Raw genomic sequence first — 59,367 nt, forward strand, 5'->3', positions numbered from 1 at the left:
CGGTTTTCGAAAAGCTATGTGAATATGAAATGTAGCGCGCGCACGGCAGAGAGGGAGACCTTTGCTGCGAAAAGCAGTAGGCAAGGCGAGTAGTATGTCCGAATACATAGTATTCGAAAAACAGTATGCGACTACTTCCGGTTAGACTTTGCAGTGTGCATACGATGGATGCTTCACTATCCCATGATGCCCCGGACGAGGAGTTATCCAACGAAGAAGAAGAGGCACGCGGCTGTTTTCGCGCTGAAATGACACGACAGCTGTGTCCCAATTCAAGGGCTGCGACCTTATAAGTGTCAGGTTTAAAATATTTACGAACCTTAACAAAAACAAGACAAACTCAGACCACGAATGAGGTTACAATATTCTGCAGGGAGAACCCAGATTGAGACGTTTCATCAGGAAACATCTCAACTGTCTCTCGACTTGAGCCTCTCTGCGGACTGTTTTTATTTAGGATTTAATCACTGGTTCACTCGGTTCAAGGTCGAACCTCACAGACTTTCACAATTGTAACAACATCACACATTTTGCTAAGTCTAGAAAAATAGTATTGACTACATTTTACCAAAAACAGATAGTAACTTGATGATGCAGTTTGATGATGCAGTTACCAAAGGTCATATGATAACAAAAGAACATTCTACGTACTTTTTCACCTTGGCAGGTTTTCTCTGAGTAGCTAGTAAGACAATATGATTCTAATACATTCATAAATCTAACCAAGGATTATACATTCATAAATGGTAACATAAAACATTCAAATATGTAATAAGAAATACATAATATGTAATAAGAAAATACATTTTCTCCAACAATAAGCATGGGACCTTAAAGATGAGCACTCGGTCTTTCAAGGTGGCAGCCTCAGAAGTTCGCTAAGAGAACTGAAATGAGACGGTCTAACCTTCGGAAGACCCATAATTGGCGTCACCTGCTGCACGCGCCTGTCAACAGGACATACCGGAAACGTTTCTGACTTATTAAAATAAATATGAAATCAGAAAAATATTAATTTAGTTTAGAAAATATGACACGTTGATGTAGATTAAACTATTCAACAGTATATTAAATTAATCAACATTAGAAATATATGCATAATAAAAATAATAATATTAACACAAAACATAACTTATAATACTAAAACAGTGACAAGAAAAAATGTTTTCTGAAAAATACACTTTTTTTAATAAAGGTTTTAATTGTTTATTTTAGAATATCCAGCCGTTATATGCAGCCGTTGCAGGCGCGCAATGAATCTTGGAATATCCTCGGCTGTTAAGGATCCATTCGTTCTATCCTTAACATCACGGAGAAATGAGGACGCATTTTGAGGCTTCATTATAAGCATCCTTTGAATTGGGACGTCCTTACCAGCCTCAAGTCGCGCTGCTGTGACGCAATCGGTCTTAAAATACGTCCTTAGAAGGTCGCAGCCCTTGAATTGGGACACAGCTGACGTGATGAGGACGTATGTCACGTGATGTAACAACATGGCGGATGTAGTACGTCCGAATCTCATTCATACTACCAGGATTCATACTATACAGTACCTACTGTTTCAACGCCAAGTAAGTAGGTACTTCATCTAATTCAGTACCTACTATACAGTATGCGGTTTCGGACGCAGCCCTTGCGTCTGTAGCTGTGTCCCAATTCAGGGGCTGCGACTTTCTAAGGACGTATTTTAAGACCGATTGCGTCACAGCAGCGCGACTTGAGGCTGGTAAGGACGTCCCAATTCAAAGGATGCTTAGAATGAAGCTTCAAAATGCGTCCTCATTTCTCCGCGATGTTAAGGATAGAACGAATGGATCCTTAACAGCCGAGGCTATCCCAAGATTCATTGCGCTCCTGCAACGGCGGCTGGATATTATAAAATAAACAATTAAAACCTTCATTAAATAAAAGTGTGTATTTATCAAAAAAAAGTTTGTCACTGTTTTAGTATTATAAGTTATGTTTTGTGTTAATATTATTATTTTTATGATGCATATATTTCTAAGGTTGATTAATTTAATTGAATATACTGTTGAATAGTTTAATCTACATCAACGTGTCATATTTTCTAAACTAAATTAATATTTTTCTGATTTCATATTTATTTTAATAAGTCAGAAACGTTTCCGCTATGTCCTGCTGACAGGCGCAGCAGGTGACCCCAATTATGGGTCGTCCGAAGGTTAGACTGTCTCATTTCAGTTCTCTTCGAGAACTTCTGAGGCTGCCACCTTGAAAGACCGAGTGCTCATCTTTAAGGTCCCATGCTTATAAGGTCGCAGCCCTTGAATTGGGACACAGCTTGTGTGTGTGTGTGCCTCATTAAGCACATGTAAAACAGAGAGCATCCTGATTGGCCTGTTTCGGTAAATCAACCAATCAATTGTCAGTGTGGGTGGGCTTTTATCTCTTCTCCCAAATCATATTAATCAGTGTATCTAGAAACAGGAGCACCATGGCAGAGGGAGAATGCCCCAAAAGCGAAAATATAAGACACATTTTACACCAGACTACACAAAAGTGTATCCCTGTCTTAAAAGAGTTAAAATCTTGCATTGTGTAGAGTTTGTAACAGTGACTTCAGCTTTTCCCATGGCGGGTTAAATGATTGTAAAATACATGTTGAAGTGAGTTCAACAAGTTTAATTTCATGTGCATATTTGCTAGTTGCTATTTAGACCTGTTTAAAGTTGCAATGGAATATAAATAAAAACAGTTTACATAAATAGTATAAGCAGCTTTAATAAATTGTAAACCTGATTTACATATTTTAACATAATGAAAAAATAATTGCGTAACACTTTACAATAAGGTTCATTAGTTAAAGAGACACAAGGCAGCATTTTTATGTTAATAAATCATCTTCGTAAGTCTGTATATGGTTAAATGACTCATTACATGACGAATGAAGACTCTCTCGCCCACCCCTACCGTCTGTAGGAAGAATACCCCACTTGCAAGTTCGCTGTATCCGACCCGGTGTCCTTCAGTCTCGTAAAGTCTCAGATATAGAAAGCATGTACTCCCAGACACTAGGGGGAGCTAGTAGAGAAATAATACTCAGACTTGCCTTGTGTCCCTTTAACACATGAACTAATAATAAACTGCACTTATAGCATAAAGCAATTTTTTATCTTTGTTAATGTTAATAATACATTTATTTAAATCTTGTTAACATTAGTTAATGCACTGTGAACTAACATGAAAAAACCATGAACAGCTTTATTTTTATTTACTAACGTTATCAAAGATTAACAAATACAGTAACAAATGTACTGCTCACGGTTAGTTAACAAATAAGAATTGAAAAAAAAAGAGAATTGTAAAGTGTTGCCAATAATGGCATAGGCCTATAGAAATATTATGCTATGGGGGGGGGGGGGTGGCTTGTGAGCAAACCAATTGGTCAGGTCATCGATATGTCCAGGTTTTTTATCAGACATGGGTGGCAACCCTAAGGGTATCACATTTTGAAAAATGCTAACGGTAGCCGGCCCGTCTAGCAATTAAATCATGATCCCACCCTCCAGTCAAATCGCCATCCAAAGTCACGCCTCTTTCAAAACACATACACGCACAAATCAAACGGTCACATCTCATGTCTCATTCACCACTGAGAAATTTTTACAGTACATTACCAAAATAACCAACATAAACAACTGGTTTACATCAGAATTAGTTTAAGCACACTTTCGGTTGTGTAGACGTAGTAACTATATCGTTACACTAATCCGTAAACGAACACAAATTTCATAAGCAACACAATGTTTCATCAAAGTAGAATATCTGAATCTATCTCAATATATCGTGTACCTACCTTACCAAAATAAACAGTGCAACAACCCTTTCAGACCAACAACCCTTTTTGCCTCCTGCAGCTGTTTGCATGTCGTGGTAAAGCAGTAAAGTTACCGATGTTAATTTGGGTTTTTGCTCTTGCTGATCCAGACTTGCTGTGCCTCCTGTGTAGGTTGTCAATTCAACTGAAAAATTTGCCATTCTCCCTGTTTACAGGAGGTGAGCGCACGTGAACACGCTGATGACGTATGGTGTCTGCATGGACTAGCTGCGCGGTGGGCATTCAAATTACGCTTAAGTTTGAAAGACATAAAAGGTAACGTCCGTTTGGACCGAAATCTTTTAGCTATAAATATTTTTAGGGGAAAAGGCGAAAAAACATACATTAATGTCTCAAATTTTGTTACAATCTATCTTTACAAATATTAAATGTATTATTCATATGTTGGTGTATCGATGAGCTAAAGTAGTTTGATTAAAGCAACACTAAAAAGTTTTTGCTCTTTGCTCCCCCTACAGGTTGGAAGCGGAATTTTCCATTACCACTGTCGTAAATAATTTAGCCTACTGCAGCAAAGCTGGCTCTGATTGGATTGTAGGTCCGCCGTAAAGCAAGTTTTTGTAGTTTTCACTCGAACTACAGGACCACGACCCGACGGTTGGGAACTTCTTTAGTGCGGTTTTGGCCGATAGAGGGCTGCAAAGCAAATGTGAAAGTGCCGTTCACCCTGTTTCGAGTGGATGAACGACTGAAATTTGTTGGAAACTTTATTTTAAGGTAAAAAAACTCTTTAGTGTTGCTTTTAAAAAGAATTTGAATAAGTATGACTCGCTTAATAAAATTGACAATACTCACGTTTCTTCAAATGTTTATCCGATCAAATTTGATAGGAGGCGCTATCTCAAAAAAATAGGGGTCAGAGAATGCGGGTCTCTGGGTGGGGGACTGTAGCTGCAGGCTCTGCCTACTTTAAGCTTCAAAAACGATTATCAGAAACCCATGGGTGACATCACGGACAATACGTCCATCTTTTTTACAGTTTATGGGTACTATGCAATGGAACAGTGCCATAAGTGGACCCGTGAAGACCTCTAGGGGATGTTTACACTTGGTATTAAGATGTGTTTTCATGGTTTCATGGATGCTGGGTGACAAAAGAGTGAAATGTATCTTCTCGTCTACACTTACTAAGTAGGTATGTGTGTTTAAATTATGGGCATTTAAAATAAATACTGTTCAGATGTGCCACTGCTGAGAAAATACAGTAGGCCTAAACTTTACAAATATCTCCATTAACAGCTCTGACCCCACCTCTAAGACAGAATAGCTGACAGAATCCACTATTCCAGGAATATGAATGATTTAAAGCAACCACGTTGATCAAGATTTTGCTCTCTGGATAGATTTTTGAGATTCTGCTGCTGTGCAGAAACAGTGACCACTTATGTCCCTGACAGACAAAGAGAAGAGACTGAAAGTGAACTACAATGGAGGGCTTGTATTGCGCTGAAGGGGGTGGAGAGTGAAAGAAAGCAAAGAGGTTAAAGCTATGGGGGAAGCTATGATTGCAAACTTTAATCCAGCCACACCTAATATCTCTGAACACTTAGTTCCAGCCTCAGGCATTGCATTTCAGAACACTGACATCAGAACAGCCATGTGCTTACCTGTTTAAAGAACAGAAGTGTGTCCTCTTTCAAAGGGTGTATGGCAGGTCAATGAATCATACAAGCACACCTTATCATCTGTGGTTGTCTCATTCACTGGCATGGCAACACCATTCAAGTCCAAGACATTTGAAAGGTCCTAGCATATTTTACTGCACATTAAGATTTTTATTGATTTGATTAAAATACAGTATTTAGTGCCTTGCTCATAGGCAGTGTAATACAGTAATTTATAAAAAATCAGTTTATAAATAATCCTTTCCAAAGTTACAAGCTTTATATTATATAAAAGGTCTGTTTGGGGGATTTATGTTGTGCCACTCTTCCAGTTTTATCATGGAGCTCATGAAAAGGATAAGAACAGAGTGATACCACCACATGTCAAATCACATGTGTATTAAAATGGCTACTTTATTCTTATAAAGATGTCACTGGTGCATACTGTATTTGACATAAATGAGAAATGGTAACAACAGTGAAACAAAAGTAACAATAACATAAGTGATGATTTGAGATGTTAAGGTGACTACTTTTATACTTTAGTTTTAACTGTCAAAAAGTACAAACAAATGAATGAGATATTTTAGAGAGTACAGCATGAATAATAACATGTCTTTTGATGTATAATAATGTTTAATACTGTCTTTTGATGTACTGTTGCACTGTGTTACTATCACCGGAGTGATTATTTCAAGTAATGTGACAACTGTCAGGACTCCATCACCAGCACCATATCCTCATCGTTCACTCCTCCCCCTCGTTCACACTCACCAGAGTATTAACCCTCATCACCTGTGCCCCATCATCTCACTATATATATACTGCATTCTCCCATTCACTCTCTGTCTGGTCTCGTCAATGAGTACGTTTACATGCACAGCATAAGCGGATAACTATCAAAAATCTGCTTATTACAGAAAAGTTTACATGCAAATCAATAAGCCGGCTATGCAGACAACTGCGTTCACATGGGACTTGCAGAATTATCAGTTTTCTCGCAGGCAGTGACGTCACCACCTATCGTACACAATAGTCGTTCAAAAAGTCAACGGCATATCTGTCTTAAGCTGTAATGTTGCATCTCTTGTCGTGTCTGCAGAACCTGTAAATGTAACGTGAGCTGCTATTTTAACAGTTTCTCTGCCAACTGCTTAAGTCGAGCGGAGACTTTTATGCGTTACTTTGCGCTTACTTCCGCGTGTGACGTTTATCTTTCATACGCGGAGACATGCGCACATGGACAAAACCGTGAGAAAGCCGGTTAAGGTGTTTACATGCCACGCGAAATCGGCGTAATGAGCAAAAAACTACCTGTGACGATCAGTTTTTGCTTACGCCAGTTATGGGCTTTCCCCGATTAAAGAAAACCGATTTACGCATTTACATGACCCCACGTGTTATCAGTTTATTAAGCATAATCGGCGTAAGACTGTGCATGTAAACGCACTCACTGTTAGACGCTAGACTCAACCTGAGATACCTACCTTTGGACTTCGTCCTGCCTTCATTATCATTGCATCCGCTTCGACATATCATCCTCCCACTCCTGCAAACAACAACCAAATAAGAATACATTCGTAAATATGGTTTTGATGTGTATTACATTAAAAATAAATTTTACTCTTATTTTTAAAGTCACACATCTAAACATGACATATGGGAAAAAATATTTTGGAATTTTATTTAAATGATCATTAAAAAGAAAAATGACAGTTATAAATTTTCAGACAACATCCTATGATGCTCAAAGTATACTAAAAAGAAGTTTATCAAACACTGGGGAAATAAATGAGGATGTTTCTGTATAATAATCTTGTTATATTCCTATTGAGCCACATAAGGACATTTTTGGGAGAGTGAATGCATATAGTTTAAAGCAACACCAAAGAGTTTATTTTTACCTTAAAATAACGTTTCTAAAAAAGTTTCTGTCGTTCATCCACTCGAAACAGGGTGAACGGCACGTTCACATTCGCTTTGCAGTCCTCTATCGACCAAAACCTCACTAAAGAAGTTTCCAACCGTTGGGTCACGGTCCTGTAGTTTGAGTGAAAACTACAAAAACTTGTTTTACGGCAGTGGAGCATCCTGCAGCCTGTGGGTGGAGCATACTCGACAGGTACATAAAGGAAAAATAAAATTACCTAGCGTTCATGCAGCTTTTCAATTGTCATCATGGCGGAGCCTGCAAAGAAAAGGTTTCATTTCGGAGGAGGCGAAGAAAAGAAAAGTAGGCTAAATTATTTACGACAGTGGTAATGGACAATTCCGCTTCCAACCTGTAGGGGGAGCAAAGAGCAAAAACTCTTTAGTGTTGCTTTAAACTTGGGGCATTCTCAGTTAAAGGCGGAGTCCACGATGTTTGAAAAACTCTTTGGAAAAGGAGACGGGCCGACTACCAAAACACACTTAGCCAATCAGCAGTAAGGAGCGTGTCTACTAACCGACATCCTTGCCGGGTTGCATATTGCCGGGTTGCGTATTGCTAACTAAATTTATTTACAAAAATGCAATCATTTCAGCTTTTTGCTCAAAATTAGGTATTTTTGAAGAAACCTACCCATATTTAAGAGGTTATGAAAAGAGAACAAATGAAGATTGGATGTGACGTTTTTTCACAGTTTTGTTTGCTTGTTTGTTTGAAAGACAGAGGGTCTGTTCTTTCATTTGATAAATTTGTATGTTTATATATTTACAGAAGAACATTTTCCTGGAAGGCTTTTTGTAAAACTTGCTGGGGGCAACATTAAAAAAAAGGCGGGGAATGAGTGAAGTGACATCTGATTCTGTATAATTCTACATAATTCTTAAGAACAGCATCATAATTTTCTTTTATAAGGGTCAGTATGTTGTTATAAGTTATAACCACATATTATGTGGTTAAAACAACATATTTTCTCATTATCATTTAAATGACATTTTCTCACGCTGTTTGATTAATCGACACTTCAATACAAAACTGACGGGAACGGATAAAAACTGCAACATCTGAAATGTTGGATTTTGATTCTGGAAGCTGGATTTGTTGTCAAAGTGTAATCCGACCCCAGCAATAAACTTCAGGGCTTACAGTAGCTCTGCTGTATCTCCAGTGTGGATCCGCCCTGCAGTCTGTTGTCTGGGTGGGGCATTTATTAAATTGCTTCTGTAGCTTTTTATATATGAATTGAACAGAATAAAGGCACTGTTGCCTCACAGCAAGAAGGTCTCCGGCTCAAGCCCCGACTAGGGCAGGTGGCCTTTCTGTGTGGAGTTTCTATGTTCTCCGTGTGTTAGCATGGGTTTACACTGGGTACTCCGGTTTCCTTCCACAGGCCAAAAACATGCAAGTTAGGCAGAGTGGAGATGCCAAATTGTCCATCCCCCAACCTGTGTATGGATCAACTTGTCTGAATAAAACTTGTGTATGGATTAACTTGTTCTCGTCATGAATATAGCCATAGATGCTGGAATGGCGTAAAGAAATAAAGGAAGAAGAACAGATTAAAGGACACATTTTTATTTCTTGAAAAAGGAGAATTTCGTGAGCAAAATATTACATAATGTACTGTATACCTGTATATCTTTTTAATACAGTGGAACACTTCAGTAAGGCTATAGTGTAAAATCCATACATATTATATATTTCTTAGATTAAATATTTCTTTAATCACACCCTTCAAATCAGGTCATTGCACAGAGAGGTGTTTTTTTCATTCTGCTTTTATCCGCTTTTTATACACTCTCACTGCACCCTACCTGAGTAGTAGTAGAATTTATTGTCCCATAGGAAATTTGTCCTAGACACATACAGTACAATACAGTGACTGCTGATGACATAAATCATAGAACATAAAATATGAATTACAAAAATAAGTAAAAAGTATTTATAATAATTTCCATAAATCAGGAAATAATGTTATTACATATGTTTTGTAGTGAAGATGAGAATGGTCCCTAAAAATTATGCAACTGATTAAGCCCATTGTTCATAACTCAAGAAATATTTAGCTATTTTTTTACGTTTAATTAAGAAAAAATAGAGAAGTGGTAACCACCTTGTCAGGATCCTGTCAGAATCTTGTTTTGTTTTAATGTCTAGTTCATTTTGACAGGGTCATGACATCCCCATATACTTGTCTTCTGTCTGTGTGGAGAGTGACGGGACCTGTGTTGTGTATGCGTGCCTTGTGCTCTCTCCTGTCTTCAGTCTTGACCCCACCCTCTTGTTTCCTTTTTAATTATTCATGATTAGTTAATTCCCTTCAGCTGTCTGTTATTGTTCCTTTAGTTTTCCCTGTTTAATGCCATTGTGTCTGATGTCTTGTGCTGGTTCATTGTGTATCGTGAGATGTGTCTTGTTGGTCTAGTCATGATTATTTTCTATGTTTTGTCATTGTTTGCCCCCTCGAGGGAATTTATGTTTTAATAAACGTATTTTAGTTACGAGCTGTCTGCACTTGGGTTCTATCCATCTCCACACCCTGACACACCTTAACTTTGCAAGTATACTGTTTGTAAAACAGTTTGTGAGTTTCTAGAGATTTATATGGACCCAGTCCAGAAGCAAGATAGTTTACCATCTCCAGATATATGAAAGCTTTCTATAATTTACTACCACCAGTCTCTATCGTTAAATGGTTAGTCCATTTTCTTTAAAAAAATTCAGATAATTTACTCACCACCATGTCATCCAAAATGTTGATGTCTTTCTTTGTTCAGTCGAGACGAAATTATGTTTTTTGAGGAAAACATTCCAGGATTTTTCTCATTTTAATGGACTTTAATGAACCCCAACACTTAACACTTAACTCAACACTTAACAGTTTTTTCCAACGGAGTTTCAAAGGGCTCTAATCGATCCCAAACAAGGCATAAGGGTCTTATCTAGCGAAACGATTGTCATTTTTGACAAGAAAAAAATATATACTTTTAAACCACAACTTCTCGTCTATCTACAGTCCTGTGACGAGCCGGCGCGACCTCACATAATTGCATAGTGACGTTGAAAGGTCACGTGTTACATATATGAATTGCACATTAGCGAACGATTTTAAACAATAAACTGACACAAAGACATTAATTAGTATCATTCTACATGCAACGTCGGAACGGTCCTCTTTCTCCACACTTGTAAACACTGGGGCGTAGTTTCGATATGTTATCCGTGACCTCTTGACGTGATGACGTTTTGCGTGAGGTCCCGCTGCCGCATCACAGGACCGGAGATAGACGAGAAGTTGTGGTTTAAAAGTATATATTTTTTTATTTTTCTTGCCAAAAATGACAATCGTTTCGCTAGATAAGACCCTTATGCCTCGTTTGGGATCGTTTGGAGTCCTTTGGGACTCCGTTGGAAAAAACTGTTAAGTGTTGAGTTAAATGTTAAGTGTTGGGGTCCATTAAAGTCCATTAAAATGAGAAAAATCCTGGAATGTTTTCCTCAAAAAACATATTTGCTTCTCGACTGAACAAAGAAAGACATCAACATTTTGGATGACATGGTGAGTAAATTATCTGGATTTTTTAAAGAAAATGGACTAATTCTATCCAAACACCGTTGCTCGTTGGCATTCTGTTGTCCTTGTAATGCACACTTTACATTTTTCTTCTCTAGCCTATATAATTATGTCTTCGTACTATCCAGATTTTATTGCCTTAAATAAAACTACGCGTCGTGAAGTACGATTCTCTATGGAAAACGTATCTTTTTAACGACATAATATCTCGTTATTATGAGAAACTGTTTAAACGACACATTTCGCTATAACGGCATAATTGAGTAAATCATTTTTATTGCTAGATTGACTAAAATCATGTAATGCAGTAATTGCGTCAAATTCTTTGTCACGTTCAAAAAAGCAGAAAAACGCAGAACAGTAAAGATGAAAGCCAGAGGCTGAGCAGGTAGAGGCACGGCTGAGGGTGGAGACGGGTGGAGGAGGGAGGGACGCAGCGAGTAAAGTTCCTCCCTTATAAACATCCACAAACCCACCCGAAGAACTTTAACTGTATTTTAATCTCAAAAACAAAACCCGAACTCAGCACCGTAATGGGATCGTACAGGACTTTAAGCTTGCCGCTTCTCAGCTTCATAGGATGGACTTTGATCTCTGCATTCAACCTGGACGAGGAAAATGTTATCAGGAAAACGGGAGAACCCAACAGCTTGTTCGGGTTTTCCCTCGGCATGCACCGACAACTCGTACCTGCTGATAAACGAATGTAAGCAAACATTTCATTCTGTTTAGGAGGGCAGAATTGTTTCGTTTTAACAGTAAAACAAACAACGATATGTCGTTTGGGTGGTCGATCTTTTGCAACGTACACCGCGTGTCATACTGCATGTTTGTTGCTTGCTTACTACTAAGTTTTAAGTATGAGACCTGAAGAGAGACATACAGTATGCGCTTTAAGGTGACCTTCAACTACCCACTGGTTCTATTTTGTGATTGCACAGACGGCCACATGCAAGCATTTGAGCTTAATGCATTTTATTAGATGCATTTTATCTGTTATGCAATGCGCAGCGTCAGAGTCCATAAGAATGACAACCGCATTCAAGCAAAGGTTTGTGTCAATACAAGTTAACTTTATTCACAGTGTGCTGTGCTCGTTACTTGCCTCTTGGTCTGTGGTAATAAACGTTGTGTGCATATTTAGGTTTCATGCAGCATATTTCACCCTTTTATTTTTTTCTCCGTTCTTTTGGCAATGTTAGTTTGTAGGCGGGGTCCTTGGGGTTGTTTAAAGCAAACAGAATGTAGCGCGTTTCAGAAAACCATATTAATGCATTGAAAATTGTCAGAGTTTAGTTTGATGTGCTCTGTTGTTTTACAATAAAACACACCCTTGCTATGGTAACACTTAATTTTTTGTTTCTAACACACACGTGAAATAATGTGTGCAGAAGCCTGTTTATCATTCCTAAAACAAGCCACCACTGAGCTCATGTTAATCCTGCAGAGAGTATGGAAGTATTTTCTGAACTATTTAGGAGACTTCTGACAGAATGATTAGAAATATACAGTTAAATTCAAATTTGCACTTTTTACAGGTGTAAGGAAAAGTAGACAAACTAAATATATTGGAAACGCCACTTTTCCCAACCTCTCTTATCTGACATTATTCATTTTTTTTATACCAGCATTTTATTTTTATGGATTTATGATGGCGAGGGATCGACTATATTTAACACACATTTCAATCCACACCCAGTGTATGAGAGTCACATTTTTTGTTACTGAAAGTTCCTCTGACTCATATCCGTGGTCTGGGGCTAGGCTGGCTGTGCTGGAGCACAACAAATGGGTTTATCAAGAACATATGTCCTACAGGTGTGTGTATATGCAGAGGTGATTCACATAACTGCAGGGAAGGGTAGGGCAGGGTAGGGCAGGGTGTGCATGTTGTACTGATGTTACATTCTTTGGCCTGTCATAGCTGGCAGGAAGGAGCTCCGACTTGCTAACATAAGCAGTTTGTGTTTGTCTAACACCTTGGCAGGTTCCTGCAATTCCTTTGTGTGGGGAACTTGCCTAAAAAGTGTATTCTTGTGTGTGCTCACTACAGAAATACATCTTGATAATGAATCTTAACAGCAATGTGTTAACCTACACACAAACAATGACTGCGTTTTAATGCACCATCATAATGCGTAAGGAGAGTAAGAAGTTAATGTCAGTAAGATGTTTACATGATTGGAAGCTACAGTAACCTCTTCACGCCTGTGTTTGTTATTAGCTCATAGCTCAATGCAGAGCACAAATGATGAACTCACATATACTGTCCACTGTTTTAATGTACTTAAATGACAAACACGTTCTTATGGACACATTTTGTTCAATTGGTGCCATGATGAAGACAGAAATATTTTGACAGTGCCTGTAATGGTTTTATACGCTGCTGTGGTGTTTTTTGAGTTGTTTCTGAATGTAGGCAAGTCAAGTTCAGGGAAAACATCCTAATGTCAAGTTCGTGCTTAAGGTGCGTGACAATAACACACTTCAGTTGTAGATGCGTTTAAAGTGTTTACATGATCGCGTACTGCGGTTAAAAGCAGTGAGTCGCACCTGATTTAATGAAATTATACTTGCTATGATTAGGAGCTTAATTGCATTATTTTTGTCGTAGTATTGTGTTTAGTTAAGGGAATGTATAATCGCAATATTGCCAAAATATTAATTCCCATTATAATTGCATTATGAGGGTGCATGTAAATGTGGTCATTAACTTATTTGTTATTGGATTCTTCACTTTAATACCTTAGTTATTGTTTTTGGGTGAGTTTTGTGGTACTGAATGATCAAAGAACTGAAGTGTTTACTGGCTTCATTCATATTTTAATGAATAACGTTAACGGGACAGTATTTAGGATTTTCCCCCGTCTAGTGGTGAAATTGTATTTTGCATTCAAACGAATAGTGCTCTCCAGCGCCTCGATTTTCCAAATGCGTTTTGCAACTAGTTGTAGCCATTATGTACTCACTGATCTCCTTGTCTGTTTTAGCTGGTTCACGTGTTCTGAATAAAAACCCATTGTGGAAACGGGTTGCGGTAGGCTAGTGCTTCATTTGACACCAATGAGGACATATTTATGAATAAAGACATTCATTTTGACTAATAAAATACTTAAAAACTACACATTGTCATTTTAAGCAAAAAAAAAAAAAAAGGAAAAAGGCACCTTGATTCTAGATTAACAAAGAAATTAATTCAAATGAATTAATTCTATCACAAAAATGGTTTCCAAATCACCGTAATAAAATATTGTTCGTGATTCTGATTGCTATAAAGCAGTGTTTCCCAACTGCAGTCTGCCCTCTCCCAATTTTAAATGTCCTCCCTATAAAACACCTGTGCTACATTCAGCCCAAAAAAAGTTTACACAACGTTTTGTAAACAGTAACAGATGGTTGTGATTTGAATACCCTGTTCTGATAAGTTGCACATACAGCAGCTAAGAAGGCCATTCTTTGTGTTCTTTCCAGAGCCTGATGAAATCAGTATAAATATATTTTTAATATACTTTTAATTCTGCAAAATATGCTTAATGTTATAGTCACTGCCCTTGCCGTCCAGAATAAGAGAACATTTCAACTTGGACCCATTGTGTGAGCTGTCTCTTTAAGGGGATAGTTCGGCCAAAATTGATATGGAGCCCATGATTTGCTCACCCCGAAGCTGTCTGAGATGCATATGTCCATCATTTTTCAGACGAACACATTGTCAGTTATTTTAGAAAATGTTTTAGATATTTCAGTTAATCAAATGTGAAGTTATGGGGTCCACGTCATTAAAGTCAAAAAAATGTGCATATATCTTCCAAAAAATAAACCAACACGGCTCCATGATGATAAACAAAGGCCTTCTGAGGGTAATCCGTGCAGTTTTGTTGTAGAAAAATCCACATTTAAAACTTTATAAACGAAAATAACTTGCTTCCGGTAATGCTTTTAATTCTAAAATACATGAAAATGTGAAAACGTTGGACATATGCATCTCGGACAGCTTGGGGGTGAGTAAATCATGGGCTTAATATCATTTTTGGCCGAACTATCCCTTTAATACCACATGGTTTTATACATGTTGCTGCTGATTGGGCTGACATTTTTGACACACCCGCCCACCAAACAAGAGAAAATGTATCTCAAACCCATTGCACACTGTTTCCAGGAATCATGTTTTTCAACCCAGAAAGCATAGCAAAACGTGCGCACCAGTTAGAGCTTGAATGAGCCTCTGATTCAACTCATTAACCTCCTTCCCGAATGTTAAAGGGGACATATCATGAAAATCTGACTTTTCCTTGTTCAAGACAAGTTTAATAGTTGGGTCTCCAGTGGTTCTATCAACCTAAAAATGTGAAAAAGATCAACCCAGTAAATCATAAACCATTTTCTGCAAGCCTGTGAAAAAATAGTTTATTGAAATTTGAGTTAAAACTTTACATACATGTATGTACTCTAGGGCAGTGGTTCTCAAAGTGTGGTACGCGAGCTCTCACCTAATGGTACGGAGGAATCAGTGAATGTTATGTAAATTCACAAGTTCGCCAGCCTATTAAAGGGATAGTTCACTTTAAAATTAAAATTACACAAAAACACAAAAGAAGATATTTTGAGAAATGATGGTAAACACACAGAAGATAGTGACCCTTGACTTCCATAGTAGGAATAAAAAATAGGATGGAATTTAATGGGTACCGTCAATTGTGTGCTTACCGTCATTTGTCAAAATACTTCCAAAATATTTTGTTCCTACTATGGAAGTCAATGGTCACTATCTGCTGTGTGTTTATTATTATTTCTTAAAATATCTTCTTTTGAAATTCAAACAGGTTTTAAACAACATGTGGATGAGTAAATGATGACAGATTTTCATTTTAACTATCCCTTTAATGCCACGTTCCAGGCAATTTGTAACCTGTTTTACCAACCTTCTACCCATATAAGTGCACTTGAACTACAGTCAAACCCGTGACTTCCCACTCGTGAACTCGTACTAGATCGATGTAATCTCAATTTTGAGTCGTGGTTTTGAAGTCCCGATTTACTGGCTCAAAAACCTGCCTGGAGCGCAGCATAAGTCTTAATATTAAATGTTAAATAATCTTGGTTTGCTGTCCTCGAAAGGAGCTCAAACCTACATTTAAAACTTCATTTAATGTTAAAACTAGAGCTGTCAGCATTAACCCATGTGATTAATTCTTTAATCATTAATGCATTACAATCAGTCAGTCAGACCACCAGCACTGCGGCCAGGCTTGATCTGCAGGCACAAGGTTTGTTTTAAGTGCTGTGAGGACCTTGTAACGATGGTCCGCGAGAGTCTTTCGAAAGAATACGGAGTAACGTTAGGCTACTCTGCTCTCGCAGAACTTTGTCATCAACAGCATGAGCTGCTCATCAAGACAAACACAAAAGCATGTGCGTGGATCTGTTTGGCCTGCTTGTGTGAAGCGCGGGGCTCTGAATGTGACAGATGCTTTGCCAAACCCACTATGCATGTTACAGTATCCACTTTTTTAGGGAGCAAAGGTTGCTGTGGAGTTTAGTAATCAACAATAAATCTGTATTAAATGCTCCCACTAATTATTCTACAATTTTTGTGTGTCATATTATCACCATTCATTTACAACCAAATAGTTTACTAATAGAGAGCAGCACTGTTTATAAGAACATAAAATTCCTCATAAATCTAGTGACTTATTTTTACTTTCGAAATGCCCCACATTGATGTATTTACATTTAAATGCACAAATGACTGATTTTGTTAAGTCTGATGGTAAAGGTGTGATGAGACACTTAATCTATGAGACGAGACGAGACACAAGATTTGGGTTCACGAGAACGAGACGAGATTTTTGATTTTTTTTAAGAAATCCTCAATGATAAAATAAATGATTGGTAAACTGAAATCACATTATGTTGAATGTTTAAACTAATCTAGGACTGTCCCTAACAATTATTTTGCTAATTGATAATGAAGTATTTTGATATTTTTAATAATAAAAATAGACCCAAGTTAGCAATAACCTTTAAAATTACATAATAATGACGATGCAATAATAATTTGTTCAAGTAAAGTATCAAAACATAGCCTTTGTAATAAAAAGCAGAATGTATATGTACTATAACAAATGCCTGCAGGGAGCACTAACGTACCCGCTTCTGTTACTTTCACTTTAGAATCTAAACTTTAGATGCTTAATTTTAACCAAACAACGTTTAAATCCATTTAAATCTTTAATATTTGTCCAATTCTTTATAATAGAAATTATGTAGCAACTGTTATTATTGAGCAAGAACATGCAAAGATAAACTCAGAGTGAGGGTTTAATCTGCTGAGACACCTCTGACACTGATCAACAGACAATGCGATTGCGTCACCCTCAATTTCCACCGACTGCGGAAAGGCTGCGGATCCGCTGCGGAACGGCGGCGGAGTCAATCGGTTTCCATTCAAGTCAATGTGTGTATTTCCACTGACTGCGTTCCGAATCCGTCACAGCTCCAGCCATCCGCAGCCCTCCGGCACAAATACGCAGAGCTTCTATTTTTGACGGATGCCGGACAGCTCCGCAGGGCGGAGCCATGAATTTATCGCGTGATCATACCTGAATTCACGAGATCTCGTGTTGGGATCTGGGCTGGTTTGTAATAACGTCATAATTCAACGTCATAATGGGCGTAGACAGAACTAGATATCGTGCGATCTTCATGTGAATTTGCGAGAACTCACGGGTCCTCGTAAATTCAGCACGCAGCCGCTCTGCAACAAATACGGAACCGGTGGGTATTGACGGACGGCGGAGTGCGGAGCCGTAACGCAGCGCAGCCGATCTGCAGCCGCTCCGCAGTCGGTGGAAATTGAGGGTCATCAAGCCTGGTTTATTTTAGTTAACTGAGCATTACATTCGCAAGTCATAAGCATATTACAACAATTTACGATTAACATAATATAATAGAAAACTTTATAATTGCTAATATTCTGTAATAAGACTTTATGAAATATGTAGTCTACCGTTAAACTTCAAATAATAGCCCGGCCTTTTATTTTTCCAAACCTGTCGTCACACCAGGCATCTAAAAGAGACAGGCGTCTATAAGAGACAGGCTTTTATTTTAATTGTTCCAGCATGACAGCAGGAGGTTACCACACATTACGTTTTATTTTTAATTTCAATGTGTTTAACAAATTAGTTCGTGTAATAACAACAGTCTTAAATTATTGGCAGTATAAATAAAGCAAACAAGGATATGTTTTTTCATTGGTTGTTGCGTGAAATCTTACCCAGATACAACAGTGCTATTTTCTGATTGGCTATTGTGTAGCCTCTTTCTTTTTTTTGTATTGGCTCGCTCGACTAGAACTCTAGGGAAGACGGGCTTGATAGAGAAAGAGAGCATTGCGGCCAGATACATTTTGGGCGCTGCAGCATATAAAATATGATAAATAGTGTTTCTGCGCAAGAAATACAATGTGTGGCGGGAGTGCATGCATGACAACAGACTGAAAGCCGGCTATTATCAGCGGCCTCAAAACACTACCGACCCACGGGGAAAAGTCCCGACTCTCCCGCTTGCCACTTCGCTACTGTCATCATCACCTCAATCCTGACGACGAAGCTTGTTGTGTTGTCATAGTGATGAGTAACGGAACGACTGCGTCTGTCACGTGACATCTACCGGTAAGCAAAAAAAAAACTTTAGCGTGTTCAATCTGCACCATAGAACCATTTTTAAGGCCCTTGGCATGCTTAAAATAACACAAATAACACACGGCAGACAACACACATCAGCATTGTCGGCCGTTAAGCGTGGGCTAAAGCTCAGACACAGGCGTGGCTCTGTATCAGCTCTCTAGCGCCCCCTTTCATCTAAAATGTGTAATTAGTTTTACCTACAATCCTGAAATATGGTAAGTACATTGCTCTCAACAAAACAAATAACTTTCAAATTTACAGTCATTAGCTCCGCCCAACAAGAAGTCGGCCATTTTGGATTTTATGCAGATTTTTGGGCATTTGAATGCCCTGAACTCCTCCTATGGGATTCATGCGATTGACACCAAACATGGTGAACATGATGTCAAGACATTGGAGATGCTAAATATATTACGTTTTGGTAGACATTGACAATTCTTCGTATTTTTTCTGAAAACCCTCAGGAGATAAGGGTGTTTATCCTAGAATAACATAGGTTTTAGGCGTTTTAGGAGTAAATGGGTTAAGATAATATATAAATATGCAGAATCAATGTTTATTTAGTTTCACTAATTGTTTCTATGTTTCACTATAATGTCATTTAAGTCACTATAATGATATATTTTAAATATCAGCTCCTTCAAAAGCATGTTCTGTGGCCAAAAGCAAAGCAAAAAACTCAAGGCGGTCGGTGCGCATAAACAGTGCGCATATCGCTCTCTGCCCATAGAAAATCATTCAAAAAAGGCGCCTGCAACTGCCATAAACGCGTTTGGTGTGATCAGCCCCTAACACTTTACATGGCTACTGCAGAGCTCTGTTTACACACACGCAATAGGTCTATTAGGGATGCACGGAGAGCAAAATTCTTGGCCGAAGCGAAATAAACTGAAACAGTTAGCCGAAGAACCGAACATTCGTGTTTTCCAATTGTTTTGCCAATTTTTTCAACCTTTGTATAGGTTACATTTTCAGAAAGTTCCTTTTACTAATATAACAATTTTTATTTCACAATATTTAACAATCAGCAGTTCTTTGAAATTCCAACAGGTATTATAGCATTTTTATACATGGTTCTTTACATTTTCTCTTGCACATGATGCATCTATTCTCTTTGTGTTTTAACAGTTATGAACTTTCTATTGCAGTGGTTCTCAAACTGGGGGCCGCGAGATGGTGCCAGGGGGGGCCCCAGTTTTATGACATTTTATAAAATACATTCATTTATCAAGAATTCTGTGTAATTAAACCTAAAAAATAATAAGCCAACTAACCAACAGCACTACTAGGTATAATTTAATATGTTTTGTTTAATTAAAATATTACATTTTAGAACTGTCTTTGTGATAAATTTTCTTTCGGGGGGCCGCAAAAAAATGCACTGTACACAAGGGGGGCCGCACGCTGAAAAAGTTTGAGAACCACTGGTGTACAGGATGGTTTAGGCTAATAAAATCTGCACCTGGGATGTGTCATGATTCTGCCTTCTTGTCCTTGTTTTATTATAAGTCTTGAGGCAGGATCATGAAAGGCCTATGTTTTGTGTGAAAGCTTAGGCTTTGTTTATTCAAGCCATGTGCTTTTTGTCTTGTCTCCTGACCCCACCCCTCATTTCCTCATTAATCATCCCATTGTTTGATTCATGTCACCTGTTCCCCTCTTGATTTGCTCCCTTATTTAAAGCTATGGTCTACAATTTCAAAGATTGTTCATTATTAATAACCTCGTTTAGATGCAGGATATGGTTCTACAGTAAAATCCTAACAATATGAAGAGAAAAAGAATTTAAAAAATCCATTCACTCTATTGGGTGTACAGCGGCAGAGAAGTTGACCAATGTAAGCTGTCTGGCCGGACAGCTTACATTGGTCGACTGCTCTCATCTAATCCCCGCTCCACTTGAAATTCCACCTTGAATTTCAATAGGCCTAGCGGGTTTCTGTTCGAGCTGATCGGAATTTAAACAAGATGTGCTGTGTGCTGCTATAACAATAACTCAAAACCTTAGCAATACTAACTAATAATTATTGTGCAATTAATGTGCGCTAGGTAGCACTTTTGACCAGTGTAAACGAGGCTCAGGAGGGGAAACGTATGCCAAACGTTGTTGTGAAAGTAAATAACGTCAATCAGTCATAATTGTAAGTGTTCATTCCTTCGAGGCTTTATGTGTTTACTGCTCAGTAAATCTCTGTTCCGATGTTTACTACCGGTGATCACAGCTTGACTGAGTGACGTTGTTCAGGTCATTTCCCGTTAGGAGGGATCAGGTAGCACAGAGGGGCAGGATGAGTTTTTTATAACGTACTAACCGTCTCAGGCTTTCTCGATCGATTTTCAACATCATAGACTACAGCTTTAATACCCTTGTGTTTGCTGCCCTGTGCTCGTTCGTTTTGTACCTTTCATGTGAGAAGTTTGCTGCTCTATTGTCAAGTTCAAGTCAAGTGAAGTTTATTGTCATGTTTATTGTCTAGTTTATATTCAAGTTTAGGGTTTGATGTGTCTAGTGTTAAGTATCTTGTTTATGTTTAGTTTTCCTATTTTTGTTTGCTAATAAATGTGTCTTTTGCTGTCTGCGCTTTGGTTCTGTCCTCCTGATGCCTGACAGGGATGTGCATAAAAGGTCCGGTCAACCGCATAATTCCCAAAATAACCATGTGCACACTAAAGCCTTTTTACTATGACAGTTTTAAGCAATTAAGGAAAATATGAAGAGTTTGGTTCCAAAACGCTATAAACGCCACTTTTGAAAAAAATGAGTTACTGCCAATATCAGTATTATATCAGGTCAGTATTTAAAAGTAAATTGTTAATTTTATGCAAAATCCAATATCCGCCGTGTTATTCTGTCATCTTTTTTCCCTTTTTTTCCCAAAACGCAATAAACGCCACTCCTCCTTTTCTACTGAATGCAATAAATCCGCTCCACAAATTACAGCGCACCATTCCACGCAATATAAACAAACAATGGCGGCGCGTTGAGTACACGGAATCCTAGTTTTCCTCATCTACTTTGTACTTCGTGATCAACAAAAACAAAATAATACTTTAATTGCATTGATAAACCTGTGATGGTTTTCTGTGACGGGAAATAAATGTAAGCCATTAACATCTCATAATTTACACGAGAGGCACTCGGGAGACGGGTGCTTGTTCTCCCGACAGCATCAAGCTTCTCTCATGCTAACACATTGACCCCCAGTGGATCTTATGAAAAACTTTCCATTATTTTACTCGATCAACGAAAATCGAGCAGAACAGGGACAAAGTAAGTGTTTTGATTAATGCCATTAATGTTTATTTTTTTAATCAGTGTATACCACTAGTCAACTTAATGAATAAAACATGACAAAGATGAATGCACATTTATACATTGATTGAATAGATTTATAGCATTGTCTGGATTTATTGCATTTTGTGGAAAAAATAATTTGTTTTTATAATAAATCTTTGAAAATCAAGTTATTGATTTGAATTTTTTATGTTTTTATAAACTAAAGATGCTATTTGAAAGTTTGTAACAGAAAATTGTGGTTTTCATCTTGTCACTTTCTATGTTTTACCGAAATTTGTCAAAATGGATTTATTGCGTTTTGGAACCAAACTCTTCATATATTTAGCATACTTATTTGATCAAACATACCTATTATATGTTCTCCTAAACACTGCCATGATTAATAATTACTAATGTTCTTGTAAATTGTAAATTTTTGGTTTTACAAATAAAATGATACTAGATGTGGCAGAAATCACTAAACACATTTAACATTTTGTGTGTGTGGCAATTTTAATTTGTTCAAGAAAATTACAGTAGTATTGGCAGGTATCGCCTTTTCGTATCGAATTGGAAATGAAAAAAGTGGTATCAGGACATCCCTACTCCACTGTTGATCCACTGAATTAGTAATTTGCTAGTTTGTTTTTGTATTTCTGTCTATAATTATTTGCTCTCTACCTTCTAAAAGTGCTAACAACTTAGCAAGCAAATAACAAAATAATCCTATTCTTAGAATTACAAATCTTATCTTATCAAAGTAATATACCCAATCAGATCTTCTATAAATATTACCAAATAACACCAAAAGCTGTTTTTGGCACACTTTGTAGACAAAAAATAAATAAATAAATAAATAAATAAAAAAGAAGAAAAGGGAGGGTGCTATGGCAGTTCAACATTGCAAACATGGATTCAAAGCTGCAGCAAGCCAGCAGGTAATAGGTTGGGTTGTTCCAACAAGGATAAAATTAAGCAGAGTGTATAGCTAATCTAGGGTTTGTTGATCTCAGTTTAATTTTAATGTCATATCCCAGTGGGCAGTGGGTCCAGTCAGAATGGAATTTGGCAAACTTTTCTTTCCTGTGATTCTCTAAGCTTCCTCTGTAGGAGTAGACATGTAGCTCAGGCTGAACCTCTGGGTCAGTAAGAATAAGCTGGTACAGGATGCGTCTTACAGCTCGTCTCATTTGACAAGCAACACTGCTGGATTATTAATGAATTACTTTATAATAATAAGAAGAGCTTTCTATGTTTGATGATTAGTCAGATTAGATAAACATACACATCTGAGGATATTAGTACAACATTCGTATGTCTGCACAAAATAGAAGTGAACTTAAACTAAGAGACGTGCTAGCAAAAAACTTCAAAACATGGCCATGAAAGCACAAGAATTCAAAACAACATTAATAGGCAACATTAAGACTTTGACTATTATTTCAGTAATTAGCTTTGTCATATCATCTTCTCAGCTCTTGCTTGTGTTGCATTTCAGTCTGAATCAACACCCATGGAACATTTCCTAACCAATCAGAATAAAGCATTCAACAGCCCCAATGGTATAATTTGATTTATTGGACATTTATTAATTTCACATTATAGTTTATAAATCCAATCACCTCAAACTCTCTTGGCCTTTGGACACTGTTTGTCAAAGCACTATAAAAACACTTTACGGTTTTTGCACTGATATGAAGCAAGGCTTGTGAAGATAACACATTTGAAAGAATTTCTTAACATTGTGAGAGGTTTAGAAATACTGTCTATTATTGAATCTATTGAATAAAATAAATTGTATACTATAGTATATTAATGATAGACAGTGCAGGTCTAGAGATTATTAATGTGAGCGGTGTTATAATGGTTTATGTTTCCAGTGTTGTGCCTGAACGAGTTAATTGAACGAAAGTTCATGAACTCGTTCATATTTTGGGCAAACATGAACTGAACTTACTGTATTACTGCCTGATGAACGTTACTGTGAACTCGTTTATTCTGGTGTTTGTGAACACACACTCTCCCAGTTTCATGTCGTTCAATAGGGTGCCAGATTTCTATAGAGTCTTCCAGGCGAAAACCACACTAAAACGCACCATGAACAGGCCTTAATGTGTAATGGACAAAACACCCAATCTGGCAACACCAGCCAGCAGTGTCTTGTCGCTGCATGCGTCATCAAAACAAAAACCAGCACGGAGGTGACGCATTTAGCTTCAGTGTTAAAACTGATAAAATAATTGCTGTCTGTGGTTCTATATGGGCTATAATGGCAATAATAAAAAAAAAAATGGGAAAAAAGAAATTAGTTCATTTTTGGAACTGTGAACTAGTTCAAAATTTTGAAATATGAACTATGATTTAGTTCATTTAACTATGTGTTTTTATATCTTGAGTCAGCTTATAAGGACTTATTAACCATATCCCCCAGAGTTAGATAAGCCCATACATACCCTTTTCATCTTTGTGCATGCCGTAACTCAGTCTTACGCACCCACCGCTAGCCTTGCTTAGCACAAAGCGGAGTGATATAAGCTAAAGTCCCAAAAACTGGCCGTGTTCCTTTAAGCTATAATAGCTCGCTCCGTGCTCTATGAGCAAACATTTTGAATATAAAAAAATGTTTCATTAATAATATTATTATAAAAAAATTGGAGACATTCAAGCAGACCCTGTAATCTAATTGATGTGCAGCAAAGAGCCCCTATTGTGACCCTGTTTACAAGATGTAAAATGTACTTTGATCAATCCATGCCCAAGCACACTTTCATCATTAGGATGCAATTGTTTTGAGAAAAATAGGAAGTTAAGCGCTCTCTTAACTAAGGCAGTGACGATTAATCGTGCAAATGCGCGTTTTCTCAATGAATGAATTTTAATGAATTACGGTGAAATCCCGGCACATCCCAAAGCCAAGGGGCGCTCTCGTGCAGAAACTTCATTTGTGCCACAAAAGAAGTAGCATTACAAACGCTATTCCAGGAAATGTCTACAGAAATATTTATATCGCTGTTCTTCAAATTGTTTCAAGTATTTTCATGATAATAAAAATATTTTGAATGATTTTTGTTTAATGAGTGTTGCTTTTTTAAATGCACGTTATAAACAACTCCGCCTCATAATGATTTTAGATTGATAAGGACTTCCTACTGACCAAATGCCGTAGTACACGCACAAGCAGTGCATGAAACACATGATTTCAGACAGGCATTTTTAATGGGACACACAATTAATCGTTACTGCCCTACTATTAACACATAGAGATGTTAAATTTATGTAATTTTAGATAACTATACATCTACCCAAAAATGTCTGTTTTATGCCCATATGCTTTTTCCCTATAGCCTGAGGTCTGTGAAATCTTTGAAGCACATCTGGAGCTGTAATTCAGCAGCTGTCAGTTTGTAATGTGATCCATGACACTCCTAACCTCCTCAGAAAACCCAGATCTTGCAACATAACAACTACTTGCAGATTCCTACAAACGTGCTTAGCATTCATGCTGAGTAACAGAGAGTATTTGCAAATACTTTATTGACAGTGTTTGCATATTTGGCATATTTCATTCAGATCTTTGTAGGCTACGCGTGTTTTTCTACTGTTGTTTGATAGTGTTGATAGGGTTTCTTACAGGCATAGCCCAAAGTAGGGCTGGGCGATATATATCGGGGGATTCTCGTGCGTGTTTCTAATCAAGGAACCAGCTTTACTGATGAAGTAAATTGCCAGCAGCTGCTTTCAGATGGAGCGGCATTTGCGATATGGCCCAGCTAATCTGTACGTTATGATTGGCCCGAATGCCTCTGACGTCAGACGGAAATGTGACGCTCCTTACCACGTTTGAAAGATTCGCTCACAATGCAATGCTAACAGGAGTTAGGAGTCCGAAGCAGGGGGAATTATGATAATGTCAATCTTTTCTACATCACCAAGCCCAGGAAGTAAACTGTTGCCTACAATCCATGTATTTGTTGTAGTCCAAGAAAAGAGATTTACGTTGGAGACGATAACTTGCATCATCGTTAACTTTGGGGTTTGTACTGTTTGCATATCGTTAACATGTACTAACACACACTTACACACCAAAGGAAATGTAAAATTGTGAATCTGGCAATAGGTGCTTCTTAATATACCTGTAACTGGAAAAAGATAATCATGTACATTGAGGATGGCTTGATGGTAATTGACTCGGGGGGTCATTTTCATTATTTGCTGGAGTTGTAATTAATTAACATTGAGTGATAAACAGAAAGGGAACTTATTGTCCTTATTGTTGAGACTATGATGTGACATACTTGGCTAGTCAAGATCACTTATCCCAGAATGCCTAGCTAATGGTTAAGAAGGAGTGAATGTGTGCTGGTGCAGGGCCTGGACAAGAAGTAGTGCAGCATGATTTTTTGATAATATTTTCCTGATACTGTATTGTGTAATTCTGCATGACTCTGATTTCTTTGCTATGTAATAACGGGCATTTTTATCAGAAATGCTCCTGCTCTTGAAAATGTGTGCAATGAATAGCAAGGCTTATATGGCTATTTTTGCCCAACACAAAGGAAAGTTTGTGTTGCCCTTGAACAAAAACAGCGCTGTCTTTGTCAGTTTGGAAAATGTGATGGCCTTTTTGTGGACTGCAGTCTTCTTAACTCTCGATTAGGCACCAGTGTATGCTGAACTATTTTCAAGCAAATGATTGTATTGATTAACCAATAGTAAATTAAATACACTAGCAATGAGTGATGATATTGCTTGACAGCAATATTTGATTTAAAATAAAAAACAAAGTTGTATGGTTTTAAATAAGCTTTACATGAAAGATGAAGAAAAAAGAAAATTAGCAATGAGAAATTGATATTTTTAACCCCTTAATTGTGGAAGCAAACTGATTTTGTCCTTCAGCAGTCTGGTGAGAGTATTGTGGGAAATGTAGGCATGTTTGCAGTTATAGCCGTTTGTCTGTTACCACCAACCAAAGTCAGACCAATGATACAGTTTTTGTGTTGTGGATATCCTACAGGAATAGTCTACCCTTTTGCCATATTTAACTATGTTATTACCTCAACCTAGACGAATTAATACATACCTATCTTTTTTCAATGCGTGCACTGTACAGCGCATTGTGAATGTGTTAGCATTTAGCCTAGCCCCATTCATTCCTATGGTACCAAAAAAAAGTTTTATTTTATGGCACCATACTTACTGGTATAACTCCTCATGTAACAGTCTTTAAATAGGGAAAACACGGAAGTGTTTGGTGGCTTTCCTGTTTGGTACCATAGGAATGAATGGGGCTAGGCTAAATGCTAACACATTCACAACGCACTGTACAGTGCACGCATTGAAAAAAGATAGATATGTATTAACTCATCTAAGTTGAGGTAATAACATAGTTTAATATGGCAAAAGGGTAGACTATTCCTTTAAGTCTTCTGTGGCCTATGTTTTTTTTATTCAGAAGAGAAAAGATCTCTTTAGTTTTGTAGTTAAAAGAGTGGATTGAATAAAGTCTTTCCCCTACTACTATAATGACTGTTAGCTTTACTGAACATTCCCTGATGTCAAACAATGGGTTTTTTCATTGTGAGCTGTTGAATATGCATTGTTCAATCTTTGTAAAGACTCAATTGTAGAAAAAAAAGATATTTGAATGACACTTTCTGAGCTTTTACTGCTACTCAAATGTAACATGTGTTCACAAAAACAGTATGAATGGTGGACTAAGTTAAGTTGTAAAAGAGCATTCCAGGGACAGTTGAGAAAAACAACCGTGAACAATTGTTTTATGTCTTAGAAATTCAGCACAAAAAAGGGACTAATCCTGGTACAAGATAATTATATTTATGTCTTTTTGTTTGTTTACAGTTTGCTGGTTGGTGCCCCCAGAGCTAAAGCATTGCACAAACAGAAGTCACAGATAACAGGTGGCCTGTACAACTGTGACATCAATTCTGCAAGCTCTTCATGCCATCGTGTAATATTTGACAATGAGGGTAAAACACATAAATACATGTAAAAGCATGCAACAATTGAAATATTTGAAATAAGTGTGAGGTACTGTGTTATATTTTGTGTTAAGTGAGATCCTTTATTTTGTATGTAGAAGACTTGAATAAAGAAAATAAGCAGAACCAATGGATGGGAGTTACTGTACAGAGCCAGGGACCTGGAGGAAAGATATTGGTAATAGTCTACTGCATGTCTGTGTGTTTTTGTTGGACCATGTTACTATAAATAAGCTAGATGTCATCCGTTATGCCTCTTACTATCATCTATGTAATATTTTGGTGGTGCAAATATTATAGAAAAAGTTATTTTGTATTTTTTAATGAAGAAACTCTTTTGAGAAGATGATAATGATCTACACTGTTAAACTTCTTAACTGCCCTACATGTTTAAGTTGAATCAGATTGGCTTTGCAAGTCACAGAAATTATTCTTTTACATTTTTACTAAACTTAAACTTATCAGAATAGGTTAAGCAATTTTAAATTGTTTTTATTACTTACAGCAATGCATGAAAACAAGCTGAAATTGCTTAACTTAATTTAAAACATCGACATGAGAGTTAAAAGTGCATTCTAAAAGTCATATATCCCCAAAATTTTCTGCTGCATTTGTTCTGACTAAATAAAAAAGTAAATGTTTCAACTTACATCACATCACATTGCTGATGTCTTTCCTGTTCAGAGGATAAAGCTCTCTCTACATCAATATTTAATCAGAGATATTAAAAATCCTTGCTGATATTAACTCAGATCACCGCAATGATTGCACATCTCTTTAAAGAACACAAGGGGGAGCTGCAGCTAGGGGTGGGCCGTTTTTTTTTTACCGCGGTCGGTAATCAACAAATTCCCGCGGTTTTGCGGTTTATTGGCAAGACAACGAGTTAAATAACATGCATAATTTATTTATCTTCAATACAAAACATGTGCAAATTACTTAAGGAACATGTAAAGTGAATATTATTTCCTTCCACATTTCTTTAATTTCAACATTCAAAAACTTGAACAATTAATATTATCAGTTAAAAAAAATGTTAACGCATTATGCGTGTCCACACGTGCCGACAGCCATTTCGCCACTTTTCTATCCTTAATTTGTGAATAGCCTGTAAATGACGCAAATTATTGCTGTCCTGACGGTCTGGTAAAATAACCATTTGTATGAGAAATCACTTGAAGTGCATATGTGTCCGTGCTTGAGTATAGCTGGGAAGCTATATGGAGACGCGTGTGTGTGTGCAAGATGACGCGGTCCGTCTTTCTCGCGCGCACCCGGGCAGTCCACGTCTGTCTCACGCGCACCCGGGCAGTCCGCGTCTGTCTCGCGCGCACCCGGGCAGTCCGCCTCTGTCTCGCGTGCTCGGGCAGACCGCTTCTTTCCTCGACCCTTACCATAAACATCTGTCTTTTTTCACAAACAGAGAAAGAAGACGCAAAAGCAAAACTTTTTGAAATGTGTCCTGCTTTAGAAATGGCCACTGTTGTAGGCTAGATGAAAAAGAGACAATCTAACCTCTTTGGATATTAATCCTCGGACTGATCGCGTGCTCTTTATGTTGCGTGAAAATTTGATAATGTATGAAACCTGATTCTGTTGTTGATCTGATGCGGCTGTTTGCACGTTCAAATTAGATAAAATGTTTGTATTACTTTAAACGAGTGACAGACAACGTCACCTGTATTTCTCCTCAATGACAATTTAATATTAAAATCATATCATTTAATATTCAGTTAACAAGTTGCGGTTGTTAACAAGCTGCGTGTATAACATCCCCACATATACACACAAGTGCAGGCCAATGTTTCAAGTTTTTTTTTTTTGTGGTTATGACGGTGCGGAGCTTAGACCCGCGGCATGGTTCACGTGACCGCGGTATGGCGGTAATCCGGTTACCGCCCCAGGCCTAGCTGCAGCACATGTCTAAATGAGACCATATCTGATGGCGCTTCTTAACTGACAGTGTAACCCAATACATTGCAAAGCCATTCAATAACATTGAAAAAAAACAACATTTAAAGAAATGCTGCAAAACTATGAAGCAGTATTAACTGCCAAGTAAAACAAACATTTCCAAAACAACAATTCCAAATTTAGGGAAGTAAAGTATGCTATTTTTAAGGATCTGTAAGGAATTAATTTTTTTTGCAGCCACTACAGCCATGTGGTCCAGTACTAATATGACCTTAGTTTTTTAGACACCTTATTGTGTTTCTTTCTTATGAAAAATTTTCAGTTTTTGAAAGATATATTCATTAAATAATTACTTTTAAATATGTGCTATTTGTATTAATATTTACTGCCAGGTAAAACATTTCATTTAAATAATCACAACAATGTGTGAAAACAAACAAAAACATTTTCATGAACAAACAAAAAAATGTATGAGAATTAAATCTCAAAGCAATAAAACGTCATAGTCGTCAAAGTCTTAGCAACTGTTGAACAAGTTACAGATGCTTCATCTGCAGCAGCACACACATGCAAAACCGTAGCAGAGTTTCTGACTACATTCTGTTTACTGACATGGCGTAATCCAGCAAAAAGTTAAAAGTTACATTTCCCGCAAAATCTGACCCAGCAGGTCAAATTATAAATCATTATTATTGAGCTTATCATTGCAAATTGGGGTAAGGTAAGCAAACAGTTTGGAAAATGTATTTTTAAGCTAGCATGATGCTTCCGTGACATTAACATGATTTAGCATGAAGCTAGGAGGATTTTAGCATGACAAGACCAAGAGAAATGTGGAGAAGTTGATAAAGAAGATGCTGTAGCTATGCTGTTTCAACCATAGATATGTATAAAGGCTAGATGTCTCGCCCTGCGCTGCTGGCCAATTGAGTGGAACGTCCGCCTTTGGCGACCATCTTACCACAGGCAGCTCGCTCACCCGTAGCATTGAATTTTAATGGTGCAGGTACTTTTAAATGACCATTACTTGCTTAATGTACCTATGACACTGCATACTCATACAAAAAACAAAATCATGAAACACGTTAAAGCATCCAGAATTATAGCAACGTTAATAACGTTTGTAAGAAACCAAACCGTTTGAAAATTGGTAGAAAATCGAGCAAGTTAATGTCATTTAAAAGTACCTGCACCATTAAAACTTAATGCTACGAGTAAGTGATCTGCCTGTGGTAAGATGGCCGCCAGGTGATGATGTTAGAGACTCCACCGTAACACATCTAGCCTTTATACATATCTATGGTTACAACTGGAAGCGACAGTAGCCTAGGCATACATTTTTTTTTTGTTTGGTTCCGGTTTCCGACGACCCTGCCAAATTATAGCCTGGCTCCGCCATCCTACGTGCTTCCGCTTAATTTTCATTTCGCTTCAGTACAACGTCTGGGACTGCTCTGTAGAGTTTTGTTTTCTCCTGAAAAAATCTGCAGGACCAATCAGCGAACAGATGGGGGTGGCTAAGAACGATGACGTTGAGGTTGTGCGTCAGTTTGAGTTGTAGTGGAGAAAAACGTGAGAAAATCTATTCAGTTCGTTGTTGCAAAACTGCCGAATATACAGAAGGTAAAACCTTTAAAACTTTTAAACTTTTGGTGTGCATTCGAGATGCTGTTTCGTGCACAGCAACCTAATCTTTTGCCCCCGCTGAAAGTTGTAACTTACAGACCAAAAAAAACGAGCTGAACAACGATATGCAAGTGGGCTTTTCTCTTCCAGAGAGCACAAACCCAGGCTCATTTTTTCTGACAGTAAGTGAATTATAATATTTGAATTTATGGTATTATGACCAGGGCTTGACATTAACACCCGCCAAATGCGGGTAGTTTTCGGCCGTGGCGGGTATAATTTTTTAATTGTAGTTTTCTTAACTCTTTCGCCAGCCAGCATTTTTCATGATTTTCACAAAAGTTTAATGCCTTCCAGAAAATGTTCTTCTTCAAATATATAAACATACCAAATGAAAGAACAGACCCTCTGCTTTAAAAAAAAAAATCGTTTCATCCTACCTTCAGTAGTTTTTTTGTAATCAGCTTTTGAATATGGGTAGGTTTCTGCAAAAACACCACATTTTGAGCAAAAAGCTGAGATAATTCCATTTTTGTGACGGACTTTTCATAGAGATCCCATTCAAAGCGATCTTTAAAACAGACACGGACATGCAGCAGCTTGCCATAGGGCAATACTTCCGGGTCTAAAAAGTTGCGGAAGGGTGCAACCTGGTGGATAATAGCGGTATTGCGGAAAGACGGAAATACTCGTCATTGGCGGGGAAGCGTTTTATCTTGATTGACAAGATATCTCGTCAATGGCGGGGAAAGAGTTAAAAGTTATGCAAAATGATAAACAATACGCAATGCGACACTGGGAAACTACAACTCCCATGAGCACTCTGCACCCAGCGCAACGCACTGAGAGCGTTTGTTGAGTGAAGTGCACGCGATCAGCGGGGCTTTGCGGACCAATGCTTCACCTTCCAGAGAACTCGCGAGAGCTGATGGACTTGCGAATGCACAAGAGGACGCAGTCTGAGCGCATACACATTTCGGAAAAGATAAAACAATTGCATGAAAGTGATTGAAGAGATATAAATTGCGTGCACACTCTCAGGGCAAGAGCGGAGAGAAATTGAGCGCATACCTGAATGCACACGAAATCAAATGAAACCCGCCAGCTGAGAGGTTTGCGCATCATTTTAATGTTACAATAATGCCCTCCCAACATTTGTCATTAAAAGTCTTAAATCACTTTTAACAGAAACCATGATCAAGCTTATAAAATACATCTGCATAAACTAGCTGACAGTAAAATTAATGTACATTTCTTGACAGTATTTACTGCTGTTGTTAATAAATATTTAAAGTGGTTGTCGATGGGTTTTGTGTTTGTCTTTTCAGTTTAGAATTAGTGTTTCTTCTACACACCTGCTCTACTTTTAATATATTCATTCAAAGTTTATCTATTTATGCCTTACTTACTAGCATGTTTTTCATGCACCTAAATATATGATATGATATATACTGATATACCAGCTATATACCAGCTAATGTTGTCTTAATTTGGGTAGTCAGACTGCATTTGAAATTCAGTCTGCATCTAATTTAGCAAGTAAATTTGCTCGAATTAAAGTCATTTTAGGATGCCAAAGTCAAGTTTAATCATATAAAATGTATTTTACCAGCAACAAAAATTTGGCCAGTGAAAATGCTAAGTGGCTAGTAACTTTGAAAAACAACTAGCCACTTTGGCTGGTGAGCAAAAAAGTTAATGTCAAGCCCTGATTATGACATTTGTTATAGAGTTCCACTTTTATACTTTAGCCACAGGCGCACGTAAGATATTTTTCATATCATACAGTGTTTCCCACACATAAGTTAGACTAATTCTAGTTAGACAGATTCAACACCGGCCTCCACATATTGCGTTTCGTTATTTATTTATTTTTTTACTTAAAATCAGTGTATTCGTTCAGCTGCATTTACTCTCTCTCTCTCTCTCTCTCTCTCTCTCTCTCTCTCCCACACACACATTCTGGTTTCCATGTTTTGTGGGGACATTCCATAGACGTAATGCATTTTATTCTGTAGAAACTGTATATTCTATTCCCCTTACCCGCCCCATTCCCTAACCCCAACCATCACAGAAACCCTTCTGCTACTTCACATTTTTAAGAAACATCATTCTGTTTGATTTATAAGCTTTTTTCCTCGTGGGGACATCAAAATGTCCCCACAATGTCACAAAAACACTGGTATTCCTATCTTTGTGGGGACATTTGGTCCCCACAACGTGATAATTACCAGGTACACACACACACACACACACGCACACACCATTAAAAAGAGATAACCCGTGAAGACGTGGCACTGCACGAGACAAACGAGCAATATAGCCAAAGTCACCTCAAATATCCACTATTCAATTTAAATATTTAACCATTTCCTATCTATCCCTTGCTGCCACTGGAAAAAAATCAAATAAAATAAATTCCCTACCGACCCATGAACTAAACTGACAACCAACCAGAACCAAACTTATTTTTTTATGCCCTATATTGGTCTGATCGGAAAATGGTCCAACTTATGACTGGAAAAACATTATGGGGCAGTTTCATGGACAGGGATTAGACTAGTCCTAGACAATAAATTTAAGAGCTGTTCAAACTGAAAACAACTTGCACTGACATATCTTAAAATACATCAGTGCCCTTTGTGTTGCCCCAAAATGCACACCGGTAATGTTTTTAGTAAGGCATGTTTGTTAACTCTAGTTATATTTCCTAATTAAACCTAGGCCTAGTCCTGGCTTAAGCTAATCTCTGTCCGGGAAACCACCCCTTTATGATTTAAACTGTGAGTTAAATCACTATTGAATGTTAAGTAGATCCAGTGTGGAGATGTCCATGAACAGTTGGCTTGTATGGAAATCCGGGAATTATCAATATTTTACGTTAAAAATAATATTTTTTTAATTTCGGGCTACTTGCATTCATTTCGACTACAAAAAATTTAAGAGTGCCTGCCCTAAGGGCTACCAGGGATTTAAACATTTTGCAAGCTCTGTATTTACTGAGATGGGTTAAATGCAGAAGTCACATTTTGAGTGTGTTTTACCATACTTGACAAATCAGGTCACTTTTTTTCCACTACCACTTTTTTGTGATGGAAGCACCCACTTGTGCCACTTAGATATGCCCATTTTTGTTAGATTTGTTTTTTAATTTATGATACTTACCATACACTAATTTTTCATCTCATTGGACTTCAGGTCTGTGCACATCGCTACCAGCGGCGCTTATTTGTGAATACAACTCAAGAACTGCGTGACATCACAGGTCGCTGCTATGTACTAAGTCAAGACCTGACGGTTAATGACAATGCAGCTGAAGATGGAGGTGACTGGATGTTCTGCAATGGTAGAAACAGAGGACATGAACGCTTTGGTGTGTGTCAGCAGGGTCTGTCTGCCACTTTCACAAGGGACTATCACTATCTGGTGTTTGGAGCACCAGGAGCTTACAACTGGAAAGGTATTGAAGGACAGTATAGAGTTATAGTGCTTGCATGTGTGAGTGTTTTGAAGTAGATTAAATATGATTCTGTCAGACATGCAGGTTCTTTTAAGTTTTTGTTTAATTATGTTCAAAATAATGATGTAAGGATAATATTAAATGTTCACTGAAAATCCAGCAGTAAATCAGATGTTTTTGTCTTGCCACATTACTGTCAAAACTAACCCATAATCACTGGGTCACATTTCTGCATACTCATTTCTACATAGATTCTTGTATACTCATCTGACTCATTTTACACCTTCCATTTCTTTTTGTACACTTTTTTACTCATTCTTTTCTCCATCCTATATTTTACAATCCTTTTCTCCTCCACTCACTTGGGGTTGTCAGGACTGGTACGGCTTGAGCAAAAGAACAGCTCTCTGTTAGATCAAGACGTTTATGATGATGGCCCATACGAGGTTGGTGATGCGGACCGATTCGACGCTGAGTTGGTGCCTGCTCCTGCCAGCAGCTATTTAGGTGAGTCCATCATTCAATTCATCATCCAGGTTATCCGAAAACCTAATTTCCCTCAATCCTCAGGCCTTCATTTGACTTGTTTTTTATGTTGATGTCTAGTGAGGGAAATATGTGATTTTGTTTTCAGTATAGTTGGTTTAAACTTTTATATAGTTTTTTTTATGTTTATTTCGCTCTGTGCTATATTTGGTACAGATCTTGTTTGTACATTTGTAGGCATGCTGTTCATGACTAGCATGTTTGTCAAGTAACTACCATGATCAGTTTGTGAATCAGTCACCTTTACTTCAGGTTTCCATGGAGGGATGTTAGTGATCGACAGTCAAATAGCTATTTTTAGCCCTTTTCACACAGACATTCCGGAAAACACAAGGAAAATGCATCCTGGATTTTTCCGGGATTGTTTGATTTTTGTTCATTCACACTGCCAATGATTTGCCGGCATCTGCAAGCTCCCGGAAAGACACGTGACCCGTTGAAAGTCCTGCTCTATCTTCTAAGCAGCATCTGAAGTTTGAATATTATTTATTATTTTTCTCTCCAGAAACCACTCGCATGCATTTTTGTTTATGATAAGACTATAAAGGAGCATGTGACGCGCCGTTCTATGCTGGTGAATGATCTCAGCTTCAGTGTAGATATTTGATGAGCTCCCTGATTTCTGCTTTAATACAGTTTCAGACATTTCTCATCGTGATTGTTAATATGCATTTAAAACCCCCGTTTTGAGGAGCTGAACGATATATCTTGTTAGGATGACGTGTGGGCATTTTTGTCTATTATAAGCTCAAATAAGCATGTGATGTGATATTCATTTATGCTGCTAAATAAACTCAGTTTCAGCCCAGTAAGTGACAAGCTAACTTACCTGATATCTACGTAAGTCCAGTTAGCTGTCATTTCTCGTCATAAATCTTGTATTGCATGTAAATGGCTCATTTAAAAAAGTTGAACCAACTTCATGCGTTATTGTTTATGCGTCTCATTTATCATTTCTGATAACTGCTTTAGTTTGTGACATTTCTCGTTGTGAATGTTGATCTGCATGTAAATCTCTCGTTTTAAAGAGCTGAACCATAACTTTTGTTGTGATGACGCTCACGTCCTCACTACAACACGCCCATTACGGCATTGTTTCGGCTTCTTGTTCACACAGAGGGTTTTCCGTGTATCTTACTAGGTCCTCTTTCCGGCAAAGATCTCAGAAGATATACGGGACATGTCTGTGTTCACACAGACGCTTGTCTGGCAATTTTACGGGTATTTTCTGGGACCAAAGGTCTGTGTGAATGGGGTTTAAGTTAGTGGGATTTCCTGCATGTTAACTTTAAACAATGAAAGTGTGTAACCTGTCATACTGTCATTGTGTTGGTCACCACCAAATCTACAATTTGTCTACATTTTGTCTACATTGTTTATCTGTTTTCCGATTGGATGTATTGTGTCTGTTATAGGTTACTCTTTGGACTCTGGAAAAATGTTGACTAAGAGGGGTCAGCTGACTATAGTTGCTGGGGCTCCAAGAGCCAATCTCAGTGGAGCAGTTGTACTACTGAAAAAGGAAGCAGATAAAACATCACTGTTGTCACCTGAGTACATCCTAGAAGGTGAAGGTCTTGCCTCTTCATTTGGCTATGACCTCGCAGTGCTTGACATCAATGGAGACGGGTAAGATCCACTAGACGGGAGCATTCAAATTGTATAGCTTGTAACTTCACATATATTATACTCATTTGTACCACGGGTCTGTTGAATGCTGTGTTCTGATTGGATGAGAAATGTTGCATTCATTTCTGATAACCGCACACCTAACTTGTCAAATGTATTGAAGATAGGCACCGGAGCAATGTTTGTGGTGGCCGTGGTAGGGGAGGAGTGGTTGACTCCGGTCCTTTGAATTATTTAAAAATGCCGCATTGCACCTTGGGTGTGCATTATTTTCTTATAATTCAATGGCCCGTTGTTAATTATTCCTTACGTATAAAATAGATTTTATTTGAATGTTATTACAAAGTTAACACTCATTAGTGACATATTAAAGCAATGTATAGTATTGCACAAAATGACAGGATACTGTATTTATAATTATCTTATGTAGTACATTTATTTATTATAGACCAATTCATACATAAGAAATAATTGACGACAGGCCGTTGAATTATTCGAAAATCATGCACACTCAAGGTGGTAATCGCAGAGTGCCGTTACACTGCGGGTGTGCATAATTTTAAATAATTTAAAGGACCGGAGTCAATTGTTCCGCTTGTACCTCGGTTGCCACAGGCATTGCTCTGGTGCCTGTTTTTAAGACATTAGTTAGGTGTGCGGTTTATAGAAAAATAATCAACATCCATGTAGCGTTTCTTAACCAATCAGAATGGGGCATTCAACAGAACCGTGGTATAAATGCCTTTAAAAAACCTTTTTTATCATGCCAATAAAGCTATTTGAATCTGACATTTGCTGGACAAGTATCGAGTATCATATGCTGTGGTCAGTACTACCATGTGTTGGCTTTGAATGTATAATTATCATTCTCTAAAACGGGTGGCAGGACATTGTAGTCGGAGCACCTCAGTACTTCATTAAAGATGGCCATATCGGTGGGGCCATCTATGAATACATTAATAAAGAAGGAGCTTGGGACAAAATAATACCCAAAAGATTTGATGGAGCTGCCAATTCCATGTTTGGTTTGGCTGTGGAAAACATGGGCGATGTAAATCAGGATGGCTATCAAGGTATGAGCTGAGTGCATAAACAGAAGAATACTGATACTGACACATTCAAATATGTCCTAGTATTTATTATTTCTGTTTTTTTAAAAACACCATGTGCCCAAGCTACTCCCCATTAGCATGATTTGAGAATGTTTGCTTCAATATTCGATTTCTCAAAATGCTAAAATCCTCATTATTTGTGGTTAATATTTAGATTTTCAATCCCAAGTCTTGTGCTTTTGGACGCCACTATATTTACTAGTCTTTAAAAACACATTTATTTTGTCTCTGTAAAGTCCGATATTAAATATGTGTTCTGTGTTAAAGGAACACGCCCACATTTTGGGAATTTAGCTTATTCACCGTATCCCCCAGAGTTAGATAAGTCCATACATACCTCTCTCATCTCCGTGCGTGCTGTAACTCTGTCTGACGCAGCCCCCGCTAGCTTAGCTTAGCACAAAGACTGGAAGTGGGTGGCTTTAGCTAGCATACTGCTCCCAATAAGTGACAAAATAACGCGATCATTTTCCTATTTATGTGTTGTGATTTGTATAGTCAAACCGTGTAACCGTCAAACTATATTCTCTGAAGACGAAGCACTGCCGCATGGGTGGAGTGATCTGCTCGCAGCACACGAGAAGCCCCTGGTGAGGAGCAGAGAGTTCGGTCAGAATTGTGCGGGTCGCTCCGCCCGTGCGGCGGTGCTTCGTCTTCAGAGAGTGTAGTTCTCGGTGTGTATGCTGTTGGGGGATCGCTGTGTCTCGTATCACCTTGTTGTTTGTGCACGGTTTGACTATACAAATCACAACACATAAATAGGAAAATGATCGCGTTATTTTGTCACTTATTGGGAGCAGTATGCTAGCTAAAGCCACCCACTTGATTGATTGATTGAAAATCTTTATTGACATAATATATATATTGTACAAAGAATAAATAAATAAATAAATACATAAAATGGCTTTGTACAATTATCAGTCAAAAGGATAGACACAATAAAGCCATTGGCTTATTTCCATTGTGGTCCTTCAAAATGTATGCACTTGAATAGTGCGTGTGAATGTTTATAAATGTAGGAATATGGTATAAGCATATCCTAAAGTAAAAGTTATTATATATTTTGAATATGCGAATGTTTAAAACAAAACAAAAAAATAAAAAATAAAACCATAAAACGTAGACAAAACATCCCCAGACATATAAGAAACATACAATACACGTAACCCTTATAACACTACTGCTGTCTACTACTCAGCCAGTTCTTTAGGGTTGACTTAAAATGATTAATATTGTCTGTTAACTTTAAGGCTGCTGGTAACGCATTCCATATGACTGCTGCTGAATACATAAAAGAGCCCTTGCCCTTACAACTTTTAAATTTGCATAAAACAAAATCAGTGGTACTACCCCTTGTTGAATAGCTGTGTACAGCATTCACCCTGTGTACAGCATTCACCTTCCAGTCTTTGTGCTAAGCTAAGCTAGCGGGGGCTGCGTCAGACAGAGTTACAGCACGCATGGAGATGAGAGAGGTATGTATGGACTTATCTAACTCTGGGGAATACGGTGAATAAGCTAAATTCCCAAAATGTGGGCGTGTTCCTTTAATGTGTTATTAACCACCCAGCCAAATTCGAATTCGAGAGCTTTCTCTGCTCTTAAGCGGTGGGGGCGTGTCCGCTGTCGGCACTGAAACCACGGCCACTCGCGAGAAATCTGCCGTCTTTCTCAACTTTCAAATCCAGCTACAACCTGAATGGATGCTCGCAATTGTGTTAGGGGCGGGGTCATGAGCAGTGGCTCAAGTGCATCATCGAGTCGCTGTTTTAGGCACTCCTAAAAATCTTGAACTCAGATATGGTGAAAATGTATTTAACCATCTAACTCTGCAATTCAGTACTACATAGTTTACAGTCTTTGTGGCGTGTTTCAGCAATACATTTTTAACAAGTGTTTAGAAACGAATTTTAAGATTTACTATAAAGGGACTTTAAGGAAGCACACTGTTCTCTTTCAAGTTCGATTGATAATCACACAGTGCTAATGATAACTTTGCTGTAGTTTTTTTCAGTGTGATCCTGCTGTTTTTCAGATGTTGCTGTTGGTGCTCCGTATGACAGCAATGGAGCTGGAAGTGTAACTATCTTCCACGGCTCACCTAAAGGACTCAAAAGAGCCCAGGTTCAGACATATACACTCAAAGAGTTGCTAGGTTATTTACTCAGCAACGGGTCAAAAAGGAATAAACCCAATCAGTGATTTAAATTAACCCAAGTTTATATTTTACCCAAAAATGGGTTAAAACAACCCAGCATTTTGGGCTGAAATAACCCAGTATAGGTTAAATTACAACCCATTGGGTTGGGTTCGTCCCTTTTTGACCCAACGCTGGGTTAAAAAATATTTAACCCAGCATTTTTCAGAGTTTATTCACTTCCTTTCTTTTCTTTAATTTTTCCTTTACTATTCAATCATTCATTCATTTACATTCATTACTTTATTTTTTAGGAACTTGAAGGAAAAGATCACAATGTAAAACTCTTTGGCTACTCTCTTGCCGGCAACTTAGATTTGGACAGAAACCAATATCCTGATCTGGCTGTAGGATCCCTCTCTGATTCAGTTTTTGTGTACAGGTATGATCATATTAATACACAACCTATTATGATTTTTTTAATTGCTCTTTGCCATTGTGAAATGATTCTGTGGCTATTTTGTGCTACGGACATAACACATCAGACAGCAATGTTTAATAGGCTTCTGTCCTGGTTTTTATCCTTTCTTTTAAATAGGTTTAAAAAGGCATGTCACACTCAAAATTAAATGCCCACCGCTATAATTGGCGGTTTTACAGTTTTGCATCTCCCCTATTTCCACAAATCTGCGTCTTAAATACGAAGAATACTTCAGTGAGCGTGATTATTCATTTTTTTTATTTTTTTCCTATGTATTTGTGAGGTAATTATTACAATTTATCAGTGTTTAACCAAACACGCAACAGAAAGTTATTTCTAATGGCAGTTGAAACACTTATCCGTAAACAAATATACATGTATGTCATTTTGGTTTAAATTGTATCGATACCATCTATATAAATAACTGGATTGTGCATAGAGCGCTAAAGTAACCGCAAGAGATGAAGCCACCAAGCGGCCATATTTGTATGCCTAACCGACCGAGGGCATCATTGAGTTAAATTCAAAGTCATGTTTTAAATTCGTTCGGTTTACAGCGTATCAAGATTCATCACACAAGGGATATATAGAAATCATTTACATTTGTAAAAAATTAACAGGGCAACTTCATATACAAAACGGAGACTGGTGAGACGTTTTATTAATTTAATTGAATGTTTGGGCACAGCAATATGGTGACGCGATGGCTTCAGTATTGGGATGTCATGCGCAATTCAGTCATTTATATAGATAAGTGATCGATACTCTGTATGTAGTAAACAGTCTATAGTGGATAGAGCAAAATGGTAAACATAATAAAAAAGATTGTTACCTACATGTGAGTGTTGCTATAAAGTCCAGTGTAATCGTCACTGCATAATCTTTCATTTTCAGTCTCTCTGAAAAGTCTGTATCCAACAGTGTCTTAAATAAAGACGATTCCGCAGTAAAAATCATCCCAATAAATTGCGTCTTAATGACCCAGTCTGGTATTCATCCAGGTTTTCCTATGTTAGGCATAAACAGAAGTCGAACACATTGAAAAGGATGCATTTTCACCTCTTTTATGTTAAAAGATTAAGCAAAAATTGGGTTTCTCAATTCGTGACCCCTTGAAAATTCCTTATGTAACTAGTATGTACATTTTTTAATAAAAATAAAATAAAATAATGCCAACAATTATTATTATACAATAAATAAATAAATAAGACAATAAAAAAATCTTATACCTTATTTGAAAATGCTACTGTAGAAAAACAAAATGTATTGGTTGGATTATGAATGCATTAATAATGAATCTTACACTATAGGGCGAGGTCAGTTATCAGCATGGAGAAGACTGTAACAACCACACCCAAAGAGCTGGACCTCACACAGAAAAACTGTGGAAACACTATATGGTGAGAAAACCATAGTAAAGTCCTTGTCAGACATGTTTTCAAATGCCCAGCAAATCTCCCTCTCATTTACATTTATTGTTTTCTAGTTTTGAAGTAAAGGCTTGCTTCAAATTTTCAGTCAACCCAAAAAACTACAATCCTACTATAAGTAAGTAGACGTCGTCTTTGTTTTCTGCACGATTGATTGTTTGTTTAACTCTCAGTAAACAAATGCAAACTTTTTTGTGCTTTGTATCAGTGTGTTCTTTATTTGCTTCTTTTAGAGGTGGCCTACACTATGAAAGCTGAATCTGAAAGAAAGACACTTAATCTTCCTTCCAGAGTCATCTTCACCGACCGATCACCCACCGACTCTGAGTTTGAAAGCACAGGAACTGTAGAACTCAAGGGTCAGGGCACAGAAAACTGTGTTACGAGAAGACTCAAACTGCAGGTACAGCTTTCCATTTAAAGCCACTACTGAGCAATATTTAAAGTAAGTAATAACTTAAAACATCTGAGATTAAATCAATAAAAAATGGGTTGTGAAAAGTCATGGAAAATGTATTATCCTCAAATCCTGACTTTTTTGTTTGTGGAATACAAATGCAATCTGCAAATCTCATAAACCCATATTTTATTCTCAATTAGTCATAGGAAACATTCTGAATGTACACTAAGGAAGTGTACCAATTTAAGATAAAAATATGGTCATAAAATATGGTTGATGGCTGCAACACGTGTCGAAAAACCTAGGCTACATTTTACAGCTACTTTATTGGTTTATTGGCAGCAGGTCAATAACATGACTGGGTATAAAAGTATCTTAGAGAGGCAGAGTCTCTATGATTCACCAGTCTGGGGAAAAACTGTGTACATAGACATTGAGGGCACTATTTTAACGATCTAAGCGCATTGTATAAAGCACACGATCTAGACGGGCGTTTCCGATTCCACTCTTGCTAATTTAACAACGGGAAAAATTGTCTAAAAGGGTTGTTTTGCAATGAGTAATGCGTGTGTTTTGGACGAAACGTGCAGTGGACCAATGAGAGTCTCGGCTCTCATCCCCTTTGAAAGCCAGTTGCGCTGACGCCATGCCGATTCCCTATTTAGATGGTGGAATTTGTCAAATGAAGAGCTGACCGGAGGAAGAGGACCAACAGTTTAAGATTGATGTTACAAAAATTTTGTTGTTTTCATTTGTCATTTTTTTATGTAGTAAAACCTTTAAAAGTCGTTTTCTTTCAGTCATGCAAGTAAAATTAGCAAGTAATGTAAATGTATGGATAGCCATCGTTGTTATCTCATAAAAATAATAAAAAGATTTGTACTCTGACAATACTTTATCTCTTAAGCAGAACATCTTTGGCACAGCACATGTGCCCTTTAGGCCATGGGTCTCCAACATTGTTCCTGGAGGGCACCTGTCCTGCAGATTTCGGTTCCAACACCAATCGAACACACTTGAACCTGCTTAAGGTTACCTAAACATTAGACAAAGGTGTGTTGGAGTAGGGTTGGAACTAAAATATGCTGGACAGGTGGAAACAACACGGGAGACCCATGCTTTATGTCAATCTGAATAAAGACAACAGAATTGTCGTCATTTTTGGACTATTGGTCAATCAGTTAAGATAACAACTGAACATCGTCATCTTTTCCATGGATGAAGACGACTTGAATCGCTGTGATTCTGAGGTAAGTTTGCAGTCAACCATTTGCTTTTAAAAAACTTGGCTTTAGCTAGCTAATTGCGACAGTAATGTTAACTTGCCAAATGTGGTTAATAAGTGTTTCGTGATACATTTTCCCTAACGTTACATCATCAAATCTTTTGATGGAGCTTGTTAGCAGGTAAGCTAATGTCTAAGTTATTAAAATGCCAGTACAGAATGACTGTGCACACATAGTTTAAGGCTAACCTCTACAGCGAACACCTCATTGTGTTTTAATGACTGATCATGTTGACAGTGGTTTCGTGTTGAAGTGTGTTGATTGCTTATTTATTAGAAGTAGAGAATTTTTTTCAAAGTTTTGTTTTGGCTGTTTAAAGTGTTCGCTAAAGTTTTATCATGATTATATATCATGCTAGTTGATGTGCAGTAGCTGTCATTGAGGATGTCTCTAGTGTTTTCCAACAGCAAGCGTGCAGGAGTATTTACAAACCAAAACACTGGCTCTGGTACATTATTATTCATTTATAATGAAAAAGGAGTTCTAATGTCAGCTGATATCTTGACAATTATTTTGCAGAATGAGAAAGCTAACAGAGGAAGAGAGGGTATTTATGTAGCACAGCGAAAGGGCTGAGGTGCAGAAGGAGCTGGTCCTGCTAAAGCTTTAGACCATGACAGAGGTGAAGGGAGTCCAGCAGTGGGACAGTTTCCCACTGTCACGGTATTTAAAAAAATAGACAATGCAAAATGCAGCCTCTGTTTAAAAGAAGTAAACTACAGAAACAAGGGCTCTCATGCCCTCTTGGCACACTGCCAAGCCGAAGTGCACAGGCAAAAAGTGTGCACTATAATGACTACAGCCATTGTCCTTACAGTCCCAAACCAAAGTGCTTTTGCTTCAAAGGGACCTGATGCAATGAGAAAACAGGTTAGGGTGCCTGTGCCTAAATTTCAGCGAAGTGCTAATGCAGAGGTGTTTATACTTTTCTGCCTGCTACTAAATGCAGTGTCTGCCTCAACGTTAATCCCGTACAGCATAACTGATGACACACCTTTACTATTTCCTCAAGTATCATATTGAGCCATATCAGATGTTGCCACCTGATGCTGACACTCATAAGGATTTTCTAGTGTGGACCAGACCCAGCTAACTTTCATTTAGGGGGATGATGTTGGGTCTTTTTTATTTTTGAAACAGGAAAATATCCAGGCCTGTGCCAAGCTGTAAAAGCTGCCATGTCCATCTTTCATGACCCCTTGTTGCAATCGTCTTTCAATCTGAAGTTGACTGCCAGCCATCTACAAGTGCTGCAAAAAAGGCTTGAGGTCAAACATGTTGCAAGAAAAAGGCACATTGTTAAGCAAAGAAAACTGGCACCCTTGTAAGATTTGTGCAGGCCAAAAGACAGTCGGAAAGATTTGTGAAAAATATATCAAAGTAAAGAAATAAGTGAAGTTGTGTTAATAAATGTTTTTCACTCGAATCAAATCTTGTCTGTTATCTTTATTTTCTTGTCAGAGCACACCATATTGCTTCGTTTGCATGTTAAAATTAAAGTGACACTCCACTTAAAAAAAAAAATATGCTCATTTTCCAGCTCCCCTAGAGTTAAACATTTGATTTTTACCGTTTTGGAATCCATTCAGCTGATCTCCAGGTATGGCGGTACCACTTTTAGCATAGCTTAGCATAATCCATTGAATCTGATTAGACCATTAGCATCGCGCTAAAAAATAACCAAAGAGTTTTGATATTTTTCCTATTAAAAAATTGACCTTTCTATCTATTTTTAAATGTTTTTTTAATGCTACCACACATATTTATTGTATATGATGAATTTGTACCTCTGGATATGGTGTGAAACATTTTTAAGTAATGCCTTAAAAAAAAAAAAAACATGGCACTGTCCGAGTGCTGAAACGGCTCTCCGCACGTTTGTAAACGTTTCAACGTTTCAGCAATTAAAAGCCTGCTATTTTTACTTCCATGACTGAAAGAAAACTGCTTCTAAAGGTTTTAATAAAAAAATTATAATAATACAAATAAAAACAACACTATTTTTAACATTAATCCTTAACTGGTGGTCTTCTTCCTCCGCTTAGTTTTTCAGTTTATAAAAAATTCCGCTTTCTAGATTAGCCATGGCACAGGCGCGGCTTGCTTTTGAGGGGGATGAGGGCTGAGACTCGTATTGGTTTGTTGCACGTTGCGGCCAAAACACACCAATTGTGAAAATAGGAACAACCCTTTTAGGTCGTGTACTTGGCGAATAAACTATTTTTCCCGTCGTTAAATTAGCAAAAGTGGGTTCGGACACGCCCATTTAGACCATGCGAGGTGCGCTTTAGACAATGCGCTTAGACTGTTAAAATAGGACCCTGAATGTGCAGTGTCCACTGGTGTGTGTATATACAATCCAAAAGAATGATAATCCAAACTGGTGTTACTGGAAAGTTCTTAAATGGCTTTGTGTTGGTAAAAGTGCGGCACATTGGTGGAGGGGGGTATTTTGTCAGATTTTTCATATTTGATCTATTCTACTGTGGTTTTTATGTTAAACAATTGGGGGGGGGGGTTAAATTGAATATAGGGTGTTACCACCCCCTTCCCACAAACTAACCCCTGATGGTAAGAAGTAGAAAAGGTTTGTAATATTCATTTAATGTGGTGTAAAGTACTGTCACCTAGTGGTTTTATATCTACATTTTATTTAATCTTTGTGACCCTGGACCACAAAACCAATTGCAAGGGTATTTTTTTATTTACATTTATACATCATAAGCTAAATAAATATGCTTTAAGTTGATACTGTTGGTTAGGATAGGACCGTATTTGTCTGAGATACAACAATTTGAAAATCCTGAATCTGATGGTAAAAAAAATCTAAATGATAACAAAATCGGATTTAAAGGTCAAAGTCCAAGTAAAGTCTCTAGAAGCATTACTAAGGAAAAGGTTTGTTAGTGCACTCTTTACTGGCTTACCGCTGTAATGAAAATGTTGACTGAACACATGGGCTTTTACATAAAAACTTGAATGGGAAACAATAGCAAGTTTGTAAGCGAGTTTCTGGCCAATTGTGTTCACAATTTTGCTGCTTCCACTCACAAAAAAGTTTTGATATTTATGTTAGGAAATGTACAAAATATCTTCATGGAACATGATCTTTACATAATGTACTAATGATTTTTTGGCATAAAAGAAAACAGATTATTTAAATTTTTGGCTTTTTTTAACAAATATACCTGTGCAAGTTACAACTGGGTTTTGTGTTCCAGGGTCACATATCATACAATAAGATTCCAGTGTAAGGGCAGAACTGAAGTCTTAATTATATAAGGAAATATAACACAACAGTGTACTATGTAAGGGCTGTACTAATAATGCAAGTACCTTATATACACAGGAAAACATCGTTGATAAGCTAAGAGGCATCCCTATTGAAGTGTCAGTGGCGATTCTGAACCCAACATCACGCCGAAAGAGACAGAATGCTCTCCCCAACCTGCTTCCTATACTGGACTCTTACCAAGACCCCACAACTGTTACCAAGGTACCTGCACCTTGTTAACTAGACACATTACAAAGGGGAAGATGAGGGAACATAAGTTTAACAATATGGAAGGCTGTAGAAATGGTAGATCTGCCTTTTAGTTGAAAGAGAAAACATTTTTGGTAATTGTCATCCTGACGAATATTTGTAGAGATGTCAGTCTTTCCATTAATAGGATCTGTACATAACTGCATTTGGACATTTCCAAGATGGCTGCTGTGTGAACTGGCTAAATCTCTTTGGGTTTTCAGGTTCAGTTTGTTAAGGAAGGATGTGGTTCTAACCATGATTGTCAAAGTGACCTGCAATTAAAATATAAATTCTACAGCCCGGAACTAAACAAAGATATGATCTATCATCCATTGCCTGAGTGAGTTTTTCTTTAATTCGTTTGAAGTATATTTGCTTGAAGTTCCATTAACTGTGTCATTTGCGGTTAAATTCATTTCTTAATTCAATACCTGCACTTTTTTATTGGATAAATGTGACCTAAAAAAACTCTTGCATAGCTCAGCACATTGCATTAGCAGCACAAAAAGTCATGGGTTCGAACCCAGGGAACAAACATCCTGATAAAAAAGTATATGAAGAGTTTCGTTGCAAAACGAGATTATTTAAGTTTTTCAGAAATCTCGTTTTTTTGGTTGTGCATTCCAATTAATATCAATTCAACTGCAGTTGGTTTGTTTTGATTTAAACCTTCATAACTTAAAAAATACAGCTTAGTAGCACCATAAAATAAAATAATAACATAATAATAAACATGTTTTGAAAAAAAATGTTAAAAACTGAGTAATCTCGTTCATATGGGTCAACGTGTCTGCCAATGAAAAGAAAATTAGATTTTTTTTCTTTTTCTTTTTCTCTCAGGGAAAATGGAGTTCCTGTCATTTCTCTAAGTGATCAGAAAGAAATTGCCCTGGAGATCACAGTGTCCAATAAGGGTGATGCCGCTTATGAAGCACAGCTTACTGGCTCTTTCCCTAAATCACTTTCTTATTATGATGTTAACACTAAGTCCGGTGTAAGTCCAGCTATTAGATGTCTGTCTAAATATGTGTGTCAGAAATGGCCTGTTCAAAATCTATCTAACTTTAAGGCCCGTTCACATTATAACAATAACTATAACTATAAAAATATAGTTTTAAAAATTGTTTCATATTAAAGAAAATTGCGGAGTTCACACCACATCTATAATGATAAAGATACAATGAACAAGTGCATGCGCACTTGAAATGATAGTGGAAATGTTCATTGCTGAGGTTTATAACATAAAATTACCTCAGGTATCCAGCACAGATGAAGTTGCTGTGAAATTGACTACGTAATGCTTGTTCCCTACCATACTGACTACACCAAAAGGTAAGATAAATTAGATTAGACAAAGATTCACTTTAGAGTTACGCAAAACACAGAGTTTAAGGCCATCTGCTGGTTACTCGCTGTGTAAATGCATCAAGAATCGCATATTTACATATTCAGTTTACAAGAAATATGCAATATTAGTTAATGCCATTAAAGGCAAGTGATTTGCGTAAGTGTCACCCGCATGTGTGAATTAGCATAAATTTATCCTTATCGTCCGGTGATGTGGATGCAAATTTAGTTATCGTTATAATGTGAACGGTCCTTTAGACCAGTGGTTCTCAAACTTTTTCAGCGTGCAGCACCCCTTGTGTACGGCAAATTTCTTTGCGGCCTCCCCAAAGGAAATTTTTGACAAAAAAACAGTTCTAAAACTTAAAATTTGAATTAAACAAAACACATTAAATTATACAAAGTAGTGCTGTTGGTTAGTAGCCTTATTTTTTGGGTTTAATTAAACAGAATTCATGATAAATTAATGTATTTTATAAAATGTCATAAAACTGAGGCCCCCCTAGCACCATCTTGCGACCCCCAGTTTGAGAACCACTGCTTCACAAACATTGTTCTCATCTAGTTGGTTATCAAATCTGGTTTTAATGCATTTAAATCTGTACAGGATAAACAGATCACCTGTCATGCCAATCAGAATGGGTCACAAGCTGAATGTGGGCTTGGAAATCCTTTCAAAAGAGATGCTGAGGTGAATATTTAAAGTATATTTTCAACTACAAAATATCTATAACTTTGTAATTTAAGCTATATAAAAGAGATTTTTCAGTGTTGATTTTATATTCTTTCAGACAACTTTTTACATCATTCTGAGCATGGGGGGGATTTCTTTAGATACAACGGAAATCGAAATTGACCTTAATCTACAAACGTGAGTAGTGTCATAGCTTAAAAGGTAAACAAAGAAAGTGCATGAACATGTTTGGTTATTATTTATTATTTTTCCTTATTTCTATACAGTACTGCTTTTCGTATGTTTCTTCTGTTTATTCTTAAATGTATTTTCTGCTGTGGAAAGCTGCTGTGCAACAATGCAACATTTTGAAAAGCGCAATTGAAGTGAATTTGAATGTAATTTTCAATGGTGACATTTATGTATTTATTTTTATATTTTTTAATTGTAGGACAAGTAATCAGAAGCAGTTGCCAGCGGTAAAAGCCAAAGCCATAGTTAAGATCCAGCTTATGTTGTCCCTCTCAGGGTAAGCGTGTCACGTATTAATGTTGTAAATGTTATTATGCAAGAAAGCTGCATTATCAGTACAACGTTTGTAATATATTCCTACACCGTCATCATATGTCATCTACAGGGTAGCTAAGCCATCTCAGGTTTTCTTTTCTGGAGACGTTAAAGGAGAAAGTGCCATGAAGTTGGCAACTGATGTTGGCAGTCCAGTCGACTTTGAATTCAGGGTAACTGTTACTGTAGATTTTCTAACACAAACCTTGCCAGTACAAGCAATCTATTGGATAAATTGCATTTTTATGTTGCATTTCAATTACTTTACATATGGTAACATTTAGAGGCAGTTGCCTGATGATGTATTGATCCTGTTACTTATTTGACTGACAGGTTACAAACTTGGGCAGACCTCTTAAATCATTTGGCACTGCATCTATGATTATTCAATGGCCTAAGCATAATATTCAAGATAAGTATCTACTTTACCTCATGAAGATGACATCAACCGGCTTAGAGAGTTTCAGCTGCTCCAATCAAAATGAGGTCAACCCTCTTGGACTGAAGGTAGCCTAAATATTTTAAGAGCTGAGATGCAAAACCCTCTAAGTGCGTCGGACATGTTTTCTTGTAAATTAATCTTTTTATTAGACTCTTAATGGATTCTGCCAACAAAGCGGCATTTCTGAACGACCTCAGGCAGGGATTTGAAGCATCCGCTTAATATCATCTCTTTTTTGTCGGAGGTGGCGTTTAGCAGCTTTTGCATCTGAGCTCCTCCTATCCTAACTACAGTGAAATCAGGTGTTTTGTTTATATCTTGTAAATAAACATATAGAGTAATCATTTGATTGTATGCATGCTTCACGGTTATTTAGGAACCTTCTCGAGCTAAGCGTGAAATTGCGGGGGGGACTCCAGCAAAAGAAGGAACAACTTCTGCTTTTACCGACAAGAGGAAATTCACCGTTTTGGTAAAATCTTCCTATTATGATGAATACAGTTCTCTTGATTACAAGAGCAGATATTTCCATTGATAGTCAGCCTCTTGTTTCTAAACATTTGCTTTTTGTGTCCGTAGTCCTGTGGTGATGGGGCAAACTGTATATCATTTAAATGCCCTCTAATGGGAATGGACAGTAATGCTGTTGTTAGCCTGAGAGCTTATCTTTGGAACGGTACCTTCCTGGAGGTGAGCACTTTCTTATTGCCGAGTTAAAATTATTGATATTAGAAATGTATATTTTGTAAGTCATAAAATGGTCAGTACAGTATTGACCAATCACTGCCAGTCATTAAGTGAACATTTGCTATTAAGTAATATTGTTTCCTACAGGACTATGCAGAGCTGAACTACATTGATATCATTGTCAAGGCATCACTGGAGTTTAAGTCTTTAGCTACAAATGTACAGCTGAAGAACGAAGCTACACAGGTAAGCTTGGCTACACTACACAACAGTTACTGGACGACTCAACAACTGTTGCAAAAAGTCTGAGCCATTTTGTCAGATTTTTCTTTTTTTTCCTTTTATAATTTCATCCAGTAGGAAATCAAAACATGTTTGATATTTTCAGCTGATTTTTATGAGGCGCCAAGTAGGAATTAAATCATACTTCACTTCAGTGATTGAAATGGGTGAAAAGTTCCAGTACTCCCTTGTGCATCTTGGGGGCTGTTTACACTTGGAATTAAGATGTGTTTTCATCGATCGGATCACAAGTGGACGAGAGAGACACATTACGTTTACACCTGGTATTTAAATCCGTTTCTTTTGTCCACTTTCGACCGCTTCTGTGCTGAATACTATGAGGGGGTGGTCTGTGAGACGGTGGGCGAGTCTCTCTGCTGTCATTCAAACCCGAGCGGGAGTAATTATGAGTTTATATGGACGCAAACTAATATAATGTCGGAGTGCACTGCTTGTTTAGCAAGTAAACATGCTGCACAGTGTTTTGTACATGAGTATGTAAGAGCTTTCTTTGAATTTTCAGCGCAATTGATGAAATAGGATCGCGCAACTTTCACACGCTTTCAAAACGGAGATCCTCCGCTTTAGTTTTATCAATGAAAGGCTAAAAATAGCGCTGTTCACCGAACGTTCACGCCAGAAGTCAAAAAAGACGTAAAACTTGTGTTTAATACCTCAGATTAGATAAATGGGCGGAGAGAAGGCGGTCGCGTGTGGCTGTTCGAACGCATTCAATCACATGTGCGTTCCGCAGCTCCAAAGCGATCCGATCGAAAGTGGTTTCGACTACCTCTGGATGTGGTTGAAAGTGGTCGAAAGTGGACGAGCTCAAAACGTTTTGAACACCGTTTACACCTGGCATTAACGTCGTCCACTTGTGATCCGATCGACGAAAACGCATGTTAATGCCAAGTGTAAACAGCCTCTTAGATACTGCTAGTACAATGCAAAAACTGGGTACCGGTGAGTACCGGCTTCAGGGGACCCAGCTGGTTTTGTCCTCAGTTTCCCATGGTGGCCCCACCATGTGTTAGCTCAGACAGGCTGATGATGGGCTCCATATAGGGCCCATATGGGTTAACCAGGTAGCTTGCATCTTGTGCCTACAGGTGCTTGTCTACATGGGTTACAGAAGAGGACCTTGACACTTGTATTCTTCATGCTTTACTTTATTAAGCAAGGATTTTTATTACATAAGAACTAGCTGGTTCCCTGGGCTGCATATCAATTAATCGCGACTAATCGTTTGCAGAGTAAAAGTTTTTGTTTACATTATATAAGTGTGTGTACTGTGTATAATAATTATGTATATATAAATACACACACATTTATGTATAACTTTAAGAAAAATATATATTTATATGTAAGGTATTTATATATAATATTAATTATATATAAATATAAAAATGTATATACACATGTAAATATTTCTTAAATATATACATGCATGTGTGTGTATTTATATATACATATTATTGTACACAGTACACACACTTATATCATGTAAACAAAAACTTTTATTCTGCAACGATTAGTCGCGATTAATCATTATGCAGCCAGAGCCCATCAAGGACCCATCATCAGCCCATCCGGGCAAATGTGGGGCCACCATGAAAACTGGGGACAGAATTAGCTGGGTCCCAGTTGGGGAACCCATGTGGGATCCGCATATCAGCCCAGGTTCACACTCCTTTGTGTGTGTTGGCTGGGTTGTGTGGTGAGTTTTACACAAACACCATTAATTGTTTTTTTTAATTGAGTAATTCAAGTCAAAATGACAAAAAACTTACAAGAACCAGAAATTCAAACATTGTCCCTCCCAATCACCCTCAATTCACTATATATTTCTCGTTAATGAGATTTCATTGACTGAAAATGAAAGGTTTCAATGAGTAAATATATCTCATAACGAAAGTCAGCATTCCAATGCAGAATACTTCTTAATTTAATTGGAATGTTTTTCCTTTTATAAAAGTCTCATGCTGCTTATTGACCATTTTAAATTTATGTTTGATTAAATTGCAAGTAAACATGTTTTCATGTTGTAAACGCATCATGTTTCAGGTTCGTGTTACTGTGTTTCCGGAACGTAAATCAGCACAGTATGGTGGTCTGCCCTGGTGGGTCATACTGGTGGCCATTTTACTAGGACTCCTCTTACTGGGTCTTCTGGTCTTTCTGCTCTGGAAGGTATGATCACATGACTAAACATTAAATATAATCTATCTATCTTTCACCACCTAGACCTATGTTTACGACTACCCTTCAACATTTGTTGTACAAAATTTTATTTTTTTAACATGACCAAGTATTGGAAACTAAATCTTTTTCCCTTTTTAGTGTGGGTTTTTCGGCAAAAACAACAAAGACCCAGATAATGCACCCGATAAAGAGAAACTGACTTCAGATGCCTAGAGAGAGACCTCCCTACCTCTCTCTTAGGGTAAAAAAAACTTACAGATCAAAATAATTTGCATGCTTGGAGCATTTAAAGTGGGTTAGTTGGATTGCTAACCCACTTGAAACTGAAGCACATACTTTCTGTCAGTGCCTAGATCTGTGGTAATGGTTGAAATGGCATTTTGGCATTTTCTAAGCTATGCTCAGACATAATCAGAATGCTACAAGAAAAGCAAACAAATCATGTAAAAAGGTTTACAGACTTTAGCAGCTTCAGGTGTAAACGACTCAATCAGCTCCCTTTTTTCAGTAGTCAGGGCACTTATCAGGAAGTCTGCGATTTTAAGGGCTGTCTTAATCGCTAAATCCTTCCACTGCACTGAAACTTTTCAAGAGTTTGGTTCCAAAACGAGATAAGTCCGTTTTTATAATTTTGTCAAAACATGTTTATTGCTGTTATCATGTTTTTTTGTGTTTTATTGTGCTACTTAGCTGTATTTTTTTATTATGTACCCTTGAATCAAAACAAAACCACTGCCGTCTGATATTAATTGGAATGCACAAATCAAAAAACGAGATTTAAAAAAAAACTCTTTATTTGTGATTCCTAAAAATTCCCACAGTGCAATGCAAAAACCAGTGGAAATCACGTGACCTTTTCTGAAGCTCTCCAACCAGTAATCGCACAAGCCAACTTAATAAAGCTCATGAAACGTGACCGATCTTTAATAAAGACAAATATTTGTTTTAGTTTAAATATAAACACACATCGCTAGACAGGAAAGGGACCACAATCTACTTAATATTTAAATTTAATACTCCTCCAAATTTACATTTGATTGAATAGAGAATATTATATATTAAGTATTTTTCATAATATACTTTTAACATGTTTAAAAATAAAGTCAGAGAGATGTTGGTTCTGCCGGTTGTTGATGAATAACAGCTGTGAATTATCATAACATGCTCAAGCAGTCGCGTCATAGGAAAATAAGTGAACAGCGTTCCAATGTAAAGTGAGCTAGAGTCTTTACCAGTGCCTGAATCTGCATACACGATATACTGATTCATGACTTTGGGAGGTGATTGAGACAGAGCCAAAGTCTGACTGCTAAGCTCTTTGAAGCCTTTAGATGTAGCTTGATTTCTTCTGGCTCCTTGGGTTTTTCATTATCTTTTTTTTTTGCTTTTTGCACATATAGGGAAGAACCGGGGCAAAAGTAATGCAGGACGAAAGTAACAAAGTGATTTTCTCCGAGCCCTGACAACATTTGCATTACAAACTATGACAGCATCTTTAGCACGTAACCCCTGACAGAGGTGACAAATATCACGCTATTTCCCTCGCGTAGGTTCGAAAGCTTTTTTCAAGCATGAAAAGTAAATTATTGATGCAGCCATTTTTTTCTAATAACGCAGTTATTATCTCAGAGTTTTTCAAAATAAAAGTAAATTGGGTTTAAATGTCAGGAGTTCCTGTCGAGAAGAAATTAACACTTGTTACTTCTGTCCCGCTGATAATATTTTTGCATTATTTTGAGAATTTATATGATGCTCATTTAATTTCATTTCATTTTCATAGTGTTTAAACTGTTGACATTTTTTTATTTTCAAAAAATTTAGTTTGTACTGTCCTGTTGCTTTTGAGAGTCGAAATTTACAATGAAAATGTAATTGAATATTTTTTTTGCAAAGAAAAAGACAAAATATGTTTGCAGTTACATATTTACAAGTCTGGTATATGTAATAAAAACGAGACAAAAAATAAAAAGAACACAACAGCTGACGTGGTCAAAAGTAACAAAGCGCTACTTATGTTCAAAGTGAAATTGTACTGAATTAATTTTACATTTAATCAAAATTCCACCTGGTATTGAAAGACCACACTTGTGAGTTACTGACCACAGCAAAATATATCTCTGTCTAAAATATTATCTTTAAAAAAAAAATTCTGAAAAATTGTACTTTTGCCCCTGCTCTCTCTCCTAACATAAACCTTTTCTCAGCCAGCTTCTTGTCTTCATTGAATGTACAGTAAATGTCTTTACTGATTGTTTATTTTTTTAATATCATGCTAGGCTTGCTACATACGCTGCAAACATCACTACATATTGTTATGCATCTTTGTTTGTGATTTTATCCTGTAAATCTTAGCTTTTGAGTTTTTGAGGAATGTTAGCATGATTTATATATTAATTGTCTTTATTTCCAAACAGTGTGGATTTTTCGAACGTGCCAAGTATGATGATAGTGTAACCAAGTGTGAATAAAGAGAGAAGAGATCATATGGCAGCGAAAGAGGACAGATTCTCTAAAGAAGAAACAATGGATGACTTCTTGGAATGAGAGTGAAAGCTACTCATAGCTAATGGCTACCTGATTAGATCCATACTAGAAAAACCTGACATAAGTCCTTTAACCACTACTTTTCACACACACTGACTTTATGACCCATCATAGGCACAATATGTAAAATGTTTGCATTAAATATCCAAAAACTACTAGGAGTGTTAAACTACTCACTTAGATTATCCCAAATGTCATCAATTTACTGTTTTTTTTTTTTAAAGCAAGTAGGAGTTGCTTGTTTTTAGTGTCATATCTAGGTTATGCTTAGTTTTGCTTTTGCTGCCATAGAAACCATAGGTGTTTGTGCGTCCATGTGTCTGCGTGCGTGTGTTGATGTAATTCAATTATAGACACTGGTTCAACATGAGTTATCTTAAAATTAACATGCATCCACAGAGGTAACATGTTGAGTTTATTTTAAGAAAACTTATTTCAATCATGTGTCTATAATTTAATAACGTAAATCCAACAATTATTTTTTAAGTCTAGCGCGCAGCTTTGTTGTGGTTTCTATCAAGTCACATGATATTATATTATAATGTAACAGTTATACAACTATTTCAGTATGTCATGCATAATTTGAAAGTTTTGTCAGATCAATTCCTATAGACACTGAAGGTGAAGACCACAACTCCCGTTGTTTTACGCTCTTCAGCAGCATCATCAAGCTGCACAGCTGTTGTTCTTTAGTGATCTCTAGCAGCTAAAGTAAATAATTATTAAGAGATTGTGTTAAAAATCTTTCTTGGAAGTAACAAATTTATGATGATCAGACACAATTATTTTTCATTTAATGCCTGTTACATACCACAGTGTATGCATTTATTCAGGGTGCGATTTGCTGGGGGGATGCAGGGATTATCCCCCTCTGGTCTTTATACCCCTACCTCCTGTTAATTTGATTTTATTTCCGGTGGGGACAAAATGTATCCCATATGATTAATGGTCATCAAACGGCCATATATTAAATGATCTTTCTTTCTGTTTATAAGTAAAAACGATGCCATGCAAACTACAGTAAAATAAAATGTCTCCTGTGACAATAACGTTAGGTGATAGCGTGAATTCAGGCATAGATTTTCCAAATATTGCCAACCACTCGTAGTCTATTTCAGCGCGAAAACAGCCAAATAATGAATGAAATGGATTCCAAGCAGCATATCATATTTAACAGGTCCGTCACAAAACAAATCTAAGAAATATTACTATTGAGATTGAGACAGCAGAAACTACCGTCATTAGAATCAAAGGGAATTTGCAGGATGACACGGGAAAGCAAAAGAGAGTTCAAAAGTCTGTAATTAACAGACTAGTTTTCTTAGTCTGATGTCTTGTCCAAGTAGGCATATATAGCCTATTTATTGTTGTATTGAGAGTAAGTTGCATTGCATTTTTTTCTATTAAATATTATGATTATAAACAAGTGTTTTTGCATGTCTGGTGCAAAGCATAAAGAAGGAATGCATTCTGGCATGTACAGTTCAGATTCTGTGAAGTTTCTGTAACAGAGGCCAGCTAGTCAGTAAAAGTAAGCCTCACTCCCCAACCTCAAGAAGTGCTTTAGCAACAAACATTAGAGCTCATGGCCTTTAGCCTACTTGTAAGAGCGTCTGACTTCCATGCTAGACCAGAGGGGTTTGAAATTTTGCTCAGGACGGGTGCAAGTAGGACTGGTTATATTTCTTTAGTTATTTTTTTGCCTTTATTTGACAGTGATTAAGGAGTGGACAGGAAAGTACAGGGAGGAGAGAGGGGTATGGGATCGGCTAATGACCACGAGCCGGGAATCGATCTCGGGTCGCCGAAAGTGCGAAAGCACCACATGTTGGATCGCTGCCCACTACACCATGAGCTCCGACGTGGTTAAATTTCGAAACATATTTTATTAAAACCGTTACAAGATATAGCTTAATACCCTATAATCAATATAAGCCTGTGGTTCATAATTTACGTTCATAAATATTTGAAATACCCCATCTGATTTTTTTCACAAATCGCACCCTGCACTTATTGCACTGCACTTTAAAATGCTTGATTCTGATTCACAACATTCCAAGGTTTGTTATTCCAAGATAACAACCACCTGAAACTAATAACACACAGCTGCAAATAATTTTGACAGATACAGTTTATTACACAAAAATAAATATAAATATGTCTTTTAATAACATATTATTTGGTATCATTTGTAAATATAATGTCATATACTGTGTGTCCGTGACATTTAAACGTATTGTCTTATCTAAAAACCGAAAGTAAACAGGTTTTCTTTGAGGAAGGTCTGCATTTATTAAAAATTAGCAAATAAAATATTTCTAATCAATATGTAATGCTCAATACCTTACTTATGAGGTAAACAGCTGTGTAATAAGCAGGATAATGTACAGGCAGCAGGTTGTTATCGTGAAATAAACCCCTTAACACACTGTCGGGGATTCTGCGATAATAACCTGCTGCCTGTACTTATCCCTTACTTAAAGTATTTATTCTCAACAGATTTTCTGTTGTAACAAAGACCAAAGATTTTTAATTTTTTATTGTTTTAGTACATTAGGCATTTTGTGGGTCAATGTAGTGTTCTTGATTTCCAACTAAAATTGTCTGAATGAAAGTAAATACTTGTTTGTTCAGAGTTGTTTTTAATTCTTTTTTTAAATGATTGCAGATTTATTTTATCTTAAGCAGGATTTTGCTGTAATTAAATTAGTACTTATGGAACAGGTTTTAGTAGGTATGTTAATATAGTCAGACGTTTAAAACAGTTTGGCTATAAAAAACTGCTCAGCTTTTAAATGTTTGTTTCCATTTTTAAGGCAATTTGAAAGTATCTGTATAAATGTGAAATTGCTTGTATTGACAGAAAAAATTGTTAAATAATAAAAAGTTTTAATGCTTTTTGAGTGTAAAGGGACTTTTTTCAAGTATTAGTTTACAAAACTTATTACTGCAGTAATCCTCTTGGAATGTAATTCGTTTGTATATGGGTCGAAACCCAATACTGGTGCAAAATCACATGCCCTTTTTCAGTTGTAAAATTAAGCCTGAGACCTTATTACATTAGGTAAGGAACCACGTAGATCATGACCCTTTTATGATAGCAATATAAAAAAACGACATCCTGTAAAAAACACTACTAGTATTT

The 59,367-nt window shown here is 37.2% G+C and overlaps 1 protein-coding gene across 1 annotated transcript; it reads left to right on the plus strand.

The window, feature by feature from the left end:
* Positions 1-11,400: 11,400 nt before the first annotated feature.
* itga6b (integrin, alpha 6b) lies at positions 11,401-59,120 on the plus strand. The gene is given in 26 exon segments (XM_073868346.1): positions 11,401-11,670; positions 27,792-27,919; positions 28,030-28,109; positions 34,670-34,931; positions 35,307-35,438; positions 36,893-37,102; positions 37,982-38,179; positions 40,254-40,342; positions 40,670-40,797; positions 42,147-42,236; positions 42,323-42,384; positions 42,500-42,669; positions 47,302-47,448; positions 47,700-47,818; positions 48,319-48,472; positions 49,433-49,516; positions 49,617-49,696; positions 49,950-50,027; positions 50,136-50,238; positions 50,399-50,572; positions 50,884-50,979; positions 51,087-51,197; positions 51,342-51,440; positions 53,541-53,666; positions 56,093-56,138; positions 56,141-59,120. Coding segments are annotated over 26 exon segments (3,240 nt in total). The 5' UTR covers positions 11,401-11,497; the 3' UTR covers positions 56,242-59,120.
* The last annotated feature ends 247 nt before the right edge of the window (positions 59,121-59,367 follow it).

The sequence above is a fragment of the Misgurnus anguillicaudatus genome, chromosome 6, assembly GCF_027580225.2.
Source record: "Misgurnus anguillicaudatus chromosome 6, ASM2758022v2, whole genome shotgun sequence".
NCBI lineage: Eukaryota > Metazoa > Chordata > Actinopteri > Cypriniformes > Cobitidae > Misgurnus > Misgurnus anguillicaudatus.